Raw genomic sequence first — 72,089 nt, 5'->3', positions numbered from 1 at the left:
AATAAACCCTTACTTTCCTTGTAGGTTAATTATACATGAAGGAAAACAACTAAGAATAATGTAGAATGTATTGGGGGAGGTGGAGGAGACATTAAAGGCATATAGGTTAAGCCCAATCAAATGGAATAGCAGGAATAAAAATTTTTTTTTAAGACGTTCGAAGTTACAAAGATATTGACTTTGTTAACCTTTTTTATTTTGTCAGATATGTATGTTTCACTACCTCCATGCTCTTCACCTTCTTTTTTACTTCTCCCACACTTTCTCCTTCATGATCCTCAGCAGCAGAATCTTTTTCATCAACTTCTTCACCTTATTTATCTTTTTCTTCTTCACCTTCTTCCTATTATTCTTTTTTTTTACATTCTTCATATTCTTCTTATTCAACTATTATTCTTCTGCACATTCTACTTCATCTTCTTCCTATTCTTCTTCTTCATCATATTCTTATTTGTGACAGGCATTCCTGTAGTTGTTATCTATAAAAGTTTGAAGATTACACCTTCCGTTCTGCCTGTCACAAAAGATTTACAACAGGATTTGTCCGCGTTCAGTTTGGCCTGCAGCAGCAGGCATTTTCCACGAGGAGGAATGGACTCACCCCCATGCACTGCTTAGTCTTCTTCTGCTTATAATTTAGATAATATCTTTTGCCCTGACTTTTAGTCTTATGCTTAATGTTCTTCTGCTTTTTGTTCTTCTGCTTCTTGGTCTTCTGTCTCTTGTTGTTCTGTATCTTGGTGGTTGTCTTCATGTTCTTTGTCCTCTTGGTCATCTTCTTCAGGGTCATCTTTTTGGTCTTCTTTGGGGTGGTCTTCAGGGTCGTCGTCAGGGCGATCCAGAGTGATTACCAAAAACCATTTAAAAAAGTTTGAACTTGGAAATGTAGCAGAAGGTACAAGAAGGCTGAGGAACTGCCGAGAACCAGCTGACGGTACTGGAACCCGGATGGGTAGCAGAAGGAACAAGAGCCAATGGAACTACCGAGGAACAGCTGATGGTACTGGAACCCAGTTACTAAGCAGAAGGTACCTGTGCTAGAAAGCACTACCAAGGACCAGCAGATGTTGATGGAACTCGGATACCGAGAAGGAGGCACCTAAGCCAAAGGCACTGCCGAGAACCAGCTGATGGTGCTGGAACCCGGATGGGTAGCAGAAGGTACCCATGAAAAACAAAGTTGCAAGGCCGCGAGCCGGCCACAGTTACCAAAACCCACAGTCCTACAGGGGGTGCTTGTCCTATTGGCACTACGGAACCAGCCTTTATTGCCAGATCCCGCAGCCCACATAGGAAGCACCTAAACTGCAGGCACCATAGAGTCGGCTAACCCGACTGCAACACGACAGGACAACGTATTGGTGGCACAGTGACGTTGACACTACCTGGCGTGCTGGAACCAGGCTGGGCAGGAGGGAGTACCCATGACAAAGACACAAGTTTGAAATCTTCTAGAGCGAATGTGGACAGAGCAGTAGAAATTGCCGGACACACAGCAGGGGATCAGCTGACGTTACTGAACCCCAGTAACACAGGAGCAAGCGTCGATTGTGTAGATGGCACTTCTGAGCAGCAACTGGTGGTGTTGGAGCCCAGGGTAAACACTAGAGACAGAGTGGAGCCAGAGGCCTAATTGGAGCAAGTTTAAAATCAGTAGTAGTGTGAATGTGGACAGAGCAGGAGACATTGCCGTACACACAGCAGGAGAGCAGCTGGCGTTGCTGAACCCCATCTTGGTATGCCCGAATCCCCACCGCTGCACCAGGTGTCTAGAATTGGCTGCAGCATTGACGAAAAAGCTCCACGATTGGCTCCTGTGCTGTTGAAGTGATGTCAGTGTCGCATCCAATTCCACACCAGAGCAGTGATGTTAATGCACCATTGAGTCCAGGGACGATGAACCAACTGCAGTTGTGGTCTAGAATTTTCTGAATGTTCAATTTGGTTATGTATTTCTGTACTGCTAGTGGTGTTGGTGATTTATTAATGTACTGATGGTGTAACAATTCTGTTGTTAGAATACCTGGGGCTCCTTCCCAAATTACTTCTGATGATGAAGACGCCAGAGCCATGTACATTGCTTAACACCTGAATCAGCTCTATATCTGCCCCCTCTGCCACCCAGGGAAGAGGGGAGTAATAGTGTCCTTATATACACAAAGCATACTAACAAGGGAGGATTTACAGGGATAAATGAAAATGCCAAACATACAAATATGCTCTTACAGACAACAGAGGAACACCGGGGAGCAAAGTAAGTTAACCCAAATCGGAGAGGAAGAGGATTTGCACACAGCCAAAACACCAAGCAACACTCACAGATCAACACTCCAAATGCCTCTACCAACAATAGACACCTCCACTCCACACCAGATTGCCAGTGGTGAGTATATATAGGAGAGGGGAGTGGCCAATACTGAATAGCTGAGATCATCCATGCAGGAAAGCTTCAGAGGCTTTAAGCTAAACGGTTTAACTCCTTCACTGCAAACAGAAACCTGCACAATTTAGTATGAAGGATCCTTCTAATCTGTGCAGGAGTATGTGAAATCAAATGCTGCTGTCTGCTGGACTGTCATCGGTGTGTCAGAGGCTGCAGACCGTTGTGCTGCATCTGACTGCAGAAGGTCTCAGCAGTTTGCTTTGCAGACTTCTTCCTGGTCCTTTTGACTCTAGAACCCAGTGATAACCTTCCCCCAACTCTAGTTGACACACCTGGACTGGGGTGATTATAACTCCCAGCTTCCTGGTGGGAGTTGCTGGTAATATTTCCATTTCCATGTTGAGGCTTTGAATTGTAGCAGTCAGCTATCCTCCTCTTTGGTGTTTGGAGGATGTCTGTGTTTCTCTCTGAGGCTCCTCAAGCTAAATGTTCCCCTTGTTTGTGTATCTCTTCTGTCTTTAGTTGTAGTGGAGATTGACTAGTGCAATCCTGTCCTTCCCCAACCAGGGGTACTGCTAGGGTCATGCAGGGATAAGGTATCCTGCTTGGCGATAGGTGCAGAACCTATATAGGGATGTTAGGGCAGACAGGGTCTTGTTATATCTGCCTAGAGGTCTTTACTTCAACCTTCGCTAGTGTTGGGCTCCCTTTCCCTTATCCCTTTGTGTTGCATTTCCTACACTGTGAGTGACATTATCAACAGCCATTCACGTTTGCAAAAGAAAGCGAAAAAAACAAAACAAAAAAAAAACTGACAAGTGTTTTTATTTGGTGTGTATTGTTCAGTGTGGGTTTTTTCTTCTTTTGCTGGGTTCATGGATTCCATTTCTGTCCTGAAAGAGCAGCTGCAGAGGTTGTCACTAGAGGTGACTGACCTTCGTTCTGAGGTTCAGTAGCAAAGGCAGCAGCTGCAGACTCCTATTGTGGGGGACTCTGCGTGTAGGCCAGTCCAGCTTGAACCCAAAATTTCTCTCCCGGACAGGTTTTCTGGAGTAGGGACAAGATTTTTGTGTTTAAGGAGACATGCAAATTGTACTTTAAACGTCGTCCATACTCCTCTGGAGATGAGGAACAATGAGTAGCAATTAATATTTCACTGTTGCAGGTGGAACCTCAGTCCTGGGCTTTTTCTGTGCCACAGGATTCTATGTGTCTCCAGTGTGTGGAGTTTTTCAGAGTCCTAGCCCTTATCTATGATGATCCTGACTGTATTTTCTTGGCTGAATCCAGGCTGCATCACATTCAGCAAGGGAATCATTCAGTGGAGACTTATAGCTCTGAATTCCACAGGTGGTCAAGTGATACTATATGGAATAGCAAGGCTCTCAGAAGCCAATTTCTTCATGGTTTCACTGAAAAGTTAAAGGATGCATTAGCAGTGTATGAGACTCCAGTGTCGTTGCCATGTCCTTGGCTATTCGGGTGGCTAGACACGTGTGGGACAAAAGGGTAAAACCACCTCCTTCTTAGCCCTCTTTCCTGGACAATACCCCAGTGTCAGAGGGAAGGTCCAGGGGTGAACCAATACCTGCGGATTTAAAGGAACCCATGCAGTTGGGGGGTGCGTTCACATCGTATGTTTCCCCCGACATTGGCAGGAAAAAGTGTGTATGGTTTTTTTTGTGGGAAGAAGGGACATTTTTTGAGGCATGTCTGGTAATTCTAAAACAAAAAGAGACTCTATTAACCCTTGGGAGACTTGAGCTTGATAATCAAGTGGTGTGTTCATCTTCAACCTGCAATTCTTCTTTTGTATTGACAGCAGAGGTGGTGCTAGAGAACAGGTCTGAAAAAATTTCTGTGTTTGTAGACAGTGGAGCTGGAGTCAGCATGGTGGATGCTGAGTTTGTTAGAACTCGTGGTTTTGTCTGCTCTAACTTGTCTAAACCTATTCCTATTTGCGCCATCGACTCTGCACCACTTGCACAGAGAACACTGACACAAATTGTTCATAGCATAAGACTGAAGGTGGGGTCTTTTCATTATGAGGTAATCCCTTGTTATATCCTGAGGGATCTCCACACTCCAATGGTTCTGGGTTTGCCCTGGTTGGTGAATCATAATCCAGCTGTGGATTGGCAATCCAGAGAGATTGTAAAGTGGGGAGATTACTGTCATGGTAACTGCCTAAACATTTCCCCTTCTGCTGTATGTACAGGGACCTTACCGGCATTTTTGTCTGGCTTTGAGGATCCTGCCCCAATTTTGCAGAAGGGGGTAAGCATCTCGGCCTTGTACCCTGACCTGGAGGGTGAGGTGTTGCAGGGTCAGGGGGACGCCGCTGCCTCCTGCCCTTCGGGGAGGTTATTTGTGCCATCTAATTTGCGCCGCAAAGTAACTAGAGAATTTTATGACTCTGTACTTGCTGGCCACCCAGGTGGTAAATTAATCGCAGACCTCCTTTTTCATCATTTTTGGTGGCCGGTGTTGCATTGGGATGTGGTTGAACAGGTGTCTGCTTGCAGTGTTTGCTCACATTCTAAAGTACCGCATACCCATCAATCTGGTCTTGTTTTGCTATTACCTATTCCTAACAAGGTCAGGGAAGACAGGTATGAATGTATGATTGTCAGTAAATGCGTGCCATGTTCGTATCTGAATGATTTTGTGTGGTTGTTTACCAGGAATTTCAGATTGAGGGTTCCTTCTTGGAATTTGGGACCTAGATTCATTGGTCCCTATAGTATTAACCATACTATGATTAACGTTCTTAGCTGAAACATGTTGGTTGGTTGTTCATCCCAGGTTGTGGTGACCAGGATCTATGTCTTTTTTAATGTACTACTGTACCAAATAAATGTTTTTTCATATTTTTTTTACAAAAAATATAACTTTCTTTCTTGATTTCATCGCTGGAGGTTTCTTCCCTCACCTTTTTCTAAATGCCGTCATTGGTCCAGCAGTGTTAGGTCTGGAGCTACCTCAGGCTCTTAAGGTCTGCAATGTTTTTCACAGGTCTTGGCTCAAGAGATATGTGGAACCTCTTGAGCCCTCACCCCTACCCCCGCCTCCAATAATGGTTGATAGAAACCTCGAGTTTCATATTCCGAGGATTGTAGATTCTCACCTCCAACGTCGTTCCCTACAATACTTGGTGCATTGGAGGGGTTATTGTCATAGAATCATAGAATCATAGAATCGTAGAGTTGGAATGGACCTCCTGGGCCATCTGGTCCAACCCCCTGCTCAAAGCAGGATTCGCTAAATCATCCCAGTCAGATGTCTGTCCAGCCTCTGTTTGAAGACTTCCATTGAAGGAGAACTCACCACTTCTCGTGGCAGCCTGTTCCACTCATTGATCACTCTAACTGTCAAAAAGTTTTTTCTAATATCTAATCTGTGTCTCCTCCCATTCAGTTTCATCCCATTGCTTCTAGTCTTTCCTTGTGCAAATGAGAATAAAGTTGATCCTTCTACAATGTGACAGCCCTTTAGATATTTGTAGACAGCTATTAAGTCTCCTCTCAGTCTTCTCTTTTGCAAACTAAACATTCCCAAATCCTGCAACCTTTCCTCATAAGACAGGATTTGCAGACCGGTCACCATTCTGGTCGCTCTTTTCTGAACTTGCTGTCCAGCGGAAAGGATGTGAGTTTCTGCATCAGTAGCGAATGCCTCCAGGCTGGTTCATTCATTCCATACCTTTTGTCCTGAGAAATATGGTCCTGAGTATCCAGAGGCCACTTGTAGAAGGGAGGATACTGTCAAAGGTGTGTCAGGGGCTGCAGACTGTTGCACTGCATCTGACTGCAGAAGGTTTCAGCAGTTTGCTTTCCAGACTTCTTCCTGATCCTTCTGACTCTAGGAACCGGTGGCAACCTTCCTTCGGCTCTAGTTGGCACACCTGGGCCAGGGTGTTGATAACTCCCAGCTATTTGCTGGGAGATGTTGGTAATGTTTCCATTTCCATTTCCCTGTTGACGCTTGGAGCTATAGCAGTCGGCTATCTTCCTCTTTGGTGTTTGGAGGAAATCTGTGTTTCTCTTTGAGTCTACTCAAGCAAAATGTTCCTCTTGTTTGTGTATCCCTTCTGTCTTTAGTTGTAGTGGGTACTGACTAGTGTAATCCTGTCCTTCTCTATGCAGGGCTTACTGCTATGGTCATGCAGGGATTAGGTATCCTGCTCGGCGATAGGTGCAGAACCTATATAGGGATGTTAGGGCAGACAGGGTGATGTTAGATCTGCCTAGGGGTCTTCACTCCCCCCTTTGCTAGTGTTGGGCTCCCTTTCCCTAATCCCTTTGTGTTGCACTTAGTCTTTCCTACACTGTGCGTGGCATAGACCCTCTCTGATGCGGTAAACCCATGACAGTACCCCCCCTTCTAAGAGGGACCATCAGAACTTCAGGGCCAGGTCTATCAGGGTGTGCCGTGTGAAAGGACCCGATCAACCTGACCACATAGACTTCAGATGCTGGTACCCACAATCTCTCTTCAGGACCATAACCATTCCAATGTACCAGATACTGAAGAGACCGACAAATCAAGCAAGAATCCATGATCCTTAGCTATCTGAAGCTCCAAATTCCCATCAACAATGACCGGAAATGTAGATAGTGATGATGGCTCGGAGGAAACAACATAGTTTTTGAGCAGAAACTGGTGAAACACATTATGAATCCTAAAAGTAGGTGGCAAAGCAAGACAGAATGCTACAGGGTTGACGACGGCCACAATCTTATAATGACCAGTTAAGCTGGGACCGAGTTTCCATGAAGGGACCTTTGACTTCATGTTCCTTGAGGACAACCACACCAAATCACTAGTACACAAGTCCAGACCCACCAAATATCTCCGATCAGCCACATTCTTATATTTAAACCCCATCTTCTTCAAATTATTAAGAACCCCTTGCTACACAGACATAAAAGATGATGAAAACTGTTCTTCCGGTACCCCTGAAGAATGATTCCAATTAAAAAAGCTGAACTGAAGATGAATCCCGTAGGCTACGAAGAAAGGGGACTTACCAGTAGACTGATGACAATGGTTATTCACCACAAATTCAGCTAGAGGTAAATAAATAATCCAACCTTCCTCATTCTCAGACACAAAAGATAAGTCTCAAGATTTGTTCAGTTTGTCCATTAGACTGTGGATGAAAGGCTGAGGAAAATTTTGGAAATAAATTGAACTCCCCAGTCAGAAACAATATCAGTAGGAATCCCATGTAATTTCACAATTTCTTTGATGAAAATTTGCGCAAGGTGGAAAGATGCGATTGTTCAGCCTGGCAAACAAGGAGACACTGAGTTGAGCATCAGAGCGCAGCTTCAGTGACCTATGATCATGTCATTGAGGTTACCTCAGGTCACAGAAGCTGCGGTTCCCACCGAGAGCTCATTGTGAGAGGCCCGATGAACTGCGGTGACCTCAATCAGATCACCGCTAGCACTGGGTAAATTTTGTTAGCAGTGATTTCACTGACCAAATGAGGTCACTTGTGGAGGGTTTCCACTGTTTAGGCACATCAGGGCCCTCCAAACGCGACAAGGCTTTTGCTCTTAATTCCAGCCATTTTTGTGTTAAAAAGTCAAACTGTGTTCCTTTCCTTCCGAGGCCTGCCATGCATCCAAACAGTAGATTTGCCTCACATATGGTGTATCGGTGTACTTAGAAGAAATTGCACAACACATTTTGGGGTCCATTTTCTCTTGTTACCTATGTGAAAATATAAAATTGGGGCTAAAAGAACATTTTTGTGGGAAAGATGTAATTTTTTCATTTTCACGGCTCTATGTTATAAACTTCTGTGAAACACCTGGGGGTTCAAGGTGTTCACCACACATCTAGATATATTCCTTGAGGAAGTGTGCCCTTTATTAAAGGTGTTGTCTCATCTTGTTTAAAGGGGTAAAATGGTCAAGTGCTTGTGCAATCTGAAAACAAGCAACTTTTCAAATTGCTTTTCCCGTTCTCAAAGATGGAGATATTTTATTTTATTTCATGATTTTCTGCTCTTTGCCTACTTTACTAGGCAATTTATGCTTTCTATCACTGGTGGGTGTTCTCCTAGGCAAGCAGTGGAACATTTGCAAGTTCTTCAAATCTTAGAGCAGTTCTAGTATGCTCCATACTAGTAGTGACCCTGAGCTCTTCTGATGCTGCAAAGCGGCCTCTGCATGCAGCATCAAAGAAAGCACAGTTCTGGCCAGTGGCTCAATCAAATCGCTGGTTTGAACTGTCAATCATTATGAGTGCATCGCTCGACAAGCTGGAATCTGGGAGGCTATAGAACAGTGCCTTACTGAAAGCAAAACAAATCAGATAGCAACATTGGGGGAAGTGAGAGGGCATCTGTAGCTCTCACTTCCTCCAATTTTGTCCATAGGAAAGTGAAGCCACCATTGATTGACCACAGGGATCACATAATATAACAATGTCATGTGACCCCCAGAAGAGCCAATGCCGACACAGTTGGAACGGTGACGCCATCGGAGGTGAGCATAAATATTATTTTACTGGGGAGGGGGAAACATAGGGGTTTAGAAGGAGTTGTCCAACTAGTGGACATCCCCTTTAACTATAGTGCTGCAGATGTTGGAGTACAACTTTTGACCTGGATTATAAAGGATTCAACAGTCACTCTTTGATATGATGGCACACCAGTACCATATAGTCATTGGGCAAAGTAGAAAGCCTTCTTGCATTGTGATGCAAGAGTTTCAAGTTATGCTTCTTCCTATACATTATTAACCAATGCTGAAATTAAATATTCTTTTACAATTGTTAAATTACTTACAGTCTTTGCAAGCACTTTGACTTATTTCAAACATGTTCTAAAGACCTCTGGGTGACATATTATAATCAATAACATGCTCAGCTTTCGGATATCCCTTGAAACCACTATTCTGGTGCTTAACAGCCTTTATTTGTGCAGGAGAGTTACTTTGTAGTTGAATTTACTGTCTCTAAGGATTGATAGTACAATGTATCAACTTTGTTTCAAGTTGAGTCAAAGACTTTGGTAAACTATAATTAAGGACCCAGTGGATAAAAGAAAAAATGAGAGCATGGACAAGTGAATTACTTTTTATAAGTAGATCTCATATTACAAAGAACTAAATAAATGGAGACTTTGTATATTGAGTATCTTGATAATTGGAGACTGTTGCAGAATGAATGACTTATTACTAAATATGACTTATTCACTAAAACATATGCATAAGCAGTATGATAGAGTCACCGGCATGGTATGTGAAGGGTGCTACGTGTCACTGCGCATACTGCAGTCAGTGATGTAAAACCAGAGTTTTATTGCCTCCAGCATGCTAAGTGCTGAGAGGGTTAATAGGAACCTATGTTTGGCCTTATTTTAGTGGACTTCCATAGAGCGGGTTGGGTGGAACCACCGTAACTCCAGCTGCAGAGTCCTGACAGGACCTGTGTGAGGTCAAGGTCATGTGTCCATCACATGGGTGTTAAATACCTAGACATGAGAGTCAGTGGGTGTTGTGTATTGGGAGAGCAGGAACTCCCACATAGCTCCTGGAGGAGCTAAAGGACTGTCCAGGATAACTGCAGGTGAACCCTGCAGGGAAAGGACTCATAAGGACTGTGTTTTTGTTTGTTTTAGGCTAGGTTCATATTGCGGTAACCCAGCCCGTTCAACGCATAGCGTTGATGGGCTGTGTTAACGGTATAGCATAACGCGATCGCGTTATGCTATACTCGCTAGCGCAGATGATTCATCTCTGCTAGCGATGACGGAGCCTCAGACGCTGCAGTCTGCGTCAGAGACTCCGTCATTGAATGATGGCACATTGCGAGCGCATGCCGCTTTACGGCATGCGTCGCGATGCGCCTGATAATGGGGGTTAATGGCAGCGTTAACCGACTGCGTTATGCCAGCAAGGCTCTTTTTATTTTGCTGAACCCTGCCAAGGTTTATGCTATCCACAGTAAACCAGCAGGTGATTCTCTGCTAGAATTCTTCCTGTGTTACCTGAGGAAGCAGCTAAGTGGGTCAACCCCTCACAGTTGGCAAATCTGTTTTAGTACATATGTCTTTTCTTAGTACTTTATTCCTCTTTCCTTCAAGAAATGTATGTATGCATTGAATAAAAATGGTGTTACTAGTTGGGGATGTGTCTTTACACAGTTCAAGACCATTTTCACATGGCAGCACATGGTCTGTAGTTCACAACGATATTTGTAAGCAAAAATCAGGAGTGGGTCAAAAATGCAGAAGTGATGCAAACATTTCTATTATACTCTTTATCTATACAAAAAGTACCAGTACTGTATTATTAATATACCCATGCAATAGGCGACTCTCCACAATATGCCAGTCAAAGAGAAAACTGAGTCCAGAAATCGGATTTTGTCTGGACTTTGACTGGACCATTTAACTTCATGAATATACACCTTCCACCACAGGCAACCCTCCAGATGAAGACCCAACTTGGAGTCTCTACATTTCAAAAAATAATTGTCACACACCACTAAAGTGGCATCAATTTCCAGAGTATAAACATAATAGGCCTCTGACGCACCTTCCACCACAGGCAACCCTCCAGATGAAGACCCAACTTGGAGTCTCTACATTTCAAAAAATAATTGTCACACACCACTAAAGTGGCATCAATTTCCAGAGTATAAACATAATAGGCCTCTGACGCACCTTCCACCACAGGCAACCCACCAGATGGAGACCCTACTTGGCGTCTCCACATTACCCCTGAAGAAGCCACAGATGTAGCTGGTGATACACGTGGTGTCTGCTCCTTACAAATTTTCTACTGGCAAAAATGGCTCCAAATAGTAATTTTACATCTTAATACCCCAATACCAGTAGGATTGAACCCTAATATTTTTTCCATTTTTTGTTTCTTATTCTCCCTTATGTATTTTCTTTAGGGATAATCAATTTAGGGGTCAAGCCTTCTGGTAGCCCACAAACAGCTGTGTTTTTTGGATTTCAGTCACACCTGCTATCCCTTAAATACTGACATGGTGATGTGAATAGGGTTATTTAGTCTTTTACTGTCTTCATATTGTGCGTGTTTTTTTGTGAATCTATAGGTTTAACCATTTAGTAAGAGTACATATCAATGTCCTGTTTTCTCATGAATCTTTGTTCATATGAAATTTTTCTGCTGTTATTCTATACTATTATACTGCCTTTTAGATTTTTGGGAATTTCTGTGGAGGTAGGTTATTGCCATATCAAGGGCATAACCAGCTATTGAACCTGTTTTTGGCTTTTTAAATGCTTTTATGAGTCTGTCTTGTTGCACATGATTTGTTGTTATTTACATTAATAAAGTTCAAATTTTATATTTTTTTGGGGAGTTCCCTATTTTTTAGCATGCATCTTTTTCTCTTCTATTTTCTCCATTGCTATGCAGCATGCTTTAGGAGAACCCATTTAGTTCAATTATGAATTAGTGGTACCCTCTGTTTCTAAGTCTTGCAAAACCTCCAAGATGTGATGGGCAACTCAGGCCACTCTTCCATTTTTGAAGACCAAAATCCAAAAGGGTCCAACCCCCCGATGGCATTAATATTGAGCTCCAGATACTCCTGCACCATCCTCTCTAGTCGTTCACAACGTGTCAGACTTGTGCTCTGTTCTGCTGGTGCACGGGCTGGTCTAAAAAATGTGTGAAATGACTCACAGAAAGTGCTTATGCCACTTACACTGCTACTGCTGCTGCTGCTAATGTTTTTGCGATGACGCCTTGACATTCCCGTGGTTGGACATCTAATACTGGGATGCACACTGTGTGCATCACTGGTTTTTGGGGAATACCACTCTTAAGATTGTCTACAGGCATGTTTCGATACTTCAGTATGCGAACATGCCTTTCCGGGGGGGAAACATCTGGCTAAATTTACTCTTGTACCGTAGATCTAAAAAAGTGGCAACCAAGTAGTCAGCACTATTTCTAACCCTAAGAATATGAGCATCATGTTGAAGATAGTGCAACAAGAAGGCGCTCATGAGTCAGGCGTTTCCATGAGGTCCAAGTGCATGGTGTGTTGGTGGCGGGTAGAGCTGTGCGACTTTGCCTTTTTTAGGGTCGAGTCGGGTTTCTCATTGGCTGAAAAAAGTCACGTGCAAGCATTCGGCGAAACCCGACTTTGGCGCTTGGGTTGCCGACCGCATGGCCGACTTCACACTGTGGTCGGGTTTCTTTTCATGAAACCCGACTTTGGCGAAAGTCGGCGACTTTTGAATATGACCGACCTGTTTCACTCAACTCTAGTGGCGGGGTAATACTCAAGGTTGCTTCCTCCATCCCCTCCCGTCAACCACGGACAACAGAGAGAGGATCATTATTCTCTTCATCTCCTTACTGTTGTGCGTCCATCACCTTGTCCTCCTCCATTTGTTCCTCAGCTCTTGCACCTTCACTAACATTTTGTCTGGTACCATGAGCCCCCTCGATTGCTTGTAAGAGACCCTCCTATAATACCAGGGTGTGTGATGACAGTCCAGAAATTTGAGATATTGTTATCCCTTCCACATCCTCCTCTGCTTCCACCTCTTTCTTTGGGGCCATCACCTCCTCACGCAGACTATTCAAAGTGTGCATCATCTTAGTAGCCATTTCAAAACTGTGCAGAAAGGTGCAGAGGCCCTCTATCTGTGCCCACTCCGCAAGCGTGATTTGCACAATGTCATACTGCGTTGGCACAGGCTATGCAAAAGGACATACTGCACCAGAGCTCTTCACTGCTGCCACAGTTGCTGCAACATAGAATCATAGAATGGTAACGTTGGAAGGGACCTTCTGAGTCATCTTGTCCAATCCCCTGCTCAAAGCAGGATTCACTAAATCATCCCAGATGTCTGTCCAGCCTCTGTTTGAAGAATCCATGGAAGGAGAACTCACCACCACTCGTGACAGCCTGTTCCAGTCAATGATCACTCTAACTGTCAAAAAGTTTTTTCTAATATCTAATCTGTGTCTCCTCACATTCAGTTCATCCCAATGCTTTTAGTCATACCTTGTGCAAATGAGAATAAAGATGATCCTTCTACAATGTGACAACTCTTGAGATATTTGTAGACAGCTATTAAGTCTCCTCTCAGTCTTCTTTTTTGCAAGGTAAACATTCCCAAATCCTGTATCCGTTCCTCATAGGACATGGTTTGCAGACGGGTCACCAATCTGGTCTCTCTTCTCTGAACTTGCTCCAGTTTGTTGACGTCTTTTTTTAAAATGTAGTGCTCAAAATTGGACACAGCATTCCACATGAGGTCTGACCAAAGAGGAGTAGAGGGCAATAATGACTTCACATGATCTAGACTGTATGCTTCTGTTAATACATCCCAGAATTGCATTTGCCTTTTTTTGCTGCTGCATCACACTGTTGATTCATGTTCAGTTTATGATCTATTAGTATACCCAAGTCTTCTTCACATGTGCTGTTGCTTAGCCCTATTCCTCCCATTCTGAATATGCTTTTTTCATTTTTATTGCCCAGATGTAGTACTTTGTATTTTTCCCTGTTAAAAACCATTATAATAGTCGCTGCCCACTGCTCCAGTTTAATTATATTTTTTTGAATCCTCTCTCTTTCTTCTTTAGTATTAGCTATCCTTCCTAGCTTTGTATCATCAGCAAATGTAATAAATGTACCCTCAATTCCTTCATCTAAATCATTGATAAAGATGTTGAACAATACAGGACCCAGGACAGAACCCTGCGGTACCCCACTTGAGACATTCTTCCAACTGGATGTGCAGCCATTTACATGTACAGATTGGAATTCCACAATGTGAGAACATTGAAAATCAAGCAGTTAACCGGTAGGCCGAAAGACGTCTGAAGCGATGCAAGTCAATGACCCGCAGAATGTGATCAGCGGAAGTGAGCACACAGCAACCGTGCTTTCTGTGGCAGTGCATCCAAGACAGGATAGTGGCATAGAAATTGCTGTACCACCAGGTTGAAGATAAGAGCCACACAAGGCACGTGTGTGAGATTGTTCTGGTGTAGGGCCACTACCAGGTTTTCACCATTTTCACACACTGCCTTCACTGGCTCCACGTTCAGTGGAGTCAGCCATTGCTCTAACTCGGCCTGGATAGCTGTCCACAACTCTTGAGCAGTGTGACTGAGATCCCAAGTCATCTTAATTTGAACACTGCCTGAGTGCGTTGAGCCATGGCTGCCTATCTGCACTTTTGGAATGCATGTCAGATTAATGTAGAGGTTGAGGGCACAGGTGGAGGCCCAAGAGGAGGTGGAGAAGACAGAAACAGTGGAGGAAGTGTTAGATACCAAGATTTGTCCCACAATCTTTGGGGATTCAAAGACTTAAGGAGCAGCCCCTCGACCGCCTGTTCCCATAGCCACCACAGTCATCCAGTGCATAGTCAGTGAGATGTATTGCCCCTGTCCATGGTTGCTCATCCAGGTGTCAGTGGTGAAAAGCACCCTGGCAGACATAGATTTTTTCAAGGAATGTGTGATGTTGTCGGCAACATGTTGGTGTAGTGCAGGCACAGCTTTCTTAGAGAAATACTGGTGACTGGGCAACTGGTACTGGGGAACTGCCAGGGCCATCAACTTTCTGAAACCGTCTGTATCCAACAGTCAGAAAGGCAGCATTTCCATGGCCAATAGATTGGAGATGGTGGAATTTAAGCTCTTAGGCTAATTTCACACTTGCTTTTTTTTGCAGCGCGTTTTTCCCGCAAAAAAACGCATTGGAAAAACGCATACAAATGCTGCGTTTTTTTCAAGCATTTTTATGAGCATGCATGAAAAAAACTCAGCGTTTTTATGCGTTTGTATGCGTTTTTAGTGCGTTTTTACCGCGTTTGCGTTTTTTTCCAACATTAGGTGGCCCCTCACACTAACCCAAACCATGACTTTACTAACCCTAACCCTAACCCTAACCCTAAACCTACCCCTAACCCTGACCCTAACCCTAACCCTAACCCTGACCCTGACCCTAACCCTTAACCAAACCATACTAACCCTAACCCTGACCCTAACCCTAACCCTTAACCAAACCATACTAATCCTAACCCTAACCCTAACCCTAAACCCTAGCTAACCCTAACCCTAGCCCTAAACCCCCTTAACTAACCCTAACTCTAACCCAAACCCCTAAATTCCATTGTCCAACTAATGGTAAAAAAAAAAACGCATGCGCAAAAAAACGCATACATAAGCATGCCAATGCGCACATATGCGCACCCATAGACTTATAATGGGTGTCTTGCTGTAAAAAAACGCATTGCGTGCGCATGCGTTTTTTTGAGGCAAGTCGGACGCCCAAAAAATGCAACAGGATGCATTTTGTGCGCCCGAGCGCATACCGCAAAAAAACGCATGCGCGGAAAAATGCATACAAACGCATGTGTATGCGCACATAAGCGCATCCCATGCAAAGTATAGGAAAAAAAAACGCATGCGCTTTTCAGCGCTAAAATACCGCGAAAAAAAACGCAAGTGTGAAACCAGCCTTAGCTTTGGCATGTGCAGGAGGAAACATTTTTTAAGTGACCACAACTGCGGAACCAAAGGCTTGCTGCTGTGCTGAGAGAAGATGAAGTACGAAGAATAGGACAAATTGTTGGACTGTGAATGAGGTGCAGGTGGAGATGTTATGGTGGATTGAGAAAGATGTGTTGCGCTAGGTGACACAAAAGCTGCAGTCATATCTACCTCCATAGCAGCTGATAGGCTCTCACTCACCCCGATTGTAAGGGATAAACAAGTGTAGTTTCTGCAGCCGGAGACTTGTGTGAGAAGACGGAGGAGGAAGAATCAGCAGAACGGTGGTTGGCGAGGCCCACTAGTCCGCATTTTAGCGCAGAGTGATTCCCACACTAAGGCATGTTGATCACGCATGTGCTGGTTCATGCATGTAGTTGTCAAATTATTGCAATTTTTGCCTCTACTGAGTTTTTTTGGAAATTTGACAGATAACGTGTGTTGGAGTGTGTTGGATTTAAGTGGAAATATGGCCTTCTGATTTGGTACTGAAACACAGTTTTAGCACAAACGATTTGGAGTAACAAAAATGGACTTCCGGAGACTGCCACACAGTTTTTGCACAATCTAGTTTCATGCTGGAAGATTGATTTCACACAGGACAGGATCCTATCTATTTAACCGGCATGTTCACTTTCAGCAGCAGCACGAGCACAGAAGCGACCTCTCTGCCCTGTGACACTGAGCAAATGGCGCCAGCAAAACAAGAAGTCCACTTTTTATATGGCCAGGGACATGTGACTTCGTCAGCCTATCACAGAAGATCTTGTGTCATGATTAGAGATGAGCGACTTTGCCTTTTTTCGGGTCGAGTCGGGTTTCATGAAACCCGACTTTCGCAAAAGTCGGGTCGAACGCAATCGGCCGATTATCGTGAAAAGTCGAAGGCCGACTGAAACACGATACCCAATGCAAGTCAATGGGGAAGAAAAGTCGGCATTGAGTGGAGGACAGGAAACACACCTACAGTGCCCATTTTAATGCCAAAGACATCAATTCTTATTACTTAAGCTTGTCAACCTTAATTTACTTTATAATAATAGTTAGGCATTGAAAACTGGGGGTTATTTGGCTAAAGTTGTGCGGGGGTAGGGCTGGCTCCAGATTTTCATGGGCCCAGGGCCAAAGAGTGTCAATGGGCTCCTTTAACACATGCCACAATTCATGATCCTCTGATATGTCAGAGAAATAGCGGCATAGTACAATGAAAAATACGTCACTTCTTACATCACATGACTGATATCCATTTTAAATTGTCCAATAGCTCCAAAAACGGACAGTATATTAGTCCATACAGTATTATGGCCACTGCATAGTGCACTACACAGAGTAATGAGGCCCATATATTTCTCCATACAGAATCATTGGTCCCATATAATGTTCCATACAGTATATGATGAGCTCCACATAATGCTACAGTATATGTTGGTCCCTATGGATGAAGCTCCACTGTCTTATGGGCCCAAATAATGCTCCATATATAATGGGCCTCATTTCTAATGCTCCAGTGTATAATGGGCCCTGTAAATGCTGCTCCAGTGTCTGATGTCCACCTTTGGAATGCTCCAGTGTATGGTGGGCCCCATATATCATTCTCCAGAGTATAGTGCTCCCCAAAAATTGCTCCCAACCTTTAAAACAATTAAATAAGTCTCCTCGCTAGGGAATCCCTGTACTAGTCTGGACTCCTCGTCGTCTCCATCTTCCATCTCTCTGCACTTGGACTGTTTAGGCAGAGGGCGTACAGACGTGATGTCATCGCGCTCTCTGACCAGAATGTCACTGCCAGGAAACGCGGAAGACGTCACAGCGGTGGAGCAGGGAGAGGCAAGTATTTCAACTTTGCAAGTGCTGTGATCCTGAGCAAGCAGGGGGGGCCCACTAATTGGCGATGGCACTGGCACAGGGCCCCTCATAGTACGGCAGTGTGTCTGACGGCGGGTGCCTCCCACCGGCAGAGACACTTTTGCATACTATGAGGGGCCCTGTGCCAGTGCCGTCACCCATGAGTATGCCCCCCCACCTGCTCAAGGAACCTGCACTTTCATCTGCACCTTCCTCTTTGTCACCGTGTAAGGTGGTATAGTATGCGGGAAGGGGAACCTGAGTTTCATCAGGGTCAGAGTCTGGCTGTGTAGAGTGCGAAGGGAATGTAGTGGTCTTGGTCAATGTACCAGCAGAATCATCTAGCAGTGGCTGGGCATCAGTGCACCTATGGCGCCCCCAGGAGCACGGTCGCCACAGTGGCATTTCCTTCCTCGAAGGGAGCGTGATGTCATGCTTGTTAAACCAACACACAACACAGTTCCCACTCCAGGCCAGCTGGGAGAGCTCTGAACCTGACTGCTGAGGAGCTGCTCTCTGTGGTCGGGAGGAGGGAAGTTAGGGCAGTCTGTGAATGGAAGGGGAAGTGTGTGGACGTGAGAAGGGGAGCTGGAGGATGAGCAGAGTTAAGGCTCACTCCTAGCTGGAGCGCATGGTCCGGATTCCAGTCTCCGAGTTTGTAGGGACACTGACGGTCCTGCAGCAGAAACCGGAGGAAGTAGAGCTGTAAATGCTCTGTTCCCAACTAAGGCTCAGAGGCCCTTCCTGTGCAGGGCTTCTACATCTTAGCTGCACCACAACATCTGTCCCAGAGAAGCGACACTGCAGCGCTGGTCAATCTGATCAGAAACCACAGGTGGCGTCACGTATCATTCACCTATAAATGTTATTCACCCCTTTTGCATGGACGCCCAGGGTCACGGACCGGGTCACCACCACCGTGACACATCCCTCTGAGACACCGGCCCTGGTACCGATTAACCCCACTGCCCTGGCTGGCCTCCCACACTCCATGTCAGATTCATCTTGGACAGGGGAATTCAAGATTTGACTTGATAACCCAGGCATGGTATGTGAGAAAGAGCTACATGGACTAATGTGAAGTGTGGCCTGCTACATCATTCACTTTTGGTGGGGGTGAAGGACACAAGGAAAGGGGTTCTTCCTGACCAGGAGCCAGCACTTGACAACTCAGTGCTTGCATTTTTTGAAACTTCAGAAGAGGAGGGGGTTGGACCAGATGGCCCAGGAGGTCCCTTCCAACTCTACGTTTCTATGATTCTATGATTCTATGATTCTATGAGGGCATATTAGCTGGAGTCTGTTTTGGCAATGTAAGCCAAAATCAGTTCCTGATGCTCTGGCTTTAAAAGTGGTTAACCTACTCCCAGAAAAGGTAGCCTTCCAGGGGTTCCGGAGCCAGACCATGATGCAGGCTCAACACCTCCTGCCTTAGCTGCTATTGTGCTTTTGCCACTAGCAGCAGATGCACCACCACCATCAGTGCCAGCTGGCCCCTCCCATGCCCATGTCCGCGGCCTCTTCCACCATAATTCCAAATTTTGGAGAAAATGTACCCAAAATAACATCAGATATATGGTACTGTATCAGTAGCGTACAGCTCTATACAGTCAAAGGATAATTGTCATTCTCCCTATATATTTCATGAGTCACACAGACGCTCACAGGCTCAGTATGATTTAGACAAGAATATAAAAAGTAGAAAAAGTGTACAGTATCATCAGATAGCAGGTATATATAGTATAGTTTAAACATTCTAAATCTCCGTATATATTTCAGGAGGCAGACACAGACGCTCTCAGGCTCAGTATGGATTACACCACAATATAAAAAGCCCTAAAACGGTAATGGATCTGAAGCATACAGCTGTACACAGTGTAGGGGTCATTGTCAATCTCAGTATTTATTTCCACAGTCAGAAACAGACTCTCACTTGGTCAGTTTGGATTAGACCAGAATATAAAAAGCAGTAAATGGATAATGTATCACAAGCGTAGAGCTGTATACAGTGTTGGGGTAATTTTTAAATCTACATTGCAGGAGTAACCCACAGACTTTCACACGCTCAGGATGGATCACACCACAATATAAAAAGAAGATCCGGAAGTAATAATCACACATGTGGGCGAATGTTCCAGGTGTCAATGATACACTTAGAGTTGTGGGTGGAGGAGGACTTCCTGGCAGAAAGGGGACAGTATCACCAGATACCAGGTATATATAGCATAGTTTAAACATTAAAAATGTATGTCTATATATCAGGAGTAGTGTTGAGCCACCCTGCTAGTGTTCGAGTTCGGTTCGGTTCGTCGAACAGGAGGCAAGTTCGTCGAATGTTCGTCGAACGCTCGATGAACGCCGTCGAACCCCATTGAAAACAATGGCAGGCAAATACAAACACATACAAACACATAGAAAACAATTACAAAACACCTTAAAAGGTGTCCCAAAGCAGACAAAATGCTCAGAAGACACAAATAACATATGGAAAAGGGCAACTACATATAGAAAAGAGGTGGAGGAGTAAAAGGAGGAGGAGGAGACACAGATATAGGCATGTCATGCCCATATAAAGTCAAGAAAGGCTGGAATAGAAATCTAAAATAAAAAAAAATCTAAAATTATAAAATCGAAGACGATCATATACCGTCGGACTTCCCACCATAAATTATGCCAACTGCCGATCGGGCGGCGTTATTCCCACGACCCTCCGAACAGCGTCCATGAAGGCAAAGTGTTTGGTTTCCAGGGGCAGTATGGTTGCAAAGCTGAACCTTAAAGGAATGTCCAGAAGAGCACCACCAGGAGTGGAGCCTGCGGCTTAATTGGACTCCACACGGTCAACCTCAACCATGCCAGCCACGGAAAGGATGGACAGATTGCAAGCTTTGTCGATTCTGTGGGTGGTGGTGCATGGCCGTTTTTAGTTGTGCTAGCGATTTGTCAGCGTAATTCCGTTAACGAACGAGACTCCGGCATGCCCCCGCGGTCCGCGTCCAGCTTACTAGAGGGATACGCGAGGCTCTGGCACGCGGGATCGAGCAATAACAGGTCTGTCATGCTGTTTCATGTCCACGGCTGCATGCGCGCTACACTGAAAGGACCAGCTTGTGTCGCTTACAGTTGCGGATAACCCTCTGAACCCCGTTAGTGATGGGGATCTGGGATTCCAATTCTTCCCCGTGAACGAGGATTTCCCAGTAAGTGCAGGTCAACCAGAATTCCGGAATTAGACCTAACCAGCATTCCAGAAAGAATGTGAAAAAATTAAGTGTCCAAACCACAGGTGCTGTAGCTTGCTTAACAGCTGGGCTCCTCTGCTGAGTAGCACGCAGTTCTTACATAAACAGGTGGCATAGCTTGGTTCACGGGTGGACAACTCTGCTGAGTAGCAGACAGTGCTTACAGAAACAGGCGGCATAGCTAGGTTCACGGGTGGGCTCCTCTGCTGAGCAGTAGACACAGGTACTAGGTCCAAAGTATTAACTGGGCTAAATGCAGTCAAAAACTGGTTCTTTCATAAACAGGCGGCATAGCTAGGTTCACGGGTGGGCTCCTCTGCTGAGTAGCAGACAGTGCTACAAGGCCCAAAAGGATTTTCTGGACAAGATGCGGTAAAAAATTATTAGAAACACACACAGTGTAGCTCCTTGACAGGTGTACTACACCGCTGGCTACCAGACACCGCTACTATGCCATGAAACTGTCTATTAACATTGAAAACCATTATTAATGTGAAAATAAAGTTACGCTTTTGGTGAACGAACCGTTCTCGAACGGAACCTCGAACGGCCGAATTTTAATCAAAGTGTTCGAGTTCGACAAACGTCTCGAACACCGCCCAAAACAGCTCGAATTTAAACTTGGCAAACAGGTCGACTCGAGCACCGCTCATCTTTAATCAGGAGGCAGACTCAGACATTCTCAGGCCCAGTATGGATTCGACAAGATTGTAGAAAGTTGAGAAAGGGTACAGTAACACCGGATAACAGGCATATATGTAGCATAGTTTACACATGAAAAATCTATGTCTATATATCAGGAGGCAGACTCAGACGGTCTCAGGCCCAGTATGGATTCGACAAGATTGTAGAAAGTTGAGAAAGGGTACAGTAACACCGGATAACAGGCATATATGTAGCATAGTTTACACATTAAAAATCTATGTCTATATATCAGGAGGCAGACTCAGACGGTCTCAGGCCCAGTATGGAATCGACAAGATTGTAGAAAGTTGAGAAAGGATACAGTATCACCGGACAACAGGTATATATGTAGCATAGTTTACACATTAAAAATCTATGTCTATATATCAGGAGGCAGACACAGACGGTCTCAGGCCCAGTATGGATTCGACAAGATTGTAGAAAGTTGAGAAAGGGTACAGTATCACCGGATAACAGGTATATATGTAGCATAGTTTACACATTAACAATCTACATCTATATATCAGGAGGCAGACTCAGACGGTCTCAGGCCCAGTATGGATTTGACAAGATTGTAGAAAGTTGAGAAAGGGTAAAGTATCACTGGATACCAGGTATATATAGCATAGTTTAAACATTAAAAATCTCCGTGTATATTTTCGGAGTCCAATAAAGACACTCACAGCCTCAGTATGGATTAGACAAGAATCTAAAAAGTCGAAAAAGGGTAATGTATTCGAAGCGTACACCAGCATACACTGTTGGGGTATTTTTCAATCTTCATATATATTTCAGTCTCAGTAAGACAGTCCAGACTCTCCGCAAGAGGAAACGAGATGGATACAAGTACAGACGGAAAGTAGAGTGATTGCAGAAATTTTGGAATTACTAATCACGGGAAAAACTCCTGGGAGAATTCTCAGAAGCGATGCTGACCCTCAATTACTTTGTCTGTGAAGACAGCGAAAACAGTTCTTGTGAAGAAAGGTTTGCTGTATCACAGTACCGTGGATCCCATGACCATTACTCATCTCCATCAAATTGTGATCACAGGGAGAGATGTAGACATTGTCCTCACTGCCTATCATGATCTGTCAGGTAACTTTGGAGTGCAAAAGACAGAAGCCACAGGCCGTAGGCGATTCTATTGGATTGGCATGAGAGGACACATTTAAAAATGTGGGCAGGAATGTCACACTTCTGTGAGTAGGAAAACCGTGAAAGCTGATGATAAACCACAACTGCATTTCATTGTGAGTCGACGTCCATAACAAATGGAAGCCATTGATCATCTGAAGATAGAGCCCAGCATGTCATGGCATAGCTACGTCTTAACCATCATCTATCAGTTCACCAAATTTGTATTGGCAGTCCCAGTGAAGGATTTAACAGCCCAGACTACACAGCGGTGGAGCAGGGAGAAGTAAGTATTGCAAGTGCTGGGGCCCTGAGCAAGCAGGGGGGGCCCACTCGTGGGCTCGGTACTGGCACAGGGCCCCTCATAGTACGCCGGTGTGTCTGATGGCGGGTGTGCACCCCCACCATCAGAGACACTTGATTGTACTATGAGGGACCCTGTGCCAGTGCCGTCGCCCAAGAGTGGGCCCACCCACCTGTCCAGGGCAACGGCACTCGCACGGGTGCGTGCGCCAGGTGGTGACCCCGGCCCTGGGGGGGTGGGCAGCCCAGTTAGGGAGGTTTAATATACGGCATATGTTGATGTGTAGGCTGGACATTCAGCAGCTGCAAATGTCGGAATTGGGAAAGTCCGAGGAAGAGGAGGACAAAAACGAGGCAGTTTTCTGGCAACCTTTGTGTCATCAGGGGAAGGTGGGACAAAATCCTTTAAAACCCATGCATGGTTCATTTTAATGAAGGTTAGATCATCAACATTTTGGGTCGACAGATGGGTCCTTTTTTCTGTCAGGATTCATCCAGCAGCACTGAAGACTCTTTCAGATAACGCACTAGCAGCAGGGCAAGCGAGCTCCTGTAAGGCATATTGTGCCAATTCAGGCCATGTGTCTAGTTTAGAGGCCCAATAGTCAAAGGGGAATGACCTGTGAGGGAGAACATCGATATGGGAGGAGAAGTAGTTTGTAACCATAGTTGACAACTGCTGTCTCCTGTCACTTTCAATCGATGCAGTATTACCAGTCGTGTGAGCGGTACTTGAAAAATCAGTCCATAACATGGTCATGAAACCCCTGTGTCCAACGCCACTTCGGCTGTGTGCACCATGAACACCTCTTCCATGTTGCCCCCTACGGCTCGTGGGAGAACCATCACCGCCGCTGTGTGCTGGGAATGCCTCAAACAAACGGTTTACCAGAGGTGCTTGTTTGTTAGCCAATATTAGCTCTAGGTTCTCCTGTGGCATGATGTTTTGTAATTTTCCTTTATAGCGTGGATCCAGGATACTGGCCAACCAGTAGTCATCATCGTTCATCATTTTGGCAATGCGGGGGTCCCTTTTTAGGATCTGCAAGGCATAATCACACATGTGGGCCAATGTTCCTGGTGTCAATGATGCACTGCGAGTGCTGGGTGGAGAAGCACTTTCTGGCAAATCAACATCCCTCCAGTCATGCACAAACCCTGTACCTGACCTTGCCACGCCAACATTCTCTCTTGCCCCCTGAGAAGCATCCTCCCCTAAATAATCATCCTCATCCTCCTCCTCCTCTTCCTCTTCTTCCTCCACCTCAGCCAAGAGAGTTCCCTGAGCAGACAATGGCTGACTGTCATCAAGGCTTCCCTCCTCCTCTTCCTGAGAGCTGCATATGGTGGATCTAGCAGTGGACATGGCGGACTGAGAGAGGGTTGGTGATGGTGATGGTGTTGGTGGTCTTGCTGATGGCCTAGATTCAGTCTTTCGTAGCAATAACATTGTGATTCCCTGATTGCTTTGGCCTTGCGACAACACCTCAACATTTGCTGCTGGTGGTGTGCTAACTGGTGGGCTTACAGTGGGGTAAGCGATGTAGCGTTGCTGACTACCTTCATTCGGAGCAGGTGCACATGTGGTACGTGAGGTTTGGTAGTCCATCCACGCTTGCAAGTGCATGGTGGTTAAATGTCTAAGCATGCAACTGGTATTCAAATTTCTCAGATTTTTCCCTCGGCTAAAGGTCTTTGCGCACTTCTTACAGATAACCTTTGCCTGATCATTAGGATTTTGTTCAAAAAAGTGCCACACTGCACTCTTTCTACTATGGAAAACATTTTGAGGCCTTGCACGCTGTGCTAATTTGACCATCTGGCCAAGCTGTCCTGCAACTCTTTTGTTTTTTGTAAACTGTTTTTGGACTGCTACGGGCCTGTCAGATAACAGCTGATGCGATGTCGATGCCTGCTGCGGATCCTCCTCTTCTGAGCTATTGGCAGTGGCACCCTCTTCCCCTAATGCATGCCAATCTGGGTCAACAACTGGGTCATCCATCACCTCCTCTTCAATTTCATGTGCACCTTCCTCTGTGTCACCGTGTAAGGTGGTATAGTACGCGGGAAGGGGCACCTGAGTTTCATCAGGGTCAGATTCTTGCTCAGTACACTGCGAGGACAATGTGGTGCAATGAGTGAATGTACCAGTAGAAAAATCTAGCAGTGGCTGTGCATCAGTGCACTTCATATCAGATTCATCTTAGACTGGGGAATTCACGATTTGACTTGATAACCCAGGCATGGTATGTGAAAAGAGCTCCATGGAGTAATCTGTAGTGTGGCCTGCCGCATCCTTCACTTTTGGTAGGGGTGAAGGACACAAGGAAAGGTGTTGTTTCTGACCAGGAGCCTCCACTGACGATTCAGTGCTTTTATTTTTTGAAACTTCAGAAGAGGAGGCGATAGAGCTGGAGGCTGTGTCAGTAATGTAAGCCAAAACTTGTTCCTGAAGCTCCGGCTTTAAAAGCGGTTTATCTACTCCCAGAAAAGGGATCCTTCGAGGCCTTGTGGAGTCAGATGATGATGCAGGCTCAACACCTCCTGCCTTAGGTGCTATTGTACTTTTACCACTACCAGCAGATGCACCACCACCACCATCAGTACCAGCTGGCAACCCCCGCCCACTTCCACGGCCTCTTCCACCATACTTCCTCATTTTTGGAAAAATGTACCCAAAATACCACCAGCTCTATGGTACTGTAAATCAAGGTACAAGGTGTATATAGTATTGGGGAGAATTGGAAGATCCCTAGAGATTTTAGGAGGCTGAACTATTATCTCAGGCCCACTATAGATTACACCTCAATTTAACAGGCTGAAATAGGCAGGTGTATGACCAGGTACAAGGTGTGTATATAGTATTGGGGAGAATTGGAAGCTCCCTAGAGATTTTAGGAGGCTGAACTATTATCTCAGGCCCACTATAGATTACACCTCAACTTAACAGGCTGAAATAGGCAGGTGTATGACCAGGTACAAGGTGTGTATATAGTATTGGGGAGAATTGGAAGCTCCCTAGAAATTTTAGGAGGCTGACAATGATGCTCTCAGTCCAAGTATGGCAGCAGGCAGCCTAATAAGCAGGACTGCTGCACACAAAAGTGTGGAAAAATGAACGCTTGGTAACTGTGCAGAAAAGAGGAAGAAAAGTATTTTTGCTTTTAAAAAAGCAGTTTGCACAGCAGTGTGCAAACAGCAATGCAGCTATCAGGGAGCCTTATAAGGCAGCCTAATAACCAACAGAACTGGTGCACAAAAATATAGCCTCCCCTGTCACTGCACACAAACTGTTGTGTTGTACAGTGGAAATCGCTACCAGCAGAAGCAGTTTATTTTGTTCTTCTTCCCTGCCTAATGCTCTCCCTTATTCAGAATCAGCAGCTGCAACCTCTCCCTAATGCTAAGATTGGCAGAAGTAAGATGGCAGTCGACGTGCACGCCCTTTTATAGCCTCTGTGATGCCAAACAAAGTAAGCCAATCACTTGCATGCCTTTCTCAAAGATGGTGGTGACCGATGCCTATGTCATCGCGTTGCCCACAGTGTGCATCCTCCATCATTGGCTGAAAAAGGGCGCTGGAAGCATCATTTGAAACGCGACTTTGGCGCTCTGGTCACCGACCTCGTGGCCGACCTCACGCTATGGTCAGGTTTCGTTTCATGAAAACCGACTTCAGCGAAAGTCGACGACTTATGAATTTGACCGACCCGTTTCGCTCAACTCTAGACATGATGTTGTGGATGGTTTCTGTGCCTTGACTGGTTGCTGGAATCAACACTAATGTTGAGCGATACCTTCCGATATTGGTAAATATCGGATCGGATTGGATCAGACCGATACCCCAAAAATATCGGATATCGTCGATTCCGATACCGGAAACCAATGCAAGTCAATGGGACACAAATATTGGAATGAAAATAAACCCTTACTTTCCTTGTAGGTTAATTATACATGAAGGAAAACAACTAAGAATAATGTAGAATATATTGGGGGAGGTGAAGGAGACATTAAAGGCATAGAGGTTTAGCCCAATCAAATTGAATAGCAGGAATTAATTTTTTTTTTAAGACGTTCGGAGTTACAAAGATATTGACTATGTTAAGCTTTTTTATATTTTGTCAGATATTTATGTTTCACTACTTCCATGCTCTTTACCTTCTTTTTTACTTCTCCCACACTTTCTCCTTCATCATCCTCTTCAGGGTCATCTTCTTGGTCTTCTTCGGGGTGGTCTTCAGGGTCGTCGTCTTCTTCGGGGTGGTCTTCAGGGTCGTCGTCTTTAGGGTCATCGCCAGGGAGATCCAGAGTAATTACCAAAAACCATTTCAAAAAGCTTGAACTTCGAAATGTAGCAGAGGGTACAAGAAGGCTGAGGAACTGCTGAGAACCAGCTGACGGTACTGGAACCTGGATGGCTAGCCGAAGGTACAAGAGCCAATGGAACTACCGAGGACCAGCTGATGGTACTGGAACCCGGTTACTAAGCAGGAAGAACCTATGCCAGAAAGCACTACCAAGGACCAGCAGACGTTGGTGGCACTCGGATACCGAGAAGGAGGCACCTAAGCCAAAGGCTCTGCCTGGAACCAGCTGACGTTACTGGAACCCAGAGGGACGTATTCAAGATTGACTTCCAAAGAACCAGCTAATGGTACTGGAACTCAGATAGGCAGCAGAAGGTACACAAGAAAAAAAAAGTTGCAAGGCTGCGAGCCGGCCGGAGTTACTGAAACGCACAGTCCTACAGGGGGAGCTTGTCCTATTGGTACTATGGAACCAGCCTTCATTGCCAGATCCCGCAGCCCACATAGGAAGCACCTAAACTGCAGGCACCATAGAGTCGGCTAACCCGACCACAACACGACAGTACAACGTATTGGAGGCAAAGTGACGTTGACACTACCCGGAAACAGCTGGCGTGCTGGAACCAGGCTGGGCAGGAGGGAGTACCCGTGCCAAAGACACTTCTGAGCAGCAACTGGCGGTGTTGGAGCCCAGGGTAAATAATAGAAACAGAGTGGAGGCAGAGGCCTAATTGGAGCAAGTTTAATATCTGTAGTAGTGTGAATGTGGACAGAGCAGGAGAAATTGCTGGACACACAGCAGGGGATCAGCTGACGTTACTGAACCCCAATAACACTGGAGCATATGTTGACTGTGCAGACGGCACTTCTGAGCAGCAACTGGCGGTGTTGGAGCCCAGGGTAAATAATAGAAACAGAGTGGAGGCAGAGGCCTAATTGGAGCAAGTTTAATATCTGTAGTAGTGTGAATGTGGACAGAGCAGGAGAAATTGTCAGACACACAGCAGGGGATCAGCTGACATTACTGAACCCCAATAACACTGGAGCATGTGTTGACTGTGCAGACGGCACTTATGAGCAGCAACTGGCGGTGTTGGAGCCCAGGGATTACAGTTCAGGTGGTGGAAACATGAACACAACAGGAGACCTGGATACTGTTGCCAACCAATTATTTAATCTGGAAGAGGACTGGCAAATTCAGGCGAGATCCAGGCATTGTTCATTTTCAGAAAAGCAAGCCAGTCAACGTTATCGGAGGATAGTCGCATGTGACGGTCAGTTAGTACACCACCTGCGGCACTAAAGACGAGTTCCGATAATAAACTAGCAACAGGGCAAGCCAGCACCTCCAATGCATGCTGGCTAAGCTCTGGCCATGTATCCAGCTTAGAGACCCAAAACTTGAAGGGGGAAGAGCCGTGTGGGAGATCACTGAGAGGGCAAGACATGTAGTCTGTCACCATCTGACGGAAACGTTGCCTCCTGCTGACTGGAGCCGTCTGTGATGGTGTAGACATTTGTGGCGGGGACACAAAACTTTGCCACTTTTGGGCCATACTGGTCTTGCCTTGTGCTGAGGCGCTGCTACTGCTCCCTCTTTGTGCAGAGCTTCCTCCACTGCCTCAATGCACTGAGCTGCTTTGTAAAGCACTAGCAGCACTGCACTCGGGTGGAATGGAGAACATGATGGAATGCATCAGTGTGTCTTGGTACTCCCGCATTTTACGCTCCCGGTTCAACGGTGTTATGAGGCTTTGTAAGTTGTCCCGGTAGCGAGGATCTAGGTGGGTGTACACCCAATAATCAGTCGTGTTGAGAATGTGGGCGATGCGGCGGACGTTTCTCAGGCACTGCAGCATGAAATCAACCATGTGCTGCAGACTGCCAACTGGCCTAGAAATGCTGTTCCCTGCTTGAGGCGCGTCATCTCTGCCTGCTCTGCATCACCCCACCCTCGCTCTACATACTGACTACTGGAGCATTGTGTACCTCCCTCCTCTGGACAGATGTCTTCCTCCTCCATTGAGTCCTCCTCCTCCTTCTCCTCACAAAGTGTCCCCTGCCTAGGCCTTTGTGAGGAACCACGTTGCGCAGACTGTCCAGAAGCAGATGGCATTTGTGACTCCTCATCCTCCACCTCTTCCACAACCTCCTCCCTTAGTGCTTGCAGTGTTTTTTCAAGCAGGCAGATAAGGGGGATAGTCATGCTGACTAGTGCATTATCGGCACTTGCCATCTGCGTGGAATCATCGAAGGCACGCAAAACGTGGCAGATGTCCTTCATAGAGGCCCACTCAGTGGTGGTGAAGTGTGACCGGCGCGCAGTGTGACTTGTTTGCGCCTGATGCAGCTGGTACTCCATTACTGCTGCCTGCCGCTCACACAACCTCTCCAACATATGTAACGTTGAATTCCACCTGGTGGGTAGGTCACATATGATGCGATATTCCGGAAGGCGGAATCGGCGCTGCAGAGCTGCAATGCGCGATCTTGCCATGCTGGAACGCCGCAAGTGAGCGCTCTCTATGCGGACCTTGTGCAACAGTGCATTAAGATCCGGATAGTCCCTCAAAAAACTCTGCACGACCAAGTTGAGCACATGTGCCAGACATGGGATGTGAGTGAGGTTGCCTAGGCCCAGAGCTGCCACCAGATTTCGGCCATTGTCACACACTACCATGCCTGGCTGGAGATTTGCTGGCACAAACCACACATCGCTCTCCTGCCTGATGGCATTCCAGAGCTCCTGCACTGTGTGGCTTCGATTCCCCAAATAAATTAATTTCAATGCGGTCTGTTGACGCTTGGCCACGGCTGTGCTCATATCGGTAAGCGTTCACGGGTCCATGTGGAGGTAGACTGTGACGGCTCCTGCAGCGTTGATTCAGAGGAACTGGAGTATGAGGAGGAGTCAATGTGTACAGACTGGATTCCTGCAATCCTTGGAGTTGGCAGAACACGTACAGCGCCGCTCTCAAGATCTGTACCCGGCTCCAAAACATTGACCCAATGGGCAGTGAGGGAAAGGTATCGTCCCTGTCCATGGTTACTGGTCCACGCATCGGTGGTCAGGTGAACCTTGCTACTGACGGCGTTTAGTAGCGCATGTTTAATTTTTCCCTCCACATGCTTTTGCAGGGCAGGGACGGCTTGTCTGCTGAAATAAAAGCGGCTAAGCACGGTGTATTGTGGGACTGCCAATGCCATGAAGTTACGGAAGGTGTCAGTCTCCACCAGCCTGAATGAGAGCATTTCAAGGGACAGTAGTTTTGCAATGCCAGCATTCAGAGCCTGTGCTCGGGGGTGGTTTGCCGAGTATGGGCGCCTTTTCTCCCATGCCTGTGCTACCGATGGCTGTAGACTGGCCTGGGAGTGTGAGGATGACAGAGAACGTGGTGCTGTGGGTGGAATGACACTGTGTCTCTGTACAACAGTGCCAGAGGTTCTTCCATGGCGATCCTGTGAGGAAGCCGAACCAGCTGTGTGTGAGCTGGAGGAAGAGGCTACAACACGAGCTGAAGAGGTGGTAGGTGACGCTGTAGGTTGGCCTAGGTCTTTAGTGTGTTTTTGTAACTCAACCACGTGCTTGGTCCGCACATGTTTCCACATATTTGTGGTATTGAGGTTGCTGACACTTTTCCCTCTTTTCACTTTCTGATCACACAGCTTGCATTTGACCAAGCAAATGTCATCTGCAACTGTGTCAAAAAAGGACCAGGCACTGCAAGTCTTGTGAGCAGGGCCGCCATCAGGGCATGACAGGCATTACAGTTGTATGGGGCCCCGTCATTAGGGGGGCCCGCCCGGGCCCGGCGGCGCCTGAGCACGCTGGGCGCGTCGCTAGCAACCCGGTCTGCGCTCGCCGATCGGGTCCCAGCCGGCCGGGCCCCCCCTACAATTTGTTAAGCGTCCTGGGCCCGCCCACACCCCCCTCAGCCTGCCCTGGCTTCTTCTTCACTGTCAGGGAAGGACATCGGCATAGCGCCTGGCTCCTCCTCCTCTCTCCCTCCCCCCAGTGCACCATGGTCCAGCACCGCCCCCGGGCTCACGTGACATCACACGCTGCTCTTCACTTCCTCATTCCTGAGCAAGAAGGAGAGCGGTGTGCACGTGGAGTCGGTCTGACGGTGCGGTGGACGGCGAGGCTGCGCCCGGTGAGCGAGCAGGTAAGGTGAGTATTCTTTTTATGTCTCTGTCTGTTGGGGGGCCTGGCGGCTGATCATGGGGAATCTGGGGGCCCGGGGCCCGGTTGTCGTCTGGTCTGATCATGGGGGTCAGGGAGCCAGGGGCCTGGCTGTGGGGATGGGGGGGTCCTGTGGGGGACCCAGGGGCCCAGCTGTTGGTATGGGACCGAGGGGCCCGGCTGTTGGTGTGGGACCGAGGGGCCTGGCTGTTGGTGGGGGACCCAGGGGCCCAGCTGTTCATGGGGGACCCAGGGGCCCGGCTGTTTGTGGGGTCCTGTGGGGAGCCAGGGGCCTGGCTGTTTGTGGGGGACCCAGGGGCCCGGCTGTTCGTGGGGGTCCTTTGGGGACCCAGGGACCTGGCTGTTCATGGGGGTCGTGTGGGTACCCAGGGGCCCGGCTGTTGGTGGGGGACCTAGGGGCCCGGCTGTTGATGGGGAATCCAGGGGTCCAGCTGTTGGTGGGGGACCCAGGGGCCTGGCTGTTGGTGTGGGTCCTGTGGGGAGCCAGGGGCCCAGCTGTTCGTTGGAGACCCAGGGGCCCAGCTGTTCATGGGGGACCCAGGGGCCTGGCTGTTCGTGGGGGACCCAGGGGCCCGGCTGTTCGTGGAGGACCCAGGGGCCCGGCTATTCATGGAGGTTCTGTGGGGACCCAGGGGCCCGGCTGTTCATGGAGGACCAAGGGGCCCAGCTGTTCGTGGGGGACCCAGGGGCCCAGCTGTTCGTGGGGGTCTTGTGGGGAAGCCAGGGGCCCGGCTGTTCGTGGGGGACATAAGGGTCCGGTTGATGATGGAGGGAGCTAGGAGGCCCAGCTGATAATGGAGTGAGCCAGGGGGCTGATGGGGTGAGCCAGCATGTTGACTGTCTCCACCTGTAGCTCAGCCTGTAGTCCTATCCTTTTAGTCAGCATAGACTGTGCTGACCAGTATCAGCATGTTGACTGTCTCCACCTGCAGCTCAGCCAGTAGTCCTATCCTTTTAGTCAGCATAGACTGTGCTGACCAGTACCAGCATGTTGACTGTCTTCACCTGCAGCTCAGCCCGTAGTCCTATCCTTTTAGTCAGCATAGACTGTGCTGACCAATACCAGCATGTTGACTGTCTCCACCTGCAGTTCAGCCCGTAGTCCTATCCTTTTAGTCAGCATAGACTGTGCTGACCAGAACCAGCATGTTAACTGTCTCCACCTGCAGTCCAGCCGTAGTCCTCTCCTTTTAGGCAGCACAGATTATGGTGAACAGTACCAGCATGTTGACTGTCTCCACCTGCAGCTTAGCTGTTTTCCTATCCTTTTTGTCAGATACAATGGAGACAGATGAGGCAGGATGGGGAGATCATATGGGGAAGAATGGATACTCATGAGGGTGGGATGGGAGAACATATGGCTGAAGCCAGGAATGAGACGCATGGGGGCTGGGATGGGGGATATTACCATAGGGGCTAATTAACCCCTTCACGACCAATGACGCCACATAGGCATCATGAAACCTGGTTCAAATCTGACCAGTGACGCCTATGTGGCGTCATGACTTCAAAGCCCCCCTGCGGGTCGGGTGACCGGGGTCACTGAAAGGTCACCCGACCCGCAGATACAGGGGGCTTTGTAATTCAGCACAGGGGGCGTGCCTTCGCCCCCACGTGGCTACGATCGCTCTGATTGGCTGTTAAAAGTGAAACAGCCAATCAGAGCGATAGTAATATTTCATCAATGAAAATTGATGAAATATTACAATCCAGCCATGTCCGATGCTGCTGTAGCATCGGACATGGCTGGAGACACCGATTCCACCCCCCCCACCGGCGATCGCCCCCCAGCAACTGAATGACAGCGGCGATCTGCCGCCGCTGTCATCATCTGCCCCCCTCCCATTCCCTCTGCTCCCCGCCAGCCTCCGATCCCCCCCCTCACCCCCCCGGTACCTCCGGTGTCCCCCCGTCCCTCCCGGTGTCCCTCGGGTCCGGATGATGGGCGCCGCCATCTTTGAAAATGGCGGGCGCATGCGCAGTGCGCCCGCCCGAATCTGCCGGCTGCAGATTCCATTCTTTCATTTTGATCACTCTCACAGTGATCAAAATGAAAGAAAAAGTAAATAAACCCCCCGATTATCACCCCCATAGGTAGGCAAGACTAATAAAATAAAGATAATATTTTTTTTTTTTTTTTCCATTAGGGTTAGGGTTAGGGTTGAAAAGAGGGTTAGGGTTAGGGTTAGGGTTGAAAAGAGGGTTAGGGTTAGGGTTAGGGTTAAAAAGAGGGTTAGGGTTAGGGTTGAAAAGAGGGTTAGGGTTGAAAAGAGGGTTAGGGTTAGGGTTGGAAAGAGGGTTAGGGTTGGAAAGAGGGTTAGGGTTAGGATTGGAAAGAGGGTTAGGGTTGGAAAGAGGGTTAGGGTTGGAAAGAGGGTTAGGGTTGGAAAGAGGGTTAGGGTTGGAAAGAGGGTTAGGGTTGGAATTAGGGTTAGGGTTGGAATTAGGGTTAGGGTTGGAATTAGGGTTAGGCTTGTGGTTAGGGTTGGGATTAGGGTTCGGGGTCTGTTGGGGTTAGGGTTATGGTTAGGGTTGGAATTAGGGTTAGGGATGTGTTGGGGTTAGGGCTGTGGTTAGGGGTGTGTTGGGGTTAGGGCTGGAGTTAGAATTGAGGGGTTTCCACTGTTTAGGCACATCAGGGGGTCACCAAACGCGACATGGTGCAACCACTGATTCCAGCCAATTTTGCATTCAAAAAGTTAAACGGTGCTTCCTCCCTTCCAAGCCCCGGCGTGTGCCCAAACAGTGGTTTACCCCAACATATGGGGTATCAGCGTACTCAGGAAAAATTGCACAACAACTTTGGGGGTCTAATTTCTCCTGGTACCCTTGGGAAAATAAAAAATTGGGGGCTAAAATATATTTTTGTGGAAAATTTTTTTTTTTATAATTTTCACGTCTCTGCGTTATAAACTTCTGTGAAGCACTTGGGGGTCCAAAGTGCTCCCCAGGCATCTAGATAAGTTACTTGGGAGGTCTAGTTTCCAAAATGGGGTCACTTGTGGGGGGTTTCTATTGTTTAGGCACATCAGGGGCTCTGCAAACGTAATGACGACCGCAGACCATTCCATCAAAGTCTGCATTTCAAAACGCCACTACTTCCATTCCGAGCCCTTACGTGTGCCCAAAAAATAGTTCCCCCCCATATATGGGGCACCAGCGTACTCAGGACAAAAAAGGAAAAAAAATATTTTTTATTTTCACGTCTCTGCGTTGTAAACTTCTGTGAAGCACTTGGGGGTTCAAGGTGCTTACCACACATCTAGATAAGTTCCTTAGGGGGTCTAGTTTCCAAAATGGGGTCACTTGTGGGGGGGTTCCACAGTTTAGGTACATCAGGGGTTCTGCAAATGTAACATGATGCCCGCAGACCATTCCATCAAAGTCAGCATTTCATAATGTCACTACTTCCCTTCCGAGCCCCGACGTGTACCCAAACAGTGGTCATCCCCCACATATGGGGTATCAGCGTACTCAGGACAAACTGGACAACAACTTTTGTGGTCCAATTTATCCTGCTACCCTTGTGAAAAAAAAAATTGCTAGCTAAAAATCAATTTTTTTGAGGAAAAAAAAATATTTTTTATTTTCACTGCTCTGCGTTATAAACTTCTGTGAAGCACTTGGGGGTTCAAGGTGCTCACCACACATCTAGATAAGTTCCTTGGGGGGTCTAGTTTCCAAAATGGGGTCACTTGTGGGGGGTTCCACAGTTTAGGTACATCAGGGGTTCTGCAAATGTAACATGATGCCCGCAGACCATTCCATCAAAGTCAGCATTTCATAATGTCACTACTTCCCTTCCGAGCCCTGACGTGTACCCAAACAGTGGTCCCCACCCACATATGAGGTATCAGCGTACTCAGAACAAACTGGACAACAACTTTTGGGGCCAATTTATCCTGCTACCCCTGTGAAAAAAAAATTGCTGGCTAAAAATCATTTTTTTTTTGTGGAAAAAAAAATATTTTTTATTTTCACGGCTCTGCGTTATAAACTTCTGTGAAGCGCTTGGGGGTTCAAGGTGCTCACCACACATCTAGATAAGTTCCTTGGGGGGTCTAGTCTCCAAAATTGGGTCACTTGTGGGGGGGTTCCACAGTTTAGGTACATCAGGGGTTCTGCAAATGTAACATGACACCCGCAGACCATTCCATCAAAGTCAGCATTTCAAAATGTCACTACTTCCCTTCCGAGCCCCGACGTGTGCCCAAACAGTGGTTCCCCCCCACATGTGGGGTACCAGCGTACTCAGGACAAACTGGACAACAAATTTTGGGGTCTAATTTATCCTGGTACCCTTGTGAAAATAAAAAATTGCGCACTAAAAAATAATTTTTTGAGGGAAAAAATTTTTTTTTTATTTTCACGGCTCTGCGTCATAAACTTTTGTGAAGCACTTGAGGGTTCAAGGTGCTCACTACACATCTAGATAAGTTCCTTAGGGGGTCTAGTTTCCAAAATGGGGTCATTTGTGGGGGAGCTCCAATGTTTAGGCACACAGTGGCTCTCCAAACACAACATGGTGTCCGCTAACGATTGGAAGTAATTTGCATTTTAAAAAGTCAAATGGCGCTCCTTCCCTTCTGAGCCCTGCCGTGTGCGCAAACAGTGGTTCCCCCCCACATATGGGGTACCAGCGTACTCAGGACAAACTGGACAACAAGATTTGTGGTCCAATTTCTCCTGTTAGCCTTGTGAAAATTAAAAATAGCATGCTAAAAATCATTTTTGAGGAAAAAAAATTATTTTTTATTTTCACTGCTCTGTGTTATAAACTTTTGTGAAGCACTTGGGGGTTCAAAGTGCTCCCTACACGTCTAGATAAGTTCCTTAGGGGGTCTAGTTTCCAAAATGGGGTCACTTGTGGGGGAGCTCCAATGTTTAGGTGCACAGGGGCTCTCCAAATGCGACATGGTGTCCGATAACGATTGGAGCTAATTTTCCATTCAAAAAGTCAAATGGTGCTCCTTGCCTTCCGGGCCATGCCGTGCACCCAAACAGTGGTTTATGACCACATATGAGGTATCTGTGCACTCAGGAGAAATTGCTCAACAAATTTTAGGATCCATTTTATCCTGTTGCCCATGTGAAAATGAAAAAACTGAGGCTAAAAGAAAATTTTTGTGAAAAAAAAGTGTTTTGTTTTTTTTTACAGATCAATTTGTGAAGTACCTGGGGGTTCAAAGTGATCACTATGCATCTAGATAAGTTCCTTGGGGGGTCTAGTTTCCAAAATGGGGTCACTTGTGGAGGAGCTCCAATGTTTATGCACACAGGGGCTCTCCAAACACGACATGGCAACCGCTAAATATTCCAGCATATTTTCCATTCAAAAAGTCAAATGGCGCTCCTTCCCTTCTGAGCCGTGCCGTGCGCCCAAACAGTGGTTTATGACCACATGTGAGGTATCGTTGTACTCCGGAGAAATTGCCCAACAAATTTTAGCATCCATTTTATCCTGTTTCCCATGTGAAAATGAAAAAATTGATGCTAAAAGAAAATTTTTGTTGGAAAAATTAAAATGTCCATTTTTTCTTTCCACATTGCTTTAGTTCCTGTGAAACACCTGAAGGGTTAATAATCTTCTTGAATGTAGTTTTGAGTAGCTTGAGGGGTGCAGTTTTTAGAATGGTGTCACTTTTGGGTATTTTCTGCCATATAGACCCCTCAAAGTGACTTCAAATGTGAGGTGGTCCCTAAAAAAATGGTTTTGTAAATTTTATTGTAAAAATGAGAAATCGCTGGTCAACTTTTAACCCTTATAACTTCCTAACAAAAAAATATTTTGTTTCCAAAATTGTGCTGATGTAAAGTAGACATATGGGAAATGTTATTTATTAACTATTTTGTGTCACATAACTCTCTGGTTTAACAGAATAAAAATTCAAAATTTGAAAATTGCAAAATTTTCTAAATTTTCACCAAATTTCTGATTTTTTGACAAATAAACGCAAAAATTATCAACCTAAATTTACCACTAACATGAAGCCCAATATGTCACGAAAAAACAATCTCAGAATCGCTAGGATCCATTGAAGCATTCCTGAGTTATTACCTCATAAAGGGACACTGGTCAGAATTGCAAAAAATGGCCTGGTCATTAAGGTCAAAATAGGCTTGGTCATGAAGGGGTTAAGGGATATTTTTACTGCAGTGATGTATTTATTTTATTTTTTGCGTATACTGTTTTAAATGGGGAGGCGTCCCTCTGCACAGTAACAGGACCACTATGTCACCTTTTTTTCTTCATGTGGTGTAATGTAGAAGTTGGGAAAAAATAAGTAATTTGTTCTGCAAGCGGTGCTCTAGATAACTGTGTTATTTCCTGCAGAGATGAGCCCTGGCTGGAAGACGTGATGGCGGTCTGTTCTGGATGAAAGATGAAAAGCAAAGATGAAGGACTTCACCTAGAGACGTCACTGGTGAGTAAGTGTGTTACCTATACACTGTATACTATATACAGAGGTCCTGTGCATAATGTCACCAGTGATCACTGTATTACCTGTACACTGGCACTATATACAGAGCTCCTGTGTATAATGAAACCAGTGATCACTGTATTACCTGTACATTATATACAGAGCTCCTGTGTATAATGTCATTGATCACTGTATTACCTGTGCGCACACACTGCATGCTGAGTAGAGATATCCTGTGTATAATGGCACTTATGGTGATAGTATTGTGTTTTTTTTATTACTGATCAGTATTGTAGTATTCATTCATTATGTGGTGGTAATATGTGGTTTGGACATGGTGTTGCGGTATTTGTCCCTTGTATGCGCTATTATTTGGTCACTTTGTGGTGGTAATATGTGGTCTGGACATGGTGTAGCGGTATTTGTTCCTTGCATGTGGTATTATTCCATCACTGTGGTGGTAATATGTGGTCTGGACATGGTGTTGCGGTATTAGTCCCTTGTATGTGCTATTTGGTCAATTTGTGGTGGTAATATGTGGTCTGGTCATGGTGCGGTGGTATTTGTTCCTTGTATGTGATATTATTCGATCACCGTGGTGGTAATATGTGGTCTGGTCATGGTGCGGTGGTATTTGTTCCTTGTATGTGATATTATTCGATCACTGTGGTGGTAATATGTGGTCTGGTCATGGTGCGGTGGTGATATTATTGGTCATTTTAAAAATGTAAAAATAAATAAAAATATACCTAAATTGTATTGCATGTTTTAACAAATATTTAATAGGTTACAGTAGAGTAGAGCTCGTCCAAAAGTGTCTACCGTGTTATGGTGGCGGCTTAAAAAATGTTTTGACCAAAACAAAAGCTGCTGGCTATATGTGTGATCTGGTGATTGGAACTGTTAATGTGTGATTGGTGAGAAGAAGAGTTTTTCCAAGAGAGGGCAGTGGGACTGTGGAGAGTTCGAGGGGTGGAGGCGGGGCTGGGGTGGAGCCTGGGCGGAGTCTCAAGGGGGCCCCGAAAAATTGCCAGTATGGGGCCCCGAAATTCCTAGTGGCAGCCCTGCTTGTGAGTGCCCGTTTTGGGTTTTGGAAGAGGCATGCTCCTAATGGGTGCCGAAGTGGAGGCTACAGGCAACCGAGTCTGCCCCCTCCCTCTCCCTCCTTTTGTGGCCTTTCAGGGAATTTCTTCCTCAGAGCTGCTCCCACCACCTTCCTGTATCTCACGCCATGATGGGTCAAGGACCTCATCATCTACACTACCCTCTTCAAACGACTGCTTCTCCTGGGTAGTCTCGACAGCACAGTACGCCCCAGAAAGTGGCACCTGAGTATCATCATCAGATGTGTACTGAGGTGTGCTGACCATAGGCACTGGCCCACTCGCCTCTTCAGATTCAGAGAGACAAAGCTGTTGCGCATCACTGCATACTGCCTCTTCTTCAAATTCTCGAATGTTGCTTGGCTGGCCCTCTCTTTCCAAGCTAACAGATTCATAGAACAGAAGTAGAGATGGCTCCTGTCCAGGGCTCTCTGACTGCCTGGGCAATTTGGCAGGTGGTGAAGAGACAGATGGGTGCTCTTCAGTGCTCTGGACCTGAGAGGATCTGGAACTAATTGAAGTCAATGTGTTAGCTGCCATCCATCCGACAACGGCTTCAATTTGTTCGTCCCCCAGCAGTGGGGTACGGCGAGCTCCTACAAAGCTGCGCATAAAGGACTGTTCCCTGGGAAAACTGGGGGATGCTGAGCCACTGGTGCCCGCAGCAGGCACAGAATTCCCACGTCCTCTCCCTGCAGAAACACCACACCCATGACCACGTGCCTTACTCCCTGCCTTCTTCATCTTGGTAGACTGATAAAGATAGGCAGAAAAGTACTAAGGGCTTAGTGTGCTTATTCCTGAACAGCTGCTAACAGGTATAAGAAACACTAATTTTATAAAGTGTGGACTAGACTTTAATATGAGCTAATGTGGCCTACACAACTGTAAAGTGGAGTGTTTGGTGAACTTTATTAACTTTTTTTTTCACAAAAAGACACTGGATGTGCCCAAAGATGTAAAACCGATAGTATCACAATCTTTTTGTAGTTATTACAGTGCAGGAAGGTAACCTACAATGCAATAGATGAGGCTCCAAAAAATAGGCTAATACTAATCTGGCTGGGGCTGCAGGGCACAAGCCAGCAGAAAGGCTCCTCTATCTACTCCTATATAGTGTTTGCAAATATTCTAGCTGGATACGGATGGAACCACACTAATAGGAGAATTCTGGAAAAATGAGCAGCACCAATGCAAAAAAGGACAATGTATGAGACAGTGACGCACGCTGAGTGGACTACAACTGGAGGTGGCTGCAGAACACACTACAGCGTGAGCTGCACTCACACACAGAGACCTCGCAGACAGCCGTGAACAGCTCTATAAAGAAGACAGGGCAAAAGAAAGCTACAGCGGTTGATAAAGTAGCCTGGGTAAAGCACAATATAGCAAATTGCTAAGTCACACTGTCCCTCAGAACAGCAGCGTCCTATCCCTAACTTAATTCACAGCAGAGTGAACCCAAAATGGCGGCGGTGGCTTTTATAGTGCATCATGACATCATTTCAGCAGCCAATCACAGCCATGCCAGTAGTTACATGCCTAACATGCTCTAACAGAATGTGCCCACACTTCTTAGGATCCTCATTGGCTGAATAAAATCAAACTGGCTCATTGCATTATGGGAACTTCCGATTCTGGTATTCGATATACTAAAAGTATCGCAACTCAGTATCGGAATTCCGATACCGCGAATATCGGCCGATACCCGATATTGCAGTATCAGAATGCTCAACACTAATCAACACACATAAAGTTAAGGGAAAAAAAAGAGCGCTCTGCTCCTCTAACTTCTCCGCATGATCCTCTAACCTCTCCACACCCACTCATCTCATCAAACTCCTTTTGGAAGTGCATTGAGCAGCAAGGTGGTGTTCTGGTAAAAGGGGAAAAAAAAAAAAAAAAAAATCTGTTAAATCTTCTGCCTGAGCGAGTGTGAACGATCTGAGTGTGACCTGAGCGTAAGTGCGAACTGTGGTAAGTGTGTGACTTGAGATTCAGTGACTTTGGATTTAGGGAGTTTCCAAGGGAGGTATTACTGAATTGCTGTTATATTTTATTAATACTTTTTTTTTTATTAATTAATTTTTGCTTATCGTATTGTCTTTTGCAATCCCCATTAGGATGTGCTCCACTATTGCCAATGCCATCCAGTGCACGTCTTGCCGCATGTATGAAATCCTTGAACAGCCGGTCGAGGGTGCATACTGCTGTGCGAGATGTGAGCAAGTTGTGCATTTGGAAGCCCAGATACTGGATCTAAATGTGCAGCTGGCAACACTGAGATCCATAGACAATATGGAAAGGAGTCTTCTGCTCACTGAGCAGACGCTCAATGGGATAGATGAGGGGGGGATGCTAGGTACAATGGGGGATGCAGGACAATGAAGCAGCTAGCTGGGTGACAGTTAGAAGGCGGGGTAGAGGGAAGAGCACTAGGGAGGCTAGTCCTGATCTGGCACACCCCAATAAGTTTGCTAAGTAGGCAGATGAGGGGAGTGTCAGCACAGGGGTAGCATTGCTGCAGCAAGGCATGTCCTCTGAAAGCCGGAGGAGTGTCTGCTCCAGCAAGGGGGGAAATAGGAGAGCAGGGCAGGCCAGACAGGTTCTGGTAGTGGGAGACTCAATTATTAGCGGAACAGATAGGGCAATCTGTCACAAAGACAGGGATCGTCGAACGGTGTGCTGCCTACCTGGCGCTCGAGTCCGACACATCGCTGATCGGGTTGACAGATTACTGGGAGGGGCTGGTGAGGATCCAGCGGTCATGGTGCACATTGGCACAAATTACAAAGTTAGAGGTAGGTGGAAGGTCCTTAAAGATGATTTCAGGGAATTAGGCTGTAAGCTTAAAGCAAGGACCTCCAAGGTGGTATTTTCGGAAATACTTCCTGTACCACGTGCCACGCCAGAGAGGCAACGGGAGATTAGGGAGGTTAATAAGTGGCTCAGGAATTGGTGTAGGAAGGAGGGGTTTGGGTTCCTGCAGAACTGGGCCGACTTCTCAGTTGGCTACAGGCTCTACGCTAGGGACGGGCTGCACATCAATGGGGAGGGTGCAGCTGTGCTGGGGGAGAAAATGGCTAGAAGGTTGGAGGAGTGTTTAAACTAGGGACGGGGGGAGGGTATTCCTTTTATAGGAGGGGAAGACAGTGCAGCTAGAGACCTGGGCAAAAAAAATGAAATTGGGGGTGGGGGTGGCATGGGGGGGTGGGGTTAGAACAGTTAATAATTTAAGAAAGAATAGAGGTACAGAGAGATACATAAAGTGCATGTATACTAATGCCAGAAGCCTCGCAAACAAAATGGAGGAATTGGAGTTAATGTTGTTGGAGCATAATTATGACATGGTGGGGATATCTGAGACATGGCTGGACGAGAGCCACGACTGGGCGGTTAATTTACAGGGCTATAGTCTGTTCAGAAATGACCGTACTAATAAACGAGGTGGAGGTGTGTGTTTATATGTAAAATCATCCTTAAAACCCATCCTTCGTGATAATATATATGAATCTAATGAAAATGTAGAGTCCCTGTGGGTAGAGATAAGGGGAGGGGGGAAAAATAATAAATTACTGATAGGGGTTTGTTATAAGTCTCCAAAAATAATAGAAGCAACAGAGAATATCCTCATAAAGCAAATAAATGAAGCTGCGACTCAAGGAGAAGTCATTATTATGGGGGACTTCAACTACCCTGAAATACATTGGGGAACCGAAACCTGCAGTTCCAGCAAAGGTAATAGGTTTTTGACAACTATGAGAGACAATTACCTTTCATAACTGGTTCAGGACCCAACAAGAGGGGGGGCACTGCTAGACCTAATATTAACCAACAGGCCAGACCGCATATCAAATGTAAGGGTTGAGGGTCACTTGGGTAATAGTGATCACAAATTAATACGTTTTCATGTATCCTTTAATAAGATGTGTAGTAGAGGGGTTACAAGGACACTAAACTTCAGGAAAGCAAATTTCCAACGGATGAGAGGTGATCTTGGTGCAATTAACTGGGACGATATCCTGAGACATAAAAATACACAAAGAAAATGGGAGACGTTTATTAGCATCCTGAATAGGACCTGTGCACAATATATACCGTATGGGAATAAACATGCGAGAAATAGGAAGAAACCACTATGGCTAAATAGAGCTGTAAGGGGCGCAATAAGGGACAAAAATAAAGCATTTAGAGAATTAAAGCAAGTAGGTAGTAGTGAGGCATTAACTAAATACAGAAGATTAAATAAATTCTGTAAAAAGCAAATCAAAACAGCAAAGATTGAGACAGAGAGATTCATTGCCAGAGAAAGTAAAAATAATCCCAAAATATTCTTTAACTACATACAGTAAATAGTAAGAAGCTAAAAAATGATAATGTTGGCCCCCTTAAAAATAGTCTGGGTGAAATGGTGGAGGAGGATGAGGAAAAAGCCAATATGCTAAATGACTTTTTTTCGACAGTATTTACACAAGAAAATCCCATGACGGATAACATGATCAGGGATAAAAATTCTCCATTAAATGTCACCTGCTTAACCCAGCAGGAAGTACGGCGGCGTCTAAAAATCACTAAAATTGATAAATCCCCAGGCCCGGATGGGATACACCCCCGAGTACTGCAGGAATTAAGCACAGTCATAGATAGACCATTATTTTTAATCTTTAAAGATTCCATAATAACAGGGTCTGTACCACAGGACTGGCGTATAGAAAATGTGGTGCCAATATTCAAAAAGGGGACAAAAACTGAACTTGGAAATTATAGGCCAGTGAGTTTAACTTCAACTGTGGGTAAAATCCTGGAGGGTTTTCTAAGAGATACTATACTGGAGTATCTGGAGAAGAATAAACTTATGACCCAATATCAACATGGGTTTACAAGGGACCGTTCCTGTCAGACTAATCTGATAAGCTTTTATGAAGAGGTAAGTTCCGGACTGGACCAAGGGAGTGCAGTGGACGTGGTGTACATGGACTTTTCAAAAGCTTTTGATACGGTGCCACACAAAAGGTTGATTCATAAAATGGGAACAATGGGGATAGGGGAAAATATGTGTAGGTGGGTTAAGAGCTGGCTCAGGGATAGGAAACAAAGGGTGGTTATTAATGGAGCACACTCGGACTGGGTCACGGTTAGCAGTGGGGTACCACAGGGGTCAGTTTTGGGCCCGCTTCTTTTTAACATATTTATTAATGACCTTGAAGGGGACATAGAGAGTAGAATTTCAATATTTGCAGATGACACTAAACTCTGCAGGGTAATCAATACAGAGGAGGACAATTTTATATTACAGGAGGATTTATGTAAACTAGAAGCTTGGGCTGATAAATGGCAAATGAGCTTTAATGGGGATAAATGTAAGTTCATGCACTTGGGTAGAACGAACAAGATGTATAATTATGTGCTTAATTGTAAACCACTGGGCAAAACTGTCACTGAAAAAGACCTTGGTGTATGGGTGGACGACAAACTCACATTTAGTGGCCAGTGTCAGGCAGCTGCTGCAAAGGCAAATAAAATAATGGGATGCATTAAAAGAGGCATAGATGCTCAGGAGGAGAACATAATTTTACCTCTATATAAGTCACTAGTGCGACCACACTTAGAATACTGTGTACAGTTCTCGTCTCCAGTGTATAAGAAAGACGTAGCTGAACTGGAGCGGGTGCAGAGAAGAGCGACCAGGGTTATTAGGGAACTGGGGGGTCTGCAATACCAAGACAGGTTATTACACTTGGGGTTATTTAGTTTGGAGAATCGAAGGCTTAGGGGTGATCTTATTACAATGTATAAATATATGCGGGGACAATACCAAGACCTTTCTAATGATCTTTTTACTCTTAGACCTGTGACGGGGACAAGGGGGCATCATCTACGTCTGGAAGAAAGAAGGTTTAAGCATACTCACAGACGCGGATTCTTTACTGTAAGAGCAGTGAGACTATGGAACTCTCTGCCATATGATGTTGTAATGAGTGATTCCCTACTAAAATTTAAGAGGGGACTGGATGCCTTTCTTGAAAAGTATAATATTACAGGGTATATACACTAGTCTCCTTAGTGTTGCGTTGATCCAGGAAGCTAGTCTGATTGCCACATGTGGAGTCGGGAAGGAATTTTTTTCCCCAATGTGAAGCTTACTGTTTGCCACATGGGTTTTTTTTGCCTTCCTCTGGATCAACATGTTAGGGCAAGTTAGGATAGGATATGGGTTGAACTAGACGGACTTAAAGTCTCCCTTCAATCTTAATTACTATGTTACTATGTTACATCTCCATGTCCCGTCTGCTCATCATACAGCACCACTATCATAGCCAAAATAATAATAAAACCATTAATGGAAACGCAATGATTTACCGAACTGTGACCAAATTTTACCAGCTTGAGTAAAAATGTTCGTGAAAGCGAACATGAATCCGAATGTGCTAGGGGTATTAGACTACAGGGGTCTAAATACAAACGTATGTCACAGTTTTCTCATTTATTCAGAAAATTATGTATCACTTCACAAATATTTGCTACTTTGCGTTGCGTTGGTTTATCATATAAAATCCCAATAAAATACATTTAAGTTTGTGGGTGTGTTGGCAGCGGATTATTCAGGATACTCTCCAAGCGTGTGACAGCAGAGCTTCTTTATTCAGGAACAATCAGGAACAATATATGATTAGCTTAATAGATCAGGAATAAATCATTTGTGTGTCTCTATCTGTGCAGCATCTACAGCAGGCTGCTTCTCTCAGACACAGGAAAAACAGGAAATACTGTACTCTCCCTGTGTGAACCTCTGGGAGTTTTTTTTTTTGCTCTAACTTTATGAACAGCATACACATCTAGCAACTAAACACTCATAGACAGGAATGGAGTTGTTGCACCAAACATATTCCAACAGAGTGTAACGTGGAAAAGCTCACTGGGTATGAACACTTTTTGAATGAACTGCACAATCAGATACAAAGGCACATTTTGACTTGGGCCTCCTCTGAAAACCATAACCAAGCATGCTTACTACTGGTGAAATTCTTTGCAGCTTTTTCTTGCAAATTTCATATCATTGAAGAAATAGCGTCAGACATGTCCAGAATTTTCAGAAGTTAATGCTTATATGTCACATTGTAACCCACCCCAAAAATGTAAAAATGGCTTTTGTTAATATCTGCAAACGCTACATACGGTAACCTTGCACGTATCTGTAAATGGACAAATATATATTTTTTTAATCCCAAAAAACAATTGTATTTTAAATGTACAGCATTCAGAATACAAAATGTCAGCAAGTATACAGTCATTTAATAGGGTTCTATAATTGATAGCTTGCAGATCACTTGTACAAGTTCCTGGAAAATTACACACTTTCCTTTCAGTGTAACAGAGAGCATTTCTCTACTAATGGAAGAGTATTAATAGTTCCGTAATAACAATTGTAATTACAGATGAAGGAACAGTAGATGGGTTACATTAGGACCTCGAGGTCCCTACATCAGAATCCTGTTAAGTATTATGATTATTCTTATTTATATGAGGCAGGTAAAGGGGCACTGTTTCACCGCTGACAACAAATGGCCTTTGTTCATCATCCATTATTTAATGCCACTCAATCCAATGTGCAATTCTACTAACAAGAGTGTCGCTTAGAAGGTCAAACAATTTCTTACTTTCTTACAGGTAAGGAAAATGATATTTGCATGGGGGCTGAATATTGCTAGCAAATAGCTCGGAACATTTCAATAGAAAACATAATTCTAAGAAATATATAGAAGAATATTTTTTACAAAATTACCTTTCTTATTTTTTGTCTAGTCTGTTATGTATTTCATTTGATTTCCTGAGCTGTGAATTTCCAGCATTTTATATGCATTTCTTTGTCTCCTCTAAGTCCTCATCTGTATTTTGTCGGAAGGATTTTGGGCATGTTGCTGATCACATCAGACTTTTGGATCATTCTTTTCTGCTGTGGTCAGTTTATTCTGTCTCTTGTCCAGAATGACTTTTATCAATGGGAGCCACAATGTCTGCTGCTGGAAATTATATCAAATGATAAAATATGTGATTCCTCAGCTTTATGATAAATCAGTAGGTTCTCAGGAATTGTCAAGCTAGGTGGAACGAAAGTTTATGATATTGATTGTTTTCTGCATTAATTTTGCATTCAGTTACAATATTTTTCTTTAATTCATCACCAGACTTGTCACCGGTATTTTATGCCATATTGCTTACTATGCCTTTAGAATGGTATTCTATTTACAGTGCATGGGCTTTCTTTAAAGGCATAGTTCAATAAACGTACAGTGGGTATAGAAAGTATTCAGACCCCTTAAAATTTTTCAGTCTTTTCTCTTTGCAGCCATTTGGTAAATTCAAAAAAATTCATTTTTTCTCATTAATATACACTCTGCATCCCATCTTGACTGAAAAAGACTGAAATGTAGAATTTTTTGCAAATTTAATGAAAAAGAAAAACTGAAGTATCACATGGTCATAAGTAATCAGACCCTTTGCTCAGTATTGAGTAGAAGCCTCCTTTAGAGCTAGTACAGCCATGAGTCTTCTTGGGAAGAATGCAACAAAATTTTCACACCTTGATTTGCGGATCCTCTGCCATTCTTCTTTGCAGATCCTCTCCAGTTCCATCAGGTTGGATGGTGAACGTTGGTGGACAGCCATTTTCAGGTCTCTCCAGAGATGCTCATTTGGGTTTAGGTCAGGGCTCTGGCTGGGCCAGTCAAGAATGGTCACAGAGTTGTTCTGAAGCAACATCTTTGTTAGTTTAGCTGTGTGGTTAGGATCATTGTCTTGTTGGAAGTTGAACCTTCCACCAAGTCTGAGGTCCAGAGCACTCTGGAAGTAGTTTTCATCCAGGATATCTCTGTACTTGGCTGCATTTATGTTACCTTCAATTGTCACAAATTGTCCTGTCCCTGCAGCTGAAAAAAAACCCCCATAGCATGATGCTGCCACCACCATGTTTCACTGTTGGGATTGTATTGGGCAGGTGATGAGCAGTGCCTGGTTTTCTGCACACATATCGCTTAGAATTATCACCAAAAACTTCTATTTTCGAGTCATCAGACCAGAGAATCATATTTATCATAGTCTGGGAGTCCTTCGTGTGTTTTTTAGCAAATTCTGTGCGGGCTTTCAAATGTCTTGCACTGAGGAGAAGCTTCCATCAGGCCACTCTGCCATAAAGGCCCGACTCATGAAGGGTTGAAGTGATGTTGACTTTGAGGAACTTTCTCCCATCTCCCTACTGCATCTCTGGAACTCAGCCACAGTGATCTTGGGGTTCTTCTTTACCTTTCTCACCAAGGCTCTTCTCCCAAGATTGCTCAGTTTGGCTTCACGGCCAGGTCTAGGATGACTTCTGATGGTCCGAAGCTTCTTCCATTTAAGGATTATGGAGGCCACTGTGCTCTTAGAAACCTTGAGTACTGCAGAAATTATTTTGTAACCTTGGCCAAATCTCTGCCTTGCCACAATTCTGTCTTTGAGCTCCTTGGCCAGTTCCTTTGACCTCATGACTCTCATTTGGTCTGACATGCACTGTGAGCTGTGAGGTCTTATATAGACAGGTGTGTGCCTTTACAAATCAAGTCCTATCAGTTTAATTTAACACAGCTGGACTCCAATGAAGGAGTAGAACCATCTCAAGTAGGATCACAAGGAAATGGACAGCATGTGACTTAAATATGTGTCTGAGCAAAGGGTCTGAATACTTATCACCATGTAATATTTCAGTTTTTTTTTTTTAATAAATTTGCAAAAATGTCTACATTTCCACAGCACTTTATAGACATTGTCATCACTGTCCCCATTGGAGCTCACAATCTAAATTCCCTATCAGTAAGTCTTTAGATTGAGAACGGAAACCCACGCAAACATGGGAAGAACATACAAGCTCTTTGCAGCTTTTTTTGTCATTGATGGCATTTGAAACCAAGACTACAGCCTTTGAAAGCCACAGTGCTAACCTTTGAACCCCTGGGCCTACCATTTACCGATTGTTTCCTCCTTACCTTTTCTCTTAGCTTCACATATCCCAAGATATATAGTTTGAGATTAACAGCTATGAAACAAAAATGATTTTGCATTATTTGAGAGATTATTGTCAAGAGATGTTTATGCTATTTATGGCCAGCCGGTGGTTGTGGTGTGTACTGCAGCCTGTCAAGGGATGTGCTACCAATATTATATTGAATTTTGGATTGTAGACATATTAATACTTAAGAAACAAACAAGTTACAACTCTGTCCATGTAATTTACCAACATAGAAATCTTGACAAGTAGGGGTCATCCTCATAACCTGTATCATATACTTGGCTAAATTATATTACAAATTTCTAGAAAAAAGGGCTGTCTATGTACAAACATGCCGTTTACTCCAGAGTTAAAAACCTTATTTGCACCTATATTGGTTAACTTGAATATGGGAATCCCTCTATTAGATCTGAAGTCACTGATCCGGATGTTTAAAAATTGTTTATCTTAACCTAATTTCCTTAAAGAGAACGTATCAGGATGATATTCCGAGCCTTATAGCCAGGAAGCCGCCAGGACAATTTTGCTATAAATGGTTCAGATCATAGAATAACAATATAAATTATACCTGTCTTTTAGTAATCCAATGTGGTAGTGCTGAGAAATCTTTGAAGCCACATGAAAATTAGCCTAGAATTACATAGGAGGCCGATCATTGTACTTCCAGGCTAATTCTTAGGCTTGATTTCACAATGCTGACACCCTCGATTACTAAAAGAAAGGTCTCTTTTTAGTATTCTTCTACCACTTATACCGCGATACCACTAACTTTATTAGTAAAATCATCCCGACAGGTTCCTTAACCTGCCCAGTACAATATGCTTTGCTGGCTGAATGTCTTGGTATGTAATAGGATCCTTCCATAATATTATATCTATACATTTCCTAGATCTTCAAACCCAACTAAAAATACACTAAAAAGGTAAAAAACTTAATTGTAAGAAAAAAAAAAGTACAGTATTTAAATATCTAAGTAAGTAACCAAATACAACATCATTATCTACTATGTAAAATATCTTAATCTGCTTTCTTTTAATAAAATTATTTACTGTTGAGTGAATTATAGAATTGTATTCTAAAAAATTTGTGATGAGCATTTTGCATCTATTAAACATGTAATCATACAAGAATGAAAATGTCTGTTGCAATTAATCTTCTTTATCTCTTCCTGAGGATACGATGCTGTTTGTAGCACTACAAGTATTACTATGCACTCCCCGAACCTTTGCCATATTGAGCCTCACATCTAAACCAATCTTTACAATGGAATTCCTGAATGGTACTGAAGTTGAAGAGCCCAAACAGACATTTACTGTTCCGCTTGATCTAGACCTCGAAAATGTTGAAACTGATCCAGTAACAGGTGGAGGGACTCAAAATTCCCAGGGTGCTGTAACATCAACTGTGACCCCTGCTTTAAGCAACGTGACAGATGGAGGGGAGGACAATACTAGACTTCCAGAACTATCTACGAGTATTGACCCCAAGCAACCAATTACTTTGGATGTATTCAACATGGCCAGCACTGTTCCTGCAGTAGGTAGCTCTTCCAAAGAGACTGGGGACAATGGCACCTTAATCCCATTACTAGACACTAACAAAGCCTATCCATTTGATGAACAGCTAGATTCTGTCTTGGATATACCAATGGAAAACGGTACGGAAGGAAAACAGTGTTTCTGTAATATCCCCGGACCTGCAGGACAAAAGGGAGATAAAGGTGACACAGGGGATCCAGGTAATGTTACCTGTTAATGGCATCATGTATCATGCCTCAATAGTCTATGAGAGATAAGTAGTATGTTACAGTCATTTGATCACATGGGAATTTTCTGTAGGTTATATGTCAGAGGGACATCTAGAAAATGGATTAAAGGGCTAGTGTTGGTGTATTTACATTACAGACATTAAAGTTAGAAATCCTAAACTGAGCCGTATGGCTTTTTTTTTAGATAAAGCATTGGCTGTACAATACTGTTGTCGGAGAATTTAGTTTCACAAATGTAGGAAAGCTGAGATTGTTATTTCGTGCAACTCCTTGAGTTATCTATGGATTTTAATAAGTTATTGGCTAATCCTATACTATTATAACTGGTAAAGGTAAGATGTTGATTCAATGCTGCAGATTGAAGGAGTTAAATTACATATAGGACTGCTACATCCACAAAAACCCAGAAGGACTATTGTTCAAATAATATTAATTGTCCTTAAAATACTTCGAATTTTGGTTCTCTTTTAGGGATGTGTTGCCCTTTCAAAGGCTCAGCACCCTTATCCACCATCTTAATTTAATGGCAAAGTTGTGAAGGCCCTATTTTTTCTTTTTTTGTATTAAGGGCCCGTTGCACATAGCGATATCGCTGTAACGTCACTGATTTTTTGACGTAGCAGCGATATTGCTAGCGATATCGCTACATGTGACACTTACCGCCGACCGGCTCCCCCGCGATGATCGCTGATCGTGCGAGAATGGCCTGGGCCATTTCTCGTTGGCCGATTCCTGCTGGGCTTCCTGTGGCGCTGACGAGAGACGCGTGGACGTGGGCGGGAGGACGTCAGGATCGCCTCATCTGACAGGTAAGTAGCGACCCCCGACCCCTGCTATGTCGCTGGTGAGATCTGCCTGTGTGGCAGCTCACTAGCGACCACTTAGCGATGCACCAGCGATCCATATCGTTGTCGGGATCGCTGGTGCATCGTTAAGTGTAAAGCCCCCGTTACACACTGCGATATCGCTTGCAATATCGCTGTAAAGTCACCGATTTTGTGACGTTGCAGCGATATTGCTAGCGATATCGCTGCATGTGATACTTACCTCCGACCGGCTCCCCCGCTGGTTATCGCTGATCGCGCGAGAAGCTGCTGGATCATTTCTCGTCGTCCACTTCCTGCGGCGCTTCCTGCTGTGATGATGAGCGACGCATGGAGCCGGGCGGGAGGACGCAGGATTGCCGCGTCTGACAGGTAAGTAGCGATCCCCGTCCCCTGCTATGTCACTGGTGAGATCTGCCTGTGTGGCAGCTCACTAGTGACCACCCAGCGATTCACCAGCGATCCTGACCGCGTCATATCGCTGGTCGGGATTGCTGGTGAATCGCTAGGTGTAACGGTACCCTAACGGTACCCTTAATTATCAGGGGTTGTGACCGCCAAAAGGGCTCGGCAACCTTACCTGTTATCCTTTTCACGTCCCATTCAGTTGAGACTGGTTTGGCACATGTTGAGGTAGGACATTTAGTTGACTATGGATCATTCATATTAAAAAGTACACCTTGACATGGTTGGATGACAATGATAAAAGTGCAGACTAAGTCAATTCCCAGGTGATATTGCTCTCCAGGTTGTGTGGGTCTAACTACACTATGTCCACCTGATGTGACCTTCTCCTCTCATATGCCTCCAACTGAAGTAGGATAAAGTATACTTTCCTTAGAAGGACATGCGGAAAGAGGTGGACACATGTAAGTGACTGGAGAATCTGCATCGATATGGCTATCCAGTTTGGCTTCGCTACTCGTACATTAGGTCACACTGAATTACCTGGGGGCACACTATTGGGGAGTAATAACAATAAAAACTTCAGCTCATGATGGAAAAAGCAGCTCTCACACAGCTCCATTGAAGGTAAAATAAAAAAAAGTTACAGGTCACAGAATATTGCAAAGCAAACCTATTTTTTTTTCTACAAATTCTGAATTTTTTAATAACTAAAACATAAAAAAGCCCATAAAAAATACAAGTTTAGCATCACTGTGATCCTGTGGACCGGAGTCCTGCAAATCATTTCTCCCAACTCTAGTGGTATATAACTGAACAATAAAACATATATTTTTATATATTATTAATTTTAAAATATTTAGGGAAAAATGAATTTATTATAACGTATATCAACAGTGAGGAATGCAGACAATGGACTCAGAGAGAATCAGCTTGATTATGCTAAACTCTATCAGAGTGTGAGTAGAGTGTCAACTTACTGAAATCCAATTCTGACACATGCGAGAATCGGAGCACAGGTGCAAAAAAGATGGAGAAAATAATTTCTCCATTGTCTGAGTCCGCATATGTTGGACTGCACTCAGATGTATTCTGAGTGCAGTCCTTTCACACTGACCCATAGAATTGTATAGGTGTGCATCCAATTTCTAGAGCTACTCGCAGTGTATTGCAATTTTTTTTCTCATGAGAAAATCAGAATGAGAAAAGCATAACAGATCAGCCACTGCCCCGTAACATTGGTCCGAGAGCTAACCGGTAAAACATAGGATAGCACTCGTCCATGTTATATGCTCATGTAAGAGTACACATAGCTTTACTTTTTAATTATTCCTTTCTGTTTAAGAAATATTAGCTTGAAATGTTTAGGTTTTAATTTATGCTATAATTCAACTGAGTGTTTCCATAGTTTTGTCAATTGTATACTTCTTCCCCTGTAGGGGGCTGATCTATCATAAACAGGTAATGTCATGCAGGGGAGATAAGAACACACCCTTCTCTCCTCTCTGATCGCTGTAGCTACTATGTAAAGACATAGCAGAGTTGAGTTTTGTATAGTTAAAAATACTTCTATATCTCATTTCTCTGCAGTCAGCTTTGGGGGAGGGTGAGAGCTGACAGCACTGTAGGATTAGATCTGGAAATGTTTGTACTGATACATAATTCAGCTCTGCTATACCTTTACACAGTAGCTGCAGAGTTATGCATCATTACAAATCCTTCCAGGTTTCATCTCACAGTGCTGTCAACTCTGGCCTTTCCCACACTGACTGCTGTGAGATAAGATCTGGAAGTGTTTGTAATGATACATAACTCAGCTCTGTTGTATCTCTACACAGTAGCTGCAAAATTCAATGAGGAAAGGAAGACGTGTTCTTTTCTCCTCTGCATTTTTCTGCCTGTTTGTGATTGGTCATTCTCATGCAGGGTAAAAAGTACAAGCACCTAGAGTTAAATCTTTGGTAACACTGAGTTAAACTATAGCATAAAATATAATCTCAACTTCATAAGCTAATATCTCTGTAATGGAGAAGTGGAATCCATTAATTCATGATGTGGACAATTTAACATGCTTACACAGGTGAAAGGTTCTCCTTAAGTGATTACGTGCATATTACAGATATAGCATTAAAACCATATTCATCGCATTCAAACAGTCCCTCACTACTTTCAAGACCACACTCGCCACAGCTAAACAAACCTACTTCTCATCTCTCATATCCTCCCTGTCTCACAACCCTAAACAGTTATTCAACACCTTCAATTCTCTCCTCCGCCCCCCAGCACCTCCTCCCTCCCCACTCATCTCAGCTGAAGACTTTGCCTCATTTTTCAAGCAGAAAATTGATAACATCAGGGACAGTTTTGGTCAACAACCCCCAGAGCCCTTCCTCCCGACTTCCCAGCCCTCCACCTTCAAAACCAACTTCTCCACCATTACAGAAGATCGACTCTCCACTCTACTCTCAAGATCACATCTCACCACCTGTGCACTCGACCCGATCCCATCCCACTTCATCCCAAACCTCACCACAGTCTTCATCCCAACCCTAACCCATCTCTTCAACCTATCACTAACAACTGGTGTTTTCCCCTCAAGCTTTAAACATGCCTCCATCACACCTATCCTCAAAAAGCCCTCTCTTGACCCATCCTCTGCATCTAGCTATCGCCCTATATCACTTCTCCCATACGCCTCCAAGCTACTGGAACAACACGTCTACCTTGAACTGTCCTCCCATCTCTCTTCTTGCTCCCTCTTCGACCGCTTACAATCTGGCTTCCGGTCACACCACTCCACTGAAACTGCCCTTACTAAGGTCACCAATGACCTCTTAACTGCCAAGAGCAAGCGACACTACTCTGTCCTCCTCCTCCTGGACCTGTCGGCTGCCTTTGACACAGTGGACCATTCCCTATTATTACAGACCCTCTTATCCCTCGGCATCACAGACTTGGCCCTCTCCTGGATCTCATCATACCTAACAGACCGGACATTCAGCGTCTCCCACTCACACACCACCTCCTCACCTCGCCCCCTATCTGTCGGAGTCCCACAAGGTTCAGTCCTAGGGCCCCTGCTGTTCTCTATTTACACCTTTGGCCTGGGACAGCTCATAGAATCTCATGGCTTTCAATATCATCTTTATGCTGATGACACACAGATCTACATCTCTGGACCAGATATCACCTCCCTACTAACCAGAATCCCTCAATGTCTGTCCACTATTTCATCCTTCTTCTCCACTAGATATCTGAAACTCAACATGGACAAAACAGAATTCATCATCTTTCCCCCATCTCACGTGACCCCCCCTACGAACCTATCAATTACAGTAAATGACTGCCCACTCTCCCCAGTCCCACAAGCTCGCTGCCTCGGAGTAATCCTTGATGCTGATCTCTCCTTCAAACCACATATCCAAACCCTTTCCACTTCCTGCCGACTTCAACTCAAAAATATTTCACGCATCCGTTCATTCCTCACCCAAGAATCTGCAAAAACCCTAGTCCATGCCCTCATCATCTCTCGCCTTGACTACTGCAACCTCATGCTCTGCGGCCTCCCCTCAAACACTCTCGCACCCCTCCAATCTATTCTAAACTCTGCTGCCCGGCTAATCCACCTGTCCCCCCGCTATTCCCCAGCTTCTCCCCTCTGTCAATCCCTTCACTGGCTCCCAATTGCCCAGAGACTCCATTACAAAACCCTAACCATGACATACAAAGCCATCCACAACTTGTCTCCTCCATACATCTGTGACCTCGTCTCCCGGTACTTTCCTGCACGCAACCTCCGATCCTCACAAGATCTCCTTCTCTACTCCCCTCTTATCTCCTCTTCCCACAATCGCATACAAGATTTCTCTCGCGCATCACCCCTACTCTGGAACTCTCTACCACAACATATCAGACTCTCACCTACCATCGAAACCTTCAAAAAGAGCCTGAAGACCCACCTCTTCCGACAAGCCTATAACCTGCAGTAACCACCGATCGACCAAACCGCTGCACGACCAGTTCTACCCTCGCCTACTGTATTATCACCCATCCCTTGAAGATTGTGAGCCCTCGCGGGCAGGGTCCTCTCTCCTCCTGTACCAGTTATGACTTGTATTGTTTAAGATTATTGTACTTGTTTTTATGTATACCCCCCTCACATGTAAAGCGCCATGGAATAAATGGCGCTATAACAATAAATAATAATAATATTGAAAATATGAAATACAAGTGCAGTTAATTTATTTTAAGATGGCCTATGTTTATTGAGAAATGTCTTGCAATCAGATACAATAAATATATGTACACATGGTTTTAGAAAACACCGGTAATCTAAGTATATACAGTTTTCATTTTATATTTCCATTTTAGTTTATTAAATTATGCTGTAAAACTATAACTCCCCGCATGTTCAGACATATACAGACTATAAGAGCATGCTGGGCGTTGTGCAGCAAATTGAGCATTACAGATTACAAATCATTGTACTACTTTCTAATGTTAATATTCTCCTCCACAGAAATCTTTTTCAATTATGCCAGTACTAATGACATATTTTCACATCCTTTAGGTGAACCTGGGAAAGTTGGTAAAAGAGGACCTCAAGGATTGGAAGGTGTAAAGGGAAAAAAGGGCCTGGCTGGTTCCAAAGGAGAAAGTGGGATAAAAGGTGACAAAGGGGACATTGGACCAAAAGGTGAACCAGGAACCAGTTGCTCTCTTTGTGAAAAAGGTGAAATAGGAGAACAGGGAGTTTTGGGTAATTATGGTGCCATAGCATTTCAAGGTGCCAAAGGTGAACCTGGTATTAATGGCATAAAAGGTGACAAGGGACCTAAGGGAGATCCTGGTGAAAAGGGATTAAATGGTATAGATGGAGTACCTGGAGTTCCAGGAGAAATTGGACTACAAGGCGCTCTAGGACCTAGAGGCCCTACTGGGCCAAAAGGCGATCGAGGAATGCTGGGACCTATGGGGCCACCAGGCTTCCGTGGACCTGCTGGAATGCCAGGGAGGAAAGGAGATAAAGGACAGAAAGGCGCTCAGTCTGACCATGAGAACATTGCATTTTCTGTGGGTGTCCGAGGACAAAGAAATGTTTTTTCACCTGGACAGCCAATAAGATTTGATAAGGTTTTAATTAATGAAAATAAACCATATAGTGTAAACTCAGGTATATTCGTAGCCAAGATTGAAGGTGTCTACTTTTTCACATATCATATAAATTTATCACATTCATCTCTTAAGATTGGCTTGGTGCACAATGGTAGGATTGTTATACAGACACAAGCCAGGCAATGCGAGCAAAATGTTTGTCAAACCTCCGGATCGGTTCTGCTTCATCTTAGAGAAGATGATGAGATTTGGCTTCGGGTTTTAACTAGTGTCCAAAATAAATTGATTTCTGATGAATCTGACTCGCTTTTCACAGGATTTATACTGTATTCTCTAGAAGATTAGGGCTATAATTTAAGAGATTGAATGTTGTGCTTCAGCATTTTACATTTGAATCATTAAATAATAAAATACATTTAAGCATTTCTGAAGGGTAAAGAAATGAAAAACATTGCCAAGCCTGTCATGTTATGAATTCTTCTGGGTCAGCTTGACCCTGTCATCATCACACAAGTCATGGTTACTTTTCCCAGAATCTAAGTATGAAATTGCATAAAACTAGCCCAATGCACCAATTCATTTATGCAATTTTCAGTATAATTATGTTAAATATTGATGCTCAAATTGCAAAACTGACATAATTATATGATTAAAGTTTATAAATATAAGCATACTCTAATATAAACCTGTGACTAGGCAATTAAAACTGGTAATACAATTAAGGCTGTGGATTTATACATAAAACACCAAGTGGGAAAACCTTTCTGATACTGTACATTTCAATAGAATTTTACATAGCTTAGTTATTGACATGGAAAGATGTTAACGCTATAACTATGATAACTATATAATGCTCATGCATAGACTAAAAATGTGTGTCTTTTAAATGGTTTTACCAAGCTGATCATAAATTTTTGCAGTCAATTTGTGCACACTGTCATGATTCCCCTCTCTTTCAAGCTTGAGAAGTCGTCAATAGTGATGAGCGAACGTGCTCGGATATCGTGCTATCTGAGCATGTTTGGCATGCTTGAAGAATATGTTCGAGTCCCCGCAGCTGCATGATTTGCTGCTGCTAGATAGCTTCAACACATGTGGGGATTGCCTAACAATCAGGCAATCCCAGCATGTGTTGCAGCTGTCTAGCAGCCACTACTCATACAGCTGCAGGGACTTGAACATATTATTTGAGCATGCCCAAGATACTCTGATCACACCCGAGTATGCTCTGATAACACGCTATCCGTCCACATTCGCTCTTCACTATTCGTCAAGTGATTAAAAGCAGTGTCAGGCTGAAGAACACTGAACACACCAGAGGATTTAATTCTTAGGGCCCACCTTTCTCCACCACTCAAGAGCCCCATAGTAGCTGCAAGTTTACACCATAAACTCTCCTGAAGGAGAAGCCAGGGCCCACCTGAGGATTCTCCGGTTCTCTAGTGGGCCAGTCCAACGCTGATTAAAAGTATGTGATTTGCTTGCTTGACTAAGGTGCAGACTTGCTTCACATCCACTTCTCTCAATAGAACATTTTGATAGTCATTACATGAATGCATGTATGCAAATTACACGCTTGTCGCCACTCGAGTTGATAGCACAGCAGAATCCTAACAGTGTGCATATGGCACATTGTCATGATCTGGTAATTTGTAATCAAATATTGTGACTGCAGAAATTTATGTTCAGCTCAGAAAACCTCTTTAAGATCAGTTACATTTAAATTACCTAACAAAGAGAATAATTACTTAATAAATGGGTTTTTCACCCCTGAGGAAATTATCTGCAAGTTCACAGCATTAGTCTCAGCTTGTCAGTTCCTTGTCACCTTGTGAGTTCAGGTAACTTACATGGCTGAGGTCACATGCTAAGAAAGTCTCAGCTTCTTCCCTCAATGTTGTATTGAGAGTAAGAACTGAGACTCTAGATGGCACGTGACTGCAACTAAGCAAACTGCTTACCTGTGGTCAAGTGAAGACCACTGGAACCTGCAAAAATAGTAAAATCCTAGCAATGTGTGTATTACCCACTGCTAGGTTTTGGCAGGCTACAAAGATTGCTGAAAATTACCTCATGGGTTGACAACCACTTTGAGTTGAAATTTGGCCATGGTGTATTATGCTCTGAAAATCTTCAAGAAAAGAATTTGGGTTTGGAATTAAGTAGAAAAATCAGTATAGAAATTCACAACATGATTATTATATAAAAAAAATACAAAGGGTGAAATTGTTTTGCAGAAAAATGTTTGGCAAAATGTACAGTGATTTGTGTCAAAACGTTCTCATCCATGAGCTAATAGCTTGCATTGCCAATTTGGTCACTTGGGAATTTTTTTTATCTACAGTTAAAGCACCACTTCAGCTTTTTTTTATATTGCAGTGATGGAGTGGTACTTCTAATCTAAGGTCCCTTACCCTGGTGTTATACTTACCTGCCGCCATCTTCACTCTTCACCTCCTGTTGATGCCGATCCAGTCAGTGTTCAGCAGATTGTGACCTGCCGGATTCTTTGCTGGAGCAAGTAGGAGGTCATTTTTCAATGTAAGTCTAGGAGAGCCTTGTTCTAGCTCTCATAGACTTACATTGAGCACTTGTCACTGTTACTTCTGACTTCTTGTCAGTCAAACGTGATCACAAGATGGCGCTGTGAGACTGGAGTGGCGTCTATAGAAGGTGCAGATGGCAGAGGGTAAGTATAAGATTAGGGGCAGGGACCTTAGATTCAAAATGTGGTAGGGGGCCAGATTGGGGGGTGGTCCACTGCTTACCATGACCAGATGATGCAAAGACGAGACGGAGGCAGAATTCAGTTGTACCAGATCCGGGTTTATTGACCGTCCTCCTGACGACCTTAGCCATGCCTCACAGTTCCTTTACAGCTCTCCGTTTCCAGGCCCGGGTACCTTTCACCTTTCCTTTAGTCTTGATGACGTCCCTCACGGATCTTTCGCTGGGGCTGTCCTAAACCAATCTACCGCCAGCGCTTCACCTGCCCGAGGTCGTCGTCCAATCGGTACCCCCGGGGCCTCATCTGTCCTGCGGTACGTCGTGTCAGGGCCACCCCCCTGACTGTCTTCTCCTGTCAGTCCCCTGGTCGAGCTCTTCACCGTTCTCAGTCTTCTGTTCTGAGTCTTCCTCTGCTGAGCTCCTCCCGGGACTAACCTAGCCTCTGGAACCCCAACCAGTCCTATTTATCCCTTTTACTCGGGAATTTCCCTCCTGGGTTCCTATCTCCCCGCCCCCATGACTAAGCGATTTCTATAGCCATAAGCTGCTGTCAAATCCTAAACTACGCTCCCCCTGCCATCTTGTCAAATCTAGGTATTGCACTCCCTTTTCTATCTCCCCCAGCTGTCACCTTTCTGCCATTGCCAATCTCCGTCTATTGTGCACAAACCATCCCCTCTTCCCTCAGTCACGTCTGTCCATCAAGTCACCTTCCCCACACTAGCACCAGTCCAGCACTGAAAAACAAACACTGGGGTGGATTTTGGAGATGGATAAATGAACTCTTCTATGTAAACAACCATGCAAACAGCTCATATACACTACATGGGAAAACCTTTGAGACACTTTTTGCAACATTAGGACATCTACATGTTACCCCTAGGGTCTTTTATGACATCCTATTCTAAATCCATAAGCATTAATAAGGAGTTGGTCACCCCTTTGCAGCTAAAACAGCTTTCTGTCTTCTTCTCCCCTGTCCTGTACATGCCCCCCTGCAGTATATCATCCTTCTTTGCCTACCCTGCAGTACCACACCTTACAGCCACAGCGCCATCCTCCAGTATATTTCTCTTACAAGAACCTGTATACAATCCATCCTGCAATATATCCACCTTTCAGCCTCTCTATCCGAAACCCCATCTTGCAGTACATTTCTCCTTTCAGCCCCTATACACTGAGCCGTATCTTGCAGTACATCGTTTCTTAGTTACATGCACACTGCTGCTATGGCATGAGCTCCCACTCTATAATGAAGAAGGATCCCTCCTTTTTATGATATCATTCCTCATGGTACAAGCTCTGTTCAGATATGCTGGGAAAGAGACTGTACTGCACATGATTGACCAGGGCCTCTAGAACTACAGGACGATGGTTCCAGTCGCAACTGTAGGGTTAATAGAGCTTAGAGAACCATCCTTAGAGGGATGAATTGTGAACAATGAGGGAGATTAAAAAATGGGTTACATGGGTGCAAAATTAATAAATATATGTATAGATTATTGTAAGACAACATAGTGATTTTGAGAATAAGCCTTTAGAAGATGAGTCCCAATACTTTTGTCCATTCAGTGTATCTTAGTTTCCAAGACCTAATATAAGTATTGACAAATGGTTATCCACACTTACTATTAATAGTGATAAGCGAGCATGCTCGAATATGGTGTTTTCAGAGCATGCTCGAGTGCTAATAGAGTATCTTCAGCTTGCTTTAATACTATGTTTGAGTAGCTGCGGCTGCATCTTTCGCGGCTATTTGACAGCTGCAAGACATTCAAGGATTGCTTGGTTGTTAGGCAGTTCCTGCATGTGTTGCAGCTGTCGAACAGCCACGGGACATGCAGCCACGGCAACTCGAACATAGAATTCGAGAATGCTGAAGATACTGTATTAGCACTCGATCATGCTCTGATAACACCATATCCGATCATGCTCGCTAATCATTCCTAAAAATCCCTGACCCGCTCCTGATCAGTTGATGATTTGTTCTAATATATTAGACTAGGTAGGATTTTATATTAAAAGTTTCCTTAATCAATCAATAATGACCTTTGCTATTCTCTTTACTGTAATGTTTATATCAGTACAATTACTTATAATATTAATGTATTTGAAGATGTTATTTGTCCACTGTAAGCAATTCTTGGCTGAACATGGCAGTACAAAGCTTTCTCCTTGTCACTGACATCATACTCTAACCTGTACTCATACGCTGTAATAAATTCTTATAGTAATCTCTAAGGTCTATATGAGGTTTGTAGTATCCGAATGTAAAAAATAATCTTTTCCAAAGAAGTATCACAGGGGGTAGGTTAAACAAAGTCGGTGGCGTGGCAGCCATGTGGATCTGGTCCTGCTAGAAGCAAACAAGATAACCAGCATGCAGGAGAGCACATGTGCAGCTTATCTCTCCTGACCAGAAGACTTCACTACTTTGTGGAGGAGATTATGTGGAGAAAGATGTCCCTTCAGCATGGACTCGCATGTAAAATTATGCTGGGAGCAGTAGTGCTTGCTCCCTCAGGCAGCTTGAACTGCCGAGAACTGAAAGTTACCTCAGGAAGTGTGAGAGTCCTGAGCTGGAAGTTACCTCAGGAAGTCTGTGTGAGCCCTGAGCTGGGAGGTTCCTCCCATACATTTCTATGGCAGCTTGTTGTGAAGAGAGTAATCACTTAGCTTTCATATACACATTGGCCAGTAGATGGCAGCAAAGCACTTTTATGAGTCGTCGATATACAATGCAATGTATTACATTTTCTAACTCTCAGTGCACAAGCTAATTCTGGCACAATGGAACAAATCTACTGCCACACGACAACTGCCTCATTCAGCAGCAGTAGAACGGGTACTGAGATACCACAAAGTGATATTTTGATCTTTTAGTGATATTGCTTTTGATGCCGATGATCCTCTATGCGTGGGTTTCTTTTCATCTGATAAAGTCAATGTCATGTATACAATAAATGCTATAAAAATATTTTGAGCTCATAAATCATATTAGAAAAATCTGAGAGATAGTGCTCATTAATGAACCAAGTAGCAAATATTTCTGTTCCTTTTTTGGTAACTTTTGCACCTGGCTTTTAATATCTTGCATTAGTAAATTCTGATTTATCACATAAACATGGCAGCTGGTAAAAAGAGTGTGAATATAATGTTTTGTCTTTTTTTATTAAAAGAATTGAATGCACTTGAGATGCACTCAACTCCATAATAATTGAGAGTGGGAGGTGATGAAGAGCAGTAATTGGCCCTGGTAACTGGACAGCGCTATTATTGGGGCACAGATTTTGTTAAAGGAACACAGTAGATGAAACTGACCCAAATAGTTTGCAAGGCACCAGAGAGATGATTCTTTCCTTTATATCATAATAGCGACGTTTCGGTCATCAAGCGACTTTTTTCAAGCATAAACAAATTGTCAGATAAAGCATTGCTTATGCTTGAAAAAGTCCGCTTGTTAGACGAAACATTGCTTTTATGGTACATTTTAGATGAAGAAAGGAATAGAATCATCTCTCTGGTGCCATGGAAAAGATTTGGCTCTGAATTTGCTGGTAGCTAGGTGGGAAGTTGCCCCAAAGAAACACAGAGCCTGTGAAGTGGTGCAAAGGGAACTACCATTATTGACACAATAGACAAAACTGTTACAGATGTAGCATTTTCTAACATGACACAGATGCCATGATGTAGCACAATATCTTGATTCGGAAAGCTAGAACTAAACATCTATTTTGACAAGCTTAGTGACCAAGTGTCCAGTTACAGCTTTCTGCATCAGGTATTTTTCTGTATTGTGGTTAAGTTCACATGTTGTGTGTTTAGTTAAGTAATTGCTACATCTGTACATTGTTTTATGTCTACTGCCCATGACGGGAAACCAAAACAATGATGCTCTGCTCCCTCCAAATTAGCAAGAGGCACATAGCACAGTGTATCAAATTAGGTCAGCAATTATGCTTTAAATTACAATATTATATACTAATACCAATGATATGGCAAAATGAATCATTTGCCTGTCTTAAGAATGGAGAGACAATGTACATAATTTCACACAAATTATATCTAGTAACTGATGTATGATTACAACTGTATAGAAGCACATTCGGCCTATATACATTGACACTTGGCCCCCATCATGTATAATCGCCAAAGGTCAACCTTCTCTTTCTCAATTCTGTAGAGTCTAAGCTCTTATGGTCAGTGGAGTCCTCTCTTTCTCACTTCTGTAGATTCTAAGCTCTTATGGTCAGCGCAGTCCTCTCTCTCTCACTTCTGTAGTCTAAGTTCTTATGGTCAGCGGAGTCCACTCTCTCTTTCTCACTTTTGTAGAGTGTAAGCTCTTATGGTCATTGGGGTCCTTTTTATTTTTTAGAGTGTAAGTTCTTATGGTCAGTGCGGTCCTCTCTGTCTCACTTCTGTAGAGTCTAAGCTCTTATGGTCAGCGGAGTCCTCTCTCTCTCTCACTTCTGTAGAGTCTAAGCTCTTATGCTCAGTGGAGTCCTCTTTTTCTCACTTCTGTAGATTCTAAGCTCTTATGGTCAGCACAGTCCTCTCTCTCTTTCTCACTTCTGTAGAGTCTAAGCTCTTATGCTCAGTGGAGTCCTCTCTTTCTCAGTTCTGTAGATTCTAAGCTCTTAAGGTCAGCCCAGTCCTCTCTCTCACTTCTGTAGAGTCTAAGCTCTTATGGTCAGTGGAGTTCTCTCTCTAACAGTTTTGTAGAGTGTAAGCTCTTAAGGTCATTTGGATCCTTTCTCTTTTGTAGAGTGTAAGCTCCTATGGTCAGCGGGGTCCTTTCTTTCTTGCCTGTAAAGTGGGATCTCTTATGCTCAGCAGGGTCTTGTCTCTCTCCCATCCCTCAAATGCATTTTGCCAGCAATTACATGCTTTCCTGTATTGAAGTTCTTGAAAATATATTCACTGCAAAACTAATTTTTGGGAAAAATTAATCGAAGACAGCGAATTTGAATTTCAAAGATCCTCTCATCTCTACCTATAGTTATACATCTGTTCTATTAAACAAACTTACTTTACAGGAAAAGCAGAGCACACCATTAAATTAGGATGCAATGGACATGAATCAGTCGACATTTTGTAAACCCTTCCAGTCATATGGCGTTTTATGATATGAAGTCTGTAAAAAAAACCCGCTTTAAAGCACTGAGCATACAGAGCTGTATCTTTATTGTGCAAGGTAATATTTTATTTCATTGGTTTTATCTTGTACTCTGCTGTTATATTATACACCTTCATTCTCAAAAATTGATTGCTGACACTTTAACTCTTGAAATGCATCAGAGTGATAAAGGCTATATGGCCGAAGAGATCACATTTTGAACTCTACAAACCTCCAATTCATGAAATTGCCTGGAAGAAACATATTAGTAGCTTATTCAGTTCATGTCAAAGAACTTTAATGTTGCCCAACTGTGCATGAGTCACCATCATAAAACAGTCTGCTCTGAAATTATGGCTCGTTTCTTCATCATAATCAAGGATCCCCGAATAGCGATGAAACACGCTGTTTTGTAAATGCCTTTGCTTATTATTTCACAATAGGTAAATAGTGACTGTATTCTAGTGGTTACGTGTTTCTTAATGTTATTGACTCTGTACAAAGCCAAAAGTGCATCTTTAACATCTCCACTTTTATAATGTCAGCTTCTGTATTCATAATATAAGAAATTCAAATTCTTCATTTGTAATTTTCCAGCTGAAGCGACATTTAGTCTATCCATTGTTCAACTCTGTCCTAGGAATAGAACAATGAAATGGATCCAGCGCAACGGCGATGGAGGTTCTAAATACACAGATTTGAACACAATCTAACCCTTTTGCAGGGAATTGCCATCCTGCCTCAGATTAGATACCGTAACTCATGTACGGAAATTGCTTTTACTGTGATATCATTTTATATTGCACAATAAACTGCTAATTGGCTTCTCACTTTAGGAAATAATGTTTAAACATTCAAATTACTAGAGACTGCGTCAATCGTGACGTCAGATCAAGGACAAACAATTTTTATGGAATAGTAAATACTGTAGGTGGTATGTGTTGCTTCAGGACGAAAAAAATGGCATTCTGCTGGTTGCAAAAACAAGATTTTTTTATTATATTTTATGCATAAAGTACTTTAAAGATCTAGTCATTTTAGCTATCCATTTAAAATCTGCTGCCAATTGAGATTTGTTTTATGAGTGCTAGGTACCCGAGAGGCGCCCTCGAGCTATTTTGCCTTTGTATATTCTCCCAGGAGAAGAAAGGATCAAAAATGAAAAATTAAATAATGCCCAATCCTTGTTAGCTTAAGCAGCAAACATCAGGAATCTGTCAAGTTCTCCTAATATTATATCATCTGGTGATCATTCTAAAATCTGCAGGACTGGCTCTTTTTACCAGGGTTTATTATAGTACATTTACCTTAGGATACATCATCAATGTAATATCTGCAGGGATTTAGTGATCTGCACCTCCTATAATCTTCGATTATCAGCTTTGGGGTTTGTCCCTTATAATCAGTGTACGGAGAAGAATACCGCAGCTCTCTACACAGTTTAGTGGCCTAGGTACTGTAAATCAGCTCCTATTGAAAATAATAGAATTGATATGTAGTACCTGGCACCAGTCAATGTTTATACCTGGCCAATACCAGAGATCACGACTGTTGATCATGGGGATGGTGGTTCGGACCCAAGTCAATTATATATAAAGATATATATTATATATATAGATATATGTTATAAAGATATAGATATATATATATATCTATATATAAAAATGAATGTATGTATGTGTGTATCACCAACCAAAAAAGCGGTTTGGTACCGTGTTAGCCAGTAGAAAAAATATATAAAGTGCTCTCAGTGAGAGAAACAAAATAGGAATCTTGTGGGTATGATACCTTTTAATGGCTAATGTTTTTGTGCTAATTTAATGCTAATGGCTTTGTTAGCCGTTAAAAGGTATCATACCCACAAGATTCCTATTTTGTTTCTCTCACTGAGAGCACTTTATATATTTTATCACCAACCAATCACAAAGCATCTTTCATTTCACCAGAGCTGTTCAAAAGAAGCTCAGCTGTGATTGGTTGCTATGATCAATAGTTTTCCTTGCAACCAATCACTAAGCATTTCTCATTTCACCAGAGCTGGTTAAATGAAGCTGAGCTGTGATTGGTTGCTATGAGCAAGTTTTCCCACTTGACAACACCTCAGCAGACACTGACATGGTGGGAGAAATCTAGCATCCCCAGGAACATAAACTCCCAGCCATTGTCTGCCCCCCATAAAGGAGCACAGAGCACATGACAGAAATGAATCCCCCCTCCCTAGGATCAATGGTATGCAAGTTAGGGCAAATCCACTCAGCGTTTTGGTACTGACCCCAGGCCTTTCTTAAAGGGATCTCCAGTAAGGAAGGCAGGGCAAATCCATCCAGTGCTTTGGTTCTGACTCCATGCCTCTCTTAAAGGGATCCTCGGTATGGAAGTCAGGGCAATTGCCTTCAAATGCTCTGCTACTGACCCCAGGCTCTCTTAAAGGGATCTCCTGTACGGAAGTTAGGGCAAATCCCTCAGCGCTCTGATTCTGACCCCAAGGGTCTATTAAAGGGATCATTGGTATGCAAGTCAGGGCAAATCCATCCAGCGCTCTGGTTCTTATCCCAGGCTTTCTTAAAGGGATCCCCGGTATGGAAGTTAGGGCAAATCCACTCAGCGCTCTGGTTCTGACCCCAGTCTGACGGGATGATTTGGGGTATTATGGGTAATAGTTCGGTGGCTCTGGCTGACGGGATGATGTGGGACATTAGGGGGAGTAATCCAGTGGCTCTGGCTGACAGGATGATGTGGGATATTAGGGGTAGTAGTCCGGTGGCTATGGCTGATGGGATGATGTGCAATATTAGGGGTAGTAGTCCGGCGGCTGTGACGGGATGTTGTGGGATATTAGTGGTAGTTGTCCGGTGGCTCTGGCTGACAGGATGATGTGGGATATTAGGGGTAGTAGTCCGGCGGATGTGACGGGATGTGGGATATTAGGTGTAGTAGTCCGGTAGCACTGGCTGACGGGATGATGTGGGATATTATAGTGAATGTGGCTATGCGGATTGGGCGGGGCTATACACTCAGCTTTATATATATATATATATAATCACTATAATTTGTTATAGCTAACCGTAGTTAGTTACTATGCCCGGGCAGCGCCGGGCTCTTCAGCTAGTATTATACAGTACAGACCAAAAGTTTGGACACACCTTCTTATTCAAAGAGTTTTCTTTATTTTCATGACTATGAAAATGGTAAATTCACTCTGAAGGCATCAAAACTATGAATTAACACATGTGGGATTACATAATTAATAAAAAAGTGTGAAACAACTGAAAATATGTCTTATATTCTAGGTTCTTTAAAGTAGCCACCTTTTGCTTTGATTACTGCTTTGCACACTCTTGGCATTTTCTTCATGAGCTTCAAGAGGTAGTCACCGGAAATGGTTTTCACTTCACAGGTGTGCCCTGTCAGGTTTAATAAGTGGGATTTCTTGCCTTATAAATGTGTTTGGGACCATCAGTTGTGTTGTGCAGAAGTCTGGTGGATACACAGCTGATAGTCCTACTGAATAGACTGTTAGCTGCTTTTTTCTTGCCATAATACAAATTCTAAGTAAAGAAAAACGAGTGGCCATCATTGCTTTAAGAAATGAAAGTCAGTCAGTCCAAAAAATTTGGTAAACTTTAAATGTGTCCCCAAGTGCAGTGGCAAAAACCATCAAGCGCTACAAAGAAACTGGCTCACATGAGGGCCTCCCCAGGAAAGGAAGACCAAGAGTCACCTCTGCTGCCAAGGATAAGTTCATCCAAGTCTCCAGCCTCAGAAATCGCAGGTTAACAGCAGCTCAGATTAGAGACCAGGTCAATGCCACACAGAGTTCTAGCAGCAGACACATCTCTACAACAACTGTTAAGAGGAGACTTTGTGCAGCAGGCCTTCATGGTAAAATATCTGCTAGAAAACCACTGCTAAGCACATTCAACAAGCAGAAAAGATTTGTTTGGGCTAAAGAACACAAGGAATGGACATTAGACCAGTGGAAATCTGTGCTTTGGTCTGAGTCCAAATTTGTGATCTTTGGTTCCAACCACCGTGTCGTTGTGCGACGCAGAAAAGGTGAACGGACGGATTCTACATGCCTGCTTCCCACCGTGAACCATGGAGGAGGAGGTGTGATGGTGTGGGGGTGCTTTGCTGGTGACACTGTTGGGTATTTATTCAAAACTGAAGACATACTGAACCAACATGGCTACCACAGCATCTTGCAGCGGAATGCTATTCCATTCGGTTTGCGTTTAGTTGGACCATCATTTATTTTTCAACAGGACAATGACCCCAAACACACCTCCAGGCTGTGTAAGGGCTATTTTACCAAGAAGGAGAGTGATGGGGTGCTACGCCAGATGACCTGGCCTCCACAGTCACCAGACCTGAACCCAATCGAGATGGTTTGGGGTGAGCTGGACGGCAGAGTGAAGGCAAAAGGGCCAACAAGTGCTAAGCATCTCTGGGAACTTCTTCAAGACTGTTGGAAGACCATTTCCGGTGGCTACCTCTTGAAGCTCATCAAGAGAATGCCAAGAATGTGCAAAGCAGTAATCAAAGCAAAAGGTGGCTAATTTGAAGAACCTAGAATATAAGACATATTTTCAGTTGTTTCACACTTTTTCGTTAATTAAAGTTTATTCCACGTGTGTTAATTCATAGTGTTGTTGCCTTCAGAGTGAATCTACAATTGTCATAGTCATGAAAATAAAATAAACTCTTTGAATGAGAAGGTGTGTCCAAACTTTTGGTCTGTACTGCATATATATATATACAGTGGGGCAAAAAAGTATTTAGTCAGTCAGCAATAGTGCAAGTTCCACCACTTAAAAAGATGAGAGGCGTCTGTAATTTACATCATAGGTAGACCTCAACTATGGGAGACAAACTGAGAAAAAAAAATCCAGAAAATCATATTGTCTGTTTTTTTTTCATTTTATTTGCATATTATGGTGGAAAATAAGTATTTGGTCAGAAACAAAATTTCATCTCAATACTTTGTGATATATCCTTTGTTGGCAATGACAGAGGTCAAACGTTTTCTGTAAGTCTTCACAAGGTTGCCACACACTGTTGTTGGTATGTTGGCCCATTCCTCCATGCAGATCTCCTCTAGAGCAGTGATGTTTTTGGCTTTTCGCTTGGCAACACGGACTTTCAACTCCCTCCAAAGGTTTTCTATAGGGTTGAGATCTGGAGACTGGCTAGGCCACTCCAGGACCTTGAAATGCTTCTTACGAAGCCACTCCTTCGTTGCCCTGGCGGTGTGCTTTGGATCATTGTCATGTTGAAAGACCCAGCCACGATTCATCTTCAATGCCCTTGCTGATGGAAGGAGGTTTTTACTCAAAATCTCACGATACATGGCCCCATTCATTCTTTCATGTACCCGGATCAGTCATCCTGGCCCCTTTGCAGAGAAACAGCCCCAAAGCATGATGTTTCCACCACCATGCTTTACAGTAGGTATGGTGTTTGATGGATGCAACTCAGTATTCTTTTTCCTCCAAACACGACAAGTTGTGTTTCTACCAAACAGTTCCAGTTTGGTTTCATCAGACCATAGGACATTCTCCCAAAACTCCTCTGGATCATCCAAATGCTCTCTAGCAAACTTCAGACGGGCCCGGACATGTACAGGCTTAAGCAGTGGGACACGTCTGGCACTGCAGGATCTGAGTCCATGGTGGCGTAGTGTGTTACTTATGGTAGGCCTTGTTACATTGGTCCCAGCTCTCTGCAGTTCATTCACTAGGTCCCCCCACGTGGTTCTGGGATTTTTGCTCACCGTTCTTGTGATCATTCTGACCCCAAGGGGTGGGATTTTGCGTGGAGCACCAGATCGAGGGAGATTATCAGTGGTCTTGTATGTCTTCCATTTTCTAATCATTGCTCCCACAGTTGATTTCTTCACTCCAAGCGGGTTGGCTATTGCAGATTCAGTCTTCACAGCCTGGTGCAGGGCTACAATTTTGTTTCTGGTGGCCTTTGACAGCTCTTTGGTCTTCACCATAGTGGAGTTTGGAGTCAGACTGTTTGAGGGTGTGCACAGGTGTCTTTTTATACTGATAACAAGTTTAAACAGGTGCCATTACTACAGGTAATGAGTGGAGGAAAGAGGAGACTCTTAAAGAAGAAGTTACAGGTCTGTGAGAGCCAGAAATCTTGATTGCTTGTTTCTGACTAAATACTTATTTTCCACCATAATATGCAAATAAAATGAAAAAAAAACAGACAATGTGATTTTCTGGATTTTTTTTTCTCAGTTTGTCTCCCATAGTTGAGGTCTACCTATGATGTAAATTACAGACGCCTCTCATCTTTTTAAGTGGTGGAACTTGCACTATTGCTGACTGACTAAATACTTTTTTGCCCCACTGTATATATATATATACATATATACTTACCTTGTAATGTCTTCACATCCTGTTCCGTCCAGATGTCTCCAGATCCAAGAATTCCAAGTGGCGGAAGTTCACTGACCGCCATATTGGGACACCCAAGTGATGGGTGTCTCAATATGGAAACTGCTGGTGGTACCAGCCTCTTGCGCGGTACCACCAGCGGAACACCGTCGCACAACACATAAACACACACACTGTATACGCTGTACACACCACACACACACACACACACACACACTGTATACACCGTATGCAACACACACTCTGCATATGCCGTACGCACCACATACACACACAGTATACACCGTATGCAGCCTCTTGCGTGGTGCCACCAGCGGAACACCGTCGCGAACACGCCGCCGCGATCAGCCGAATGATTGACTGACCACCGCGATATTTTTACAGGAGGATCGCATGCACAGTTTTAATGAGACCGCCACTATCTGTTTGCACAAAGATGGCAGTGGAACACATGAGAGAAGAAGACAGCACAGTGGTGGAGAGAAAGCAGACAAGGGGGAGAGCACATGGGGTACACAGGTCAAAGAAGAGA

The 72,089-nt window shown here is 44.2% G+C and overlaps 1 protein-coding gene across 1 annotated transcript; it reads left to right on the top strand.

The window, feature by feature from the left end:
* The first annotated feature begins 46,706 nt into the window (after window positions 1-46,706).
* Window positions 46,707-61,754, top strand: LOC141092617 (uncharacterized). The gene is made up of 3 exons (XM_073578949.1): window positions 46,707-46,818; window positions 50,366-50,930; window positions 56,760-61,754. The coding sequence occupies exons 2-3, from the start codon at window positions 50,372-50,374 to the stop codon at window positions 57,647-57,649; spliced, it is 1,449 nt and encodes a 482-aa protein (XP_073435050.1). The 5' UTR covers window positions 46,707-46,818; window positions 50,366-50,371; the 3' UTR covers window positions 57,650-61,754.
* Window positions 61,755-72,089: the final 10,335 nt, after the last annotated feature.

The sequence above is a fragment of the Dendrobates tinctorius genome, unplaced genomic scaffold (assembly GCF_039654945.1).
Source record: "Dendrobates tinctorius isolate UK_male_01 unplaced genomic scaffold, ASM3965494v1 ptg000060l, whole genome shotgun sequence".
In the NCBI taxonomy this organism is placed as follows: Eukaryota; Metazoa; Chordata; class Amphibia; order Anura; family Dendrobatidae; genus Dendrobates; species Dendrobates tinctorius.
Note: the sequence above shows the minus strand (reverse complement) of the source record. Positions and strands in the feature narration are given on the sequence as shown.

What these genes read in the sequence shown, in the direction of transcription:
- LOC141092617 (XM_073578949.1), top strand. Translation starts at nt 50,372, where the DNA reads ATGCTGTTTGTAGCACTACAAGTATTACTATGCACTCCCCGAACCTTT. An exon ending in AGGTGACACAGGGGATCCAG is followed by an intron (nt 50,931 to 56,759) that starts GTAATGTTACCT and finishes CACATCCTTTAG; the next exon opens with GTGAACCTGGGAAAGTTGGT.